This window comes from Equus przewalskii, chromosome 4 (genome assembly GCF_037783145.1).
Source record: "Equus przewalskii isolate Varuska chromosome 4, EquPr2, whole genome shotgun sequence".
NCBI classification, from domain to species: domain Eukaryota; kingdom Metazoa; phylum Chordata; class Mammalia; order Perissodactyla; family Equidae; genus Equus; species Equus przewalskii.
Window position 1 is genome coordinate 53072835 of NC_091834.1, and position 72089 is coordinate 53144923.

Genomic DNA, 72089 nt, shown 5'->3' on the forward strand with positions numbered 1-72089 from the left:
GTGGCGTGCCAGGCATTGTGCTAAGCACTTTACCTGGCTCATCTCATTTAATCCTCCCAATAGTCCTATTGAGAAGGTACTATTATTATTTCCATTTTATAGATGATGCAACTGAGGCTGATACAAGGCCATGCAGCTAAGTGATGCATCCTGGTTATGAACCTGGGCAGTCTGGCTCCAGAGCCTGCGTTCTGCTGCCTGAAGTGTTCAGTTTTCCAGCTTCTAATTTTTCTTTTTTTCTTTTTTCATTTTTCTCCACAAAGCCCCCTGGTACATAGCTGTTTATTTTTTTTTCAGTTGTGGGTCCTTCCAGTTGTGGTACGTGGGATGCCACCTCAGCATGGCCTGATGAGCGGTGCCATGTCCGTCCATGCCCAGGATTTGAACCGGCAAAACCCTGGGCCGCTGAAGTGGAGCATGCGAACTTAACCACTCGGCCACAGGGCTGGCCCCCTGATTTTTCTTTCTTGAACTAAGGAAGGAAAGCTGGTTAGCTAACAAACACTTAGATAGAATCTGAACATCTGATTTTCCATAATAGTTTAAATAGTTATTGAGGAAATAGAGGGAGTGGACCGAGTAGTCATTTAATCTTTCACTCTTTTCATCACTTTCTACATGGTATGGATTTGACATTGATATTTGTGTTTCACATGCAAAACTCTAAGAAACGCAGCTGTTCAGATTCAACTTCTGTATGTGGAAGGAAGAATTCGTATAAGTGCCAGTGTTCACAAAGCGTCCTGCAACTGTTTCTCCTTCTCCTTCTTCTTCTTGCTTGGAAAAGAGAGACTCTTGAATCCTGTAGGCATAGTAAATATGCCTCCAGTCCCTCTTATCACCTCTGTTAAATAATGTTCTCTAGAGTTGATTGTTTGAGTTTGTTTGTTGATAGTTAGAACCATCTAATTTTAGTCCAAAGCTCTTTTAAAGTAATTGCAATAAGAATAATTAGCAGATTTCTTCGCGTAATGAGTGGGGCTCAGGGTAGGGGGCTGGAATGAGTTTGGGCAAGTGGGAGTTGCTGGTTCCATTTCAAGTGATCTGCAAGTAAATCACAGCATGAATAAAATGTTCTTTGAGATTGTACATGAGACATTTGTCACACAGATTTAAGCAAAAACCTAAGTGTTTCTTGCTTGGTATCCCAATCCTCACTCTGCCATGGGCAACCTGTGGAGGTTTGTGCATATTCCCTAGTTCTTTAAGTGGCAGTAAACCACATGTTATATCCAAGAGGGTCTTGTATAAGGCCAAGTAGCCAAAATGTTTGGAAAACTTGGAAAAAAGTCTGAAGCTGGAGAGTACCCTATACTCCCATTTACAGAGGCTCATATACCAATTTGTGAGCTCACCACTAAGATTAACACACAGTTGAGGCATTGGGAGGGGGAAATAGCTCAGAAAAGAATCATTTATGACATCTTTAGTTAGTAAATATCCTGAGTAGCTTTAATATATTATTTCATTTATGGACAAAAAATGGTAGTTTTCAGGCTGCCTGCCATTTTAGGACCCCATCTCTTGTGATGTGTCTTTCTGAGCCGTGATACCACTGTTGCAACTCTTTGCACTCCTGCAGGGTATGAATCTGGGAGGATCATTCATTCTTTCTCATCACATTCTCCTGATAAGCAACAGCATCCATTTACCCCAAACAGGAATAAGGAATACACTAGATTGACTGTGCAGGTACTTACTGACCCCTCATGGATTTTGAACTTTTTATTTAAACTTGCATGATGCAATGTGCTTTCATCATTGATAATAATGATGTTAAGCTTATTTGGCCTTCATTCTTTCTCCACAAGAAGATAAACTATGAGACATGTCCACAAAAAAATAACTCACATCTCTTATTTCCAGTTAATAAGTGATTTTTCACTGTGGTACCCTCTCAGAAAACGTTATCTCATTTAAGAACAAATGGAAATGTTATGCCGTAGAGAAGACAATAAAATTTGTGAAACAGGATCAACAGTCCTGAGATAGAATTAGTTCATTGGTTCTGTGTATTTTAGGGAGCATGTAACTATTTGGCATCCTAGTAGTAATAAATAATGTTTAATATTTATTTAGGGTTTATTATGAGCCAGGCACTTCAGTAAGTTGTTGTTGTTAGTGCCCTCGAGTCGATTCTGACTCCAGTAACCCTGTGTACAGCAGGGCAGAACCCTGCCCGGTGTTTTTGCTCCATCCTCTCATTTTCTGGTGCGATATCAGACAATGCTCCCTGCTATTCATAGGGTTTTCATGGCCAATTTTTTCTGAAGTGAGTGGCCAGGTCCTTCTTCCTAGTCTGTCTTGGTCTGGAAGCTCTGCTGAAACCTGTCCACCATGGGAGAGCCTGCTGGTGTTTCAAATACTGGTGACATAGCTTTCAGCATCACAGCAACACGCAGCCACCACAATGTGACAACTGGCAGATGGGTGATGTGGTTCCCTGACCGGGAAATGAATCTGGGCCACAGCAGTGAGAGTGCAGAATCTTCACCACTAGATCACCAACTGCACTAAGTACTTGACATCTATTAATCTGTTTAATAGTCCCAATAACTCTATGAGGTAGATACTATTATCACCCTGGTTTAATAAATGAGGAATCTGAGGTTCAGAGAGATTGAGCAAAATTTCTAAGATCAGGTGGTTGGTTTGTGAGTGGTAGGTCTGAGATTCTAAGTGGAATGTTACTGCTTCCAGGCAAATAAGGAGGAGGAGTAGCAGAAGGAGGAGGATTAGGAGAAAGAGGAGGAAAGGAGGGAGGGAGCGGGGGAGAGAATGGAAGGAAAGGGAGCATTTAGAAATTAAGGAAACTAACAAGAGGCTGTGTTATCATTAACAAGCTCTCAAGTGCCTGATCATGCACAGCTGGATTTAGAATTCTCCATAGATTTCTGTGAGGTCACCTCCTACTATACATCCTTGCCTGGGAGTTAGTATAATTCTTGTCTTTACAATTTTTCTTTTTCAGTTGACTTTTGTTAGTCAATAAAGGATTCCTTACATTTGAGCTTCTGGGTGGCAAATGTTATTGTCAATCACAGAATAGTGTAAGAGATGGTATTGGTATCTCAACAAATTTTTATCTAACAAGAAGCTATTGATAGAGACCCCCATATAGAAGCCCCTTCTTTCTCTCTCTCTCTCTCTTTTTTTAAAAAAAATTGTCACTTGAGCTAACATCTGTTGTCAATCTTTTTTTCCTTCTTCTCCTTTCCCCAGTACATAGTTGTATATCCTAGTTGTGAGTGCCTCTAGTTGTGCTATGTGGGACGCCACCTCAGCATGGCCTGACAAGTGGTGCCATGTCCATGCCCAGGATCCAAACCAGCGAAACCCTGGACTGCTGAAACTTAACCACTTGGCCACAGGCCAACCCCCTTTCTCTCTCTCAGGGTGGATTTTTTCAAGGGCTCATCTTAAGTTAGCTGAGCAGCAGAGAGAGAAATGGCAAGACTCAGGAGAGAGAATAGTGTTAAAATCCAGGGAGATGGACCGCAAGACAAATTTAACCTACTACTTCTTCCCAGGTCCTGAATGATGCAGTCACCCATTCTATTTAACATTTACTGTACAAAAGGATCTTTAAGGAGAAAAATTTTTGAGATGCCCTCCGTTCATGTTTAACTATTTGGGAAACCATTCCAAAACCAAAATAGATAATTACTTCTCTTACACCCAAAAATGTGTATGAACCAGAGTGATGATTTCTCAGCAAGGAAATTCTTCAATCTTGGAGGCCTGGATGGAGGAATTCGTTCAGCCATTTAATAAAAATTTGTTGCGCAGTTTTTACGAGTCCAACGTTGTGGGGACACATAATGAGAGTCACGGTTCCTCTCCAAGGAGCCTCATAGTCTGGAGGCATGCATTGGGGTCAGCTACAACAGAGACTTCTTTTAGAATGCAGTGCTATTTAGAAGAAAGAATTTTCTTTTAATTAAATAAGTCAATCTGAGAACAATTTACGTTTAAATGGCAGTTGAAAAAAACAAAAAATTGCAGACCCAAGAGTAGAATTTTGCGTTAAATGGAGACTTGATTTACCTAGAATAGTCCACTATAAAAAGTGTGCTGATGCATTTAACACGTTAAATTTGATAGCAATATTTATTTCCACCTATTTTAATAGATATAAGGGAAATTTAATAATAATGATTTTTTAAAGAATATGGTTAATGTGATTTTGGTCCCTAAACTGCATTTTGACTTTCAATGAATATTTAATCTAAAATTTCAACTGTCTTGTGTTTTAAAGTATTTTCAATTTAAATTAATATTTCTAAAATAAAAGATGGAGACTTTCCTACTCATGATATCTTTCTAAGATAAAGACCTGAATGCTGTCCTTATTTTAGGATGAAATTATTGTATTTTGGTTTCTTTATAGATGTGAGATAGACTTTTCACAGCACTCTTTCTAAGTAATGTCATATTTAGTCTTCATAAAGTGTTAGGTTTTCACAGACTTACTGAGACTTTTTTTTAGATATCTATTTTAGGGATACCTTACCAACTTACAGCATCTTAATGAGCAACTCACCGTTTGAACAGAATACTTTTGAAATGAACTCAGTAGCCAGGCATGCTGAACACTGCTGCCTCTGGAACCCTGAGCACCGCATAACTCACGGGTCTGGCTACCATGAGATTGAGCATGAAATTTCACATCAAAGACCTCCATGCTTGAGGAGCAGAGATGCAAGAGGGTGGTGTGGCCGGGGCACAAGAGAGCACACAAAGCAGGCTGAGTTCTTCCGGGTGTGTTAGGAGACTAGATGGAGCTTCTGCAGGCAAGGGACCTTTGCAGTCACTGCTCACCCTGGAAATAAAAAGTGCCTGTGGACAGAGCTGCAATAAGAGGAGTGATTCCTGAAACACCAGCAGCAAAAGACCCAGGGTACCTTGCAATAGGCAGCCTGTACCTCGAAGCGGAGCCAGCTTCATGGGCATGCAACCTGTGCGGCCGCATAGGGCCCCATGTTAAAAGGACTCCGGGTAACTGTTCTTAATGTTCTGCAATGGCTGTTCTGAAATTCTTAATAATTGTTGAACAAGAGGCTCCTTATTTTCATTATATAGCTGATCCTAACAGGAGATTTATTTTAAATTAAGGACATCTCTCTCTGAGAGAGCTATTGACAACATCCAGTATGGAGAAAGGTCCGGAAATTATCACAGAGGGAACTATTGAAGAAATGAGGAATGGTTAATCGGCAAAAATATAGCATGACCAAGGGATAATGCTTGATGGCTATCTTGATCTAGTGGAACTAGAAACGGTTGCCTAGGGAGGGAAGGAATGAGAGCTCCAGGGCTCTGTTATTGCAGTCTTCATTGTAGAATGATGGTAAAGCGGTATATATCAAGGGTGTTTGAACTTTTTTGATCATGACTCACAGTAAGAAATACATTTTATCCATGACCTTGTATATACAAATATATATATACACATACACATATGTATACATATATACGTATGTGTGTCTATATATGCATGTGTGTGTATATATATATATATATTTTTTTACACATTTATACACAAGTTTCATGAAATAACTCTTACCCTTGTCCCACATGGTATGCATTCTGATATTTTCTGTTCTTTTCTCTTTCATTAAAAAGAAAAAAGTGCTGGTTGCCACACACTAAATCAAGTTCTTGACCAACTAATGGATCACAGTCCACAGTTTGAAAAACTGTTATATAGCACAGAGGGTTACGTTAGATAACTCTTAATATTTTTCTAGTTCTAAGAGCATAATTTTCAAAAGCTAAAAATTGTGAGTTACTCCATAGGCAGTTGAGTGTGTGCCTAAACAGTTGAATGGCATCGTATAAGGAGCCCTAGACTAATTTTAGGAGACCTGGGTTTGAACCCTAATGGGTGTGCCACTATTTCACCCTTAAACAAATATATTTATTATTCTCTTTCTCAATAGCCCTATCTGAAAGATAAAAGGTGTTTTTTTTTTAGATCCAGAGAGTTTTTCTTTTTTTAACAAATAGCAGAACGCTATCATTCCCCAAATAAAATTTTTACAGTGTGTAAAACAGTTAAAAGTGGAACTGCTATGGTGGAATCTGAGTGGGTGATCAGGGGTCTCATAGACCTTGCTCATCACTCTCCACTCCTCCCCCCAACTCCCACCTGAAGAGCTGTAGCACACCAGTGAACAGAGCTCGAAAACCTCTCAACTCAATAACTGAATCTTAAACTTTGATCCAGGGATTACAGGTGAGCAATGGGGGTCAGAAATGAAACCAAAGACCCCGTGTCTTTCTCTCCCAGCTTTTCTCTCAGTTCTATGTTTTACTCTCAGTTATCCTCATCAGGTATGAAAACTCATCAGAATGGGGCAGTCTGTCCAGTTCTCTGCTTTACCTTCAACATGTAGCACAGTGCCTAGTACACAATAGATGCTCAATACATGTTTGTTGAATGAATGAGTCACTTTAAAAAATTTATTAAAGTAAAAGTATAGGTGGATACATTATGTAAATTCTCAAATTATTAACTGCTACAGATTTTTAAAGCTCAGCGTTCATGCCTCATCAGGCTGATTTTAGTAATACATATTTTTGTAGTGAAAATGAGCATTGTTATCTCCATTTTATAGATAAGAACGTTACGGTCCTGTGAAATTTAATGTCTTCTTGGAAAGAGTGACCTAGCTATTTGCAGGCAGGAATTATGATCCATAGCTATTGAACTTTGATCTGTTTATTGGTAAGCTCCAGAAGGAATCTCCATGAGGACATCCTTGTGTTCAGTGAATGAATGGAGTCCTTCTTAGTTCATGACTTTGTGGAGCCCTTTAAAACATTGGTATTTTGTTGAGTGGTGTAATTGATAAAAAGAAACTTGCACTGTGCCAATCACTTGCCACGATGGGCTCACCCATTTCATTCCTTAATATGACAGCATCACTGTTAGTAGCAATTTGTTTCATAATATTGTGGTATGATTGAAAGCAGATAGGAAAGAAATGAAGTCATATGGTTTTTTTTCCCCCTTAATGGAATTACTACTCAGAAAAAATGGTGCTTTGGACGGGTAAGTCCTTATCATACCAAGTGAGCTCTTCAAAATGTTATGTCCCATTTGTATCTCTAACTATATTTTTAAGATGACAAGAGATGAATGAAATATAAAGCTTATGGTTACACAGGGTACTCATCTTCATGCACAACTTCAGCATTAATGTAACCTTTAAAATGTAACCTTTAAAAAGTGCAGTAGTTATCAGCAGCATGACCCATATCAAAATGGAACTGCCTGTCAAGCCTCGATCATTTGATGCATGAAAGTTCTGTATTTCCCTTCATAGGCATACGTTACAGTACCTTTGTGTTGGCCTGCACAGCATGCCAATGTAGAATTTCCATAATTCTACATTCTGAGCCAAGGGTATAACCACTGGCATCTGTCTATTTGGGCGGCTCAGAACATCCAGATGCTTTGAAATAGTTCCTTCCTTAAAATGAAATCAAAACATCCTCTCAACTAACATGCATATCTTTAAACTAAGTTTGAGCATTCTTATCTTTCTCCTTTAATATCACTTAGGATCATTCAGAACGTACCCAGAACCTACTTAAACTGGGGAGTATATTTCATTTGACTTAAGGCATATACGGTAAAAAAGCCCGTTAACTACTTTCAACAAGACAAATAATGTTTTCTATCATAAGCCCCCAAATAAAAATTGCTCAGGACACCAAAACACATCAGATGAGTAAAATACTCTAAGTGAGGTGAGCCAGAGAAAAAACCATTTGCACTATTGAATAAAGTGACTTAACTTTGAACAACTTGAAATTGCCAATTTCCAGCCATTTTGACCTACAAAAACGTCAATTTTATATATAGTTCATCTATATTTCTAGGTACTTGTTGCTTGCTTTGCCGTTATGATCTCCCAAGAAAGCTGGGGCTGCCCCAAGTGGGAAAAAAACAGGGAGTCAAAAAGTTCTCAATGGGTTTCACTATGACTTCACAGGAAGGCAAAATACTCAAAAAGATATTTAGTGGATCAGTTTATCAGTCCTTTGGTTATTCTTGAGGAAAAAAAGGTGGAGAGAGTCCCCTGAAAAAATTACCAACAATTTTTTTTGCTAAATATTTTTACTTTCTAAAAAAGTGTACTTGGGAAATAATAAAGATTATGTGCAAAACTTAGTCTACAATGTTAATAGTTTATAATAGCAAAGATTTGAATATAACCTAAAAACCAATAACAGGAGTTTGGCTAAATAAAGTGCAGCCCTTCAATTATAAAAAATAAAATAAAATGTTTATCAAATAGGAAAGATGCTCATGAAAAAGTATTTACTTAAAAAAACAGACGCAAAATAGCTTTACATTATTATCTTATTAAAAACATAAATATAGATCTATTTAAATATAATGCATAAAAAGACCAGAATTGCATACACTGTTGTCAGTGATTATTTCTGGATGTAAGGTTAAGATTATGGATGATTTTGAGCCCTTCTTTTCTTTTTCTCTATTTTCTACAATGAATATGTATTAATTGTTTGATAGAGAAAAAAGTAAAATTAAATAATGTCAAGAATATTTAGATAGAGTTAATTATTCCATTCATTTCTTTAAAACATCTGATTCATTAATTAAGGCAATTCCCAAATACTTGCATCATGGGGGACCATTGGCACAGACAAAATCAGATGGAACATTATCCATATGAGAGCTTCCCTTGAAGTTCCAGGGGAGTCTGAATCATCAAGAGGACAAATAGCCAGAGGTCAGAGAGATGGAAAGCAAACCTCTGGGAAGGGAGTCACAGCAAATTAGCGAATTTAAATAATTTTCTACATCCCTTGTGCTTTTAAATCCACTCGTTGGGATTGTTTACTTTATACTAGTTAGAAGCACTTAGGTTGCTAAAGAAGGCAAACAAATTTAATTGGTAAACAGAAAACATTTTACATGAGAGGAAATTAAGTGAGATTAGCTGAACTTAATTTAGGAAACGTTTCAGAAGTGTTATTTCTTCTGTTACCTCTCACCACAGGAAGGAGGCGGAGTAAGATACTAGCTCTTCATCCTGAAAAGATAATGTATAGATTGAATTGATAAAATAATGCTTTCATAAGACAAATGAAAATAATAGGACAAATGAATGGAGATAGGATTTTATGGGAAGGGTAGTGAACATATGGAAATATCTCTTAGGATCGAAATAAAAACAGGCTTCACTGGCAGACTCAAAATGAGAACATGCGTAATTCTCAATATACATTTGTGGGTTGAATTTTTGAAAAGAATGAATTAAGTAATATGACTTTACCTCATTACCTTATGGACCAAATCCTTACAATGTATATGCAGGAACACTGGGTTAAATTAAACTAGGTGTGGTTACATGCTACATAGCAAAACATTATTAAATTTTGTGATTAGAGGGCAAGTTGTGTTCACTTTAATGTGTCAATTTATCTGTTCAATAGTTCTTTCTCCTATGCAACTTCATAATATTTATTTCAGAAGCACAAAATGAAACACGTATATCCTATAGAGTACATATACATAAATATTTATATACATATATATAAATATATATATAAGATAAAACCAAAAAGCCATAAAGTCACAATGAAGGAGAAACTGTCAAGCATACATGATTTCAAAGCATTCATCATAAACTCTGTAGTTTTCATTAAAATAGTGTAAATTGGTTCTAACAAAGGAAATGCAGCTTAGTATTTCTTATGAGGCTAGATGAGGAAAAAAGAATAATTCCTTTACCATCTGGCCAGATGAATGAAAACATATGTGTATTCCTTTTACAAAAGTGAAAAGTTTAAAGGTAAAAAAGTGCTTGCCTTCCTTTGCCTGTATATCTGTAGACTGTCCAATATCACTGTTTCATGAGTGTATAATTCATTTGGTATCCACAACAACCTAAATCATGGGTGAGGTGGCAGTGGTAGCAATCTGCAAAAATCAGTTCTTGTCCTCAATGTGTATCTATATTGTAGCACGTGTCAGAATTTCCTTCTTGTTTTAAGGTTGAATAATATTCCGTTTCATGCATATACCACATTTTGCATATTCCATCATCCATTGATGGACACTGGGTTGCCTCCATGTTTTAGCTGCTGTAAATAATGCTGCTATGAGCACAGGTATACGAATATCTGTTCAAGTGCCTGCTTTCACTTCTTTTGGGTATATACCCAGAAGTGGAATTGCTGGATCATATGGTAATTCTGTTTTTAATTTTGGGGGGAACCACCATAGTTTTCCACAACAGCTGTACCATTGTACATTCTCACTGGCAGTGCACAAGGGTTCTAGTTTCTCCACATCCTCATCAACACTTGTTATTTTCTATTTTTTTGATAGTAGCCATCCTAATGGATGTGAGGTGGAATCTCATTATGCTAAGTGAAAATACGCCACGCGCAAAAGACAAATACTGTATAACTCCACTTACGTGAGAGGCTTAAGAGTAGTCAAAACCATAGAGACAGAAGGTAGAATGGTGGTTGCCAGGGCCTGGTGGAGGGGGAAATGAGGAGTTAGTGTTCAATAGGTATAGAATTTCAGTTTCACAAGACGAAAAGAGTTCTGTGGATGGATGGTAGTACAACAATGTGAATATACCTAACAATACTGAGCTGTACACTTAAAAATGGTTAAGATGGGATATTTTATGTTATATGTTTTTTTCCGTAATTATAAATGAATGAATGAATGTAAGAAAACCACCAAGGTGAAAAAAATAGATAGATAGATAGAGATAGAGACAGATAGATATATCAATCCTCCTGTATAAAAAGAAACTGAAGCAGGGCTGGTGAGATACATGCCTGAGAGTTACATCATAACAGAAGTCCTGGTTACCTAGCCATCACTTTGGAATGGTAACATAAAATAATGACTGACGTGTGACTTTTTGAAATTGAACACTTGCAGAAGGGAAACTGAGTCTCCGGGCCTCACAAATCTAAAAGTAACAGATACCCATATTGTTGCGCCATCCATTTCATAACCATTATTTTTATTCCAAAAGATAGTAGACATCGAATTATTGAGTTAAACATTGGACATATGTTCAAGTATTCTAGACCTTGTGCTAATAATAAAAAGTAAAACAACTAAGAATTCATAATGGAGTTAATTGCTATTTTATAAATCAGACATGTTCATTCAATAAATGTTTATTGAATCTATACCGTGTGATAGGTGCTAGACAATTATTATTTCTTAGTTTCACTTTCAAACCAAACTTCAAAATGTGAAATCCACTAGTTAAGCTGGTTTTCAAAATAAGAATGAATTTGTAAAGTAAGTCCTTGTTTTCAACTTAACTTTCCTCAAAAGTGTCATGTGACGTATCTTCTTATTTACAGTTTGAGAGTTTATAAATCACTCTTATTGTATAATATACTTAATAAGATGTATATGATAGGGTTGAGGTTCTCAAATTATCCTGGTTCTTGCCTCAGAACTAAATCTAAGTTCACTTGCATCCAGGTAGAGTGATAAGTAACATTCTAGAGAGTAAGAGAAGTGAGTAACTGCCACAGTCAAGAAATGTGAATTCCTCTGCCAGGCTCTGCTTTCACAGACAATTGTGCCATCCCTCCCTATAGGAGAGAATAACTATCTTGCTCTCCATATGCATTTTGAAGTTAGCTTTAATTCTTTTGTAATACATCAATACTTCAAATCAGTGACTTCAGAGAGGTCTCCCTAACTGCCTTGAATCATTTTCTTTGTTAACACGCATATTCTGACACCTAAATGGTTTCATTCCCTTCCAGGTAACAACATAGAGCAACATTGTCTTATTATGTGCCTTTGGTCGATTAGGAGTAAGGAAATGTATCCGGGACCTATTCCATTGTCTTTTATCCTGTGCCTGCATCTGCTGGAGGTTTAGATACCATGTGCCTCGGACTGAAGCAGATCATTCATCCATCCAGCAAGGGCTTTCCCTGTAGCTGAACTGTTGGCAGATACAGCCTCGTTCCAGCCAGATCCATATACAAAACGCATTTCCCTAAGCAACTGTTTTCATGTTTTTCCTCTGGCCCTGTTGAGCAATGCCTCCCAGACTAATTCTCTCCACTGGCACACTGTGAGCCAGAGCCTGTCGCAGGCTTGAAGGGGGAGCTCCACAGACTCTGTCCAGTGTGTCAAGTCAGGGCACACGCAGCCCCAGTTACAAGATAAATGGTGGTGTGGAAACAAGTCAGCTTAGCCAACAACTGCCTGAGCGCCACAGTCAGTGTCTTTTGTGTAATTATTGCATTTAATGCAGCTAGTTACTTGCACAAAAGAGCTTCCGGATACAGCAATTTCCACTGGGGGCTGTTTAGGAATGTACAGGCCCATCATTTAGCCCTGATATTGTTGAGTTGTCAGAATTGATCATAGCTCTTGACGGAACACCTCTAGCTTTTTTTTTTATGGAGTGCCTCAGAGTGACATTTCACATTGTTTAAGTAGGAGTGATCTGTTAGTTTATATTTTATCTAAAACTGCAGATCAGATGAACTCCCTCAGGGCCTAAATACATGAATCCTTTTCGCATGTTGTAATTAATAGTGGAGCCAGGAGAGAAATTCATAACAAGGGGCCGAAGAGCTGGGCAGAGCAACTTGTCAAAAAGAAGGAAATTCCACTACAGATTAGCTTATTTTTAAGCACGTCAAGCTCTACATACAAACATGATCTATTGCTTCCTTGTAACGTCTGTTTGGGCCCACATGCTCGGGGCGGTGTCAGACAGTGCTGTAAATTTTGTCTGAGTCAGGGCAATTCTGATTGATCTCTGAGTGTAAAATCGATAAGAAGACACTGTCATTTTCTTAAAGGATGAGCTAGAAAAGGAAAATAAATTAAGACTCCACTGAATGTCTATCTCCAGTGCTCATTAATTCAGTGTGGTCTGTACTTTGTTAATGTTATGGCCACAGCTTTAATCTTCCAGGTGCTCTTCCTGTGGCTACTTGCCAGCAGCCCTTTCTTATGTTATGTATATTTCATCTGAATTGGGAAGTTGGTGGGGGAGGATAAAATGGCTGCCATCTTTTCTCCCTGAGCTCCTGCTTAATCCATTTTATTATTTTGGAGAAATACGTCACCATAGATACTGATTAACTTTAAACAAAAGCCATTCTCTCTCTCTCCTTCTTCCCCTCGCTACTCCCTCTCTCTCTCCTTCATCAGGAGATATACTATTTGTGTTGAACAGTTTGGGCAAATAATAACTACCAAGCATTTTGCCTTACGTAATAAACTCCATTAAGACTGATTTTTTTTCTCTCCTTTTCCTTCCCGTCCCCCTCTCTTCCTCTTCCTCTCTTCCTCTTCCTCTCTTTCTCTCTCTCCCTTTCTCTCTCCTCATCAGTAGATATACTCATTTGTCTTGAACAGTTTGGGCAAATAATAACTACCAAGCATTGTGCCTTATGTAATAAACTATAGCAACATAGAACAACATTGTCTTCTTATGTGCCTTTGGTCAATTAAGAGTAAGGTTAATTTTCTCTCTCTTCCTCCCTTTCTCTGTCTGTTTCACCTCAGGCCTTTTTGTGGACATTTTAAAAGTTGTTTTTATCAACTTCCGCAGCTTTAAAACTTCTTGCACATCAAGAATTTTCCCACAATATTTTAAGAAACTATAGCTCTTCTAAGTATCCTAATAAAACACACACACAGAATTTGAGTTAGAGGTTTCGTCATTGTTAGTTGTGTCTGCCATCAGAGGCTGTCTCAAACACATCCTTGACTTTCAGGTTTTGCGTTTTGCTCCTCAGAAAGAGAGGAAGGGTAGGACCAGGGGGTAGGCTGGCCCCTCCCCCATATTTGTATTCTGCATCAACTATCAACATTGTAACACTTTGCATTTTCGTCTGCTGCAGAAACTCAACATCTAGTTTTGTCTGTAGCTCTGTCTTTGGCTTCTGTGAATGGAGGTGGTGACTCAAGTGTTCTTCACTACCTCATCGCTGATGCGTCCTGCATACCTTGTTCATGAGTTATACGCTGTGATCACATCTCCAGTAATTGTTCATGGAAACTCATGAATGGACAACTGGTTCCAGAAGCTTTTTATTTGTTTGTGAAAACTTATACAGACTATATAAAATTTTGTTATTTTTCTCAAAAACACAGAGTCCAAAAAGAAGAGAGGGGTGATTTAAAAAAATCTAGATCTATTTGCTTCAAAAGGCATTAAATTCATATTCATGAAGGGTGTTTGCTTTCTTTAACAAAGCACAGCACTCCCAATTAATTATTTCTCAGGGAAAGGTCACTTAGGGGACTAACTCTGTATCTCCCATCTTCCCAGTTGAGCATACTAAATGAATAGATTTGCAAATTTAATCTACAAGTGACACATATTTGGCCTTGAAATTATTTGTCTTATTCATCTTCTTTTAAACATTGGTCTTTATTTGTTATGGAGACCATGGTACAGTGAGATAACATCTTGAAATTTGTAAATAATATGTAATTATTTTGAAATTAAATTTGAGAGTAAAATACATACTAAGGTAATATATTTACTACGTACACCCCCATCCTACCATCAATATGAAGTCATTGTAATTCTTTACCAAGAACACTGCTTTCAGAGAGTTAGTGGACATCTGAAAACAGCTGGAAATGATCACTTGTATCTTTTTCTCCTTCGGTTTCTTAGACCTGAGCACCTGAGAGATTTTTCTTGAAGGAAATAAGAGTTTGATGAGAAGTTTGATGTATCCATATGGAAGTCCATAGTTTGCTGAGGGGCACTGTTACTCATGTATTCACTCACTTATGCTTCCTGTGAGCCCAGCACTCTGCCTTATATGCTAGAAAACAGAGAGAATGAGTAGGGAACTTTAAGCCTATTTCTCTACTTGTACATTAGAGATGAGACCTACCTCACAGGGTTACTATGAGAATTACTTGAAAATATAGTAAGGTTTTAATAATGATAGTTCCTGTTCCCTTCATTTATGGTTGGATAGTGGCCTGAGGCAAATCATTTATTGAAGAACTTCAGTTCCCTCATCTATAAAAATGAGAGAATAATTCTTACCACTCAGAATTCCTGTGAAGATGAGTGGTAATATGTTTTTATGGCAGCACCTGATACATATACACTCAAATAATAATATTTATTATTATTTTTATTTTTTTATTTATTTTTTTTTAAAGATTGGCACCTGAGCTAACAATTGTGGCCCATCTTTTTTTTTTTTTTTTCTGCTTTATCTCCCCAAATCCCCCCTGGTACATAGCTGTATATTCTTAGTTGCAGGTCCTTTCTAGTTGTGGCATATGGGATGCCGCCTCAACGTGGCCTGATGAGCGGTGCCATGTCTGCGCCCAGGATCAGAACCAGCGAAACCCTGGGCCACCACAGTGAAGCGGCGAACTTAACCACTCGGCCACGGGGCCGGCCCCCAGATTATTTTTATTTTTTATTGGATTTATGATTTGTAAATACCATTGAATCTTATGCATATATTTAAGAATCTATAGAACATCCAGGTGGCGATGTCTGGTAAGATGGTTGAAAATAAAAGATTGGGGTAATTTACAAATGTTAAAACTTTAATTACATAAAGCAAATATTTGGAACATACTGTTATGGGTTGAATGTTTGTGTCGCCCCCAAATTCACATGTTGAAGCCATAATGTTATGGTATTGGAGGGTGGGACCTTGGGGAATTAATTAGATCACGAGAGTAGAGGCCCCAAGATGGGATTAGTCTCCTTATAAGAAGATGAAGAGAGCTAGCCCTCTCTCCATCATGTGAGAACACAGGATGGCTGTCTGCAAAGGACACTGAGTCTGACAGTGGCTTGATCTACCAGACACTGGATCAGTTGATGCCTTTGTCATGAGACATGGACCCTAACCCACTTCTCTTGTCCTGCCTAAACTCCAACCTTTGTGTTTGACCTAACTCTCTTCTCTTCTTGAAAGGTGCAGGTGTTCCTTTATCTAACACCTTGGGACCTTGAGCTTATGCTGTTTTCAGCTATGTTCCAGGAAGAAGCTTTAAGCAACAACTGCCCTGGACCCAGTCACTCTGAAACAGACCAGAATGGCCCAGGAAGCAGCCACAAGACTGACACCTGCACAGATAGGCAGAGAGTTGTACTAAAGTAACCTGCCCTCATCAACATTGTAAATTCCCCTCCTGTAGGAGGTGCAAAGCACCCATTTTTATGTCATGTGATGTATGTAGAAGCATGACTTCAAAACAGACGTGCAAGCTTGTGTCTACCTCTACATGTGATGGTGAAACTTCCCCTTTGAATATTCATTCCCTACCCCAATTAAAGATACCCACCTCCCTGTGCTCTGGGGTGGGTGGGGGGGACCATAGCTTTGTGAAATTATTCCCTGTGGTCTCCATCTTTCTTTGCTGCATGCTGCAAATAAAAATACTACTTTGGGAAAAAACTACTTCTAGTGCCCTTTGATTTGGCTCCCAAGAAGGGGCCCAGGTTTGGTCTGGTAACACCTTGATCTTAGACTTCCCAGCTTCCAGAAACATAAGAAATAAGTATTTGTTGTTTAAGCACCTAGTTTATGGTATCTTGTTATAGCAGCCCAAGCTGACTGAGACACATATTATATTCACAAACAGTTAAAAGTAGAGACAAGATGAATTTAGAAGAGTCAAAGGCATCTCCTGTGAGGCTATTTTCAGTTTGCTACTGATATTTCTGCATTTACAGCTTCTGCATTAACTTGTCTTTGATGACTGAATAAGCCCTGGGTAGGAAGTCAGGGCTTTTGGAATATCGACACGTGCATTGTGGAGAGAAATTTACTTGCAATGTAAATGGTGGTCGATTTCATGCCACAGCCAACATCAGAGATTTCATATTGGTTAGAAAACCCAAGGAGGTGAGGAGTATGGAAAATCTCTATTAGTTCAAATTCAGTATCTGAGCTAGATTAAATTTTCTTGATGCCATCTGACAGGCTTGTGGAAGGATTGTTTTTCTCAATATCAATCTAAAATTTAAATGTGTGTTCACTTTGACTTAGCAATAATTTTAGGAATTTAATTGGCAAAGGTAGCTCAACAAGTGTACCTAAATGTACAAACCTGGTTATTCACTGAAGTCTTGCTAGTGGAAAAAAATCTAATTGTTTTTCCATAGGTGATTAAAAATAAATTGTGATTTGTAAATACCACTGAATCCTATGCATACGTTAAAAATGTTTAACTTGCTCTCTAGTTGTTGATATCCAGGACATATCATTAAGATCCTCTAGAAGGATAACCACTAAGACGCAAACAACAGTTATTTTTTATGGATGGAATTTGGAGTGATAACCTCTGTGATTCTCTGTATTGTTTGAATTTTCACAATGATTGCATATAATTTTTATAATCAGAAGAAAATAATTTTATCACTTTTGGGAAAAAAGCTGTATCTCTGTCTTATTGAGTGGATAGTTTTAATCTAGGTCAGTGGAAATGTGGAGAGGATTTTCTTTGGGATAAAGGGAAGGCCTTACACTCCCAGAATCTTCTCTTTCAGATTCTAGCCCAGCATTTTAACTTGTTTTTTCTGTACCCTTAAGCCATCGCAATATTCTCCAATGGAAGACAGAGCTAGGAGATTCCAGTACTCTTCAAGTCCTAGACAGATTTTTTGCCTACTCACCTCCTAGTCTTCTATCCTGGCATCCCTGCCTCCTGACCTGGGGATTTCATTTCACACTTGGGCCATTACCTTCACAGATTTGACGTGGTTATTTGTTAACCAGGCGTGGAGCATCACTCTGGTGACTGTACCTGGGCCCTGATCAAGAAAGTGAGAAGAGAGGGAATTCACACATTTTTAATGAAATGATAGAATAATACATATGTGAGTTCAGAGCTTCTTGTTCAGATGCTTTTGTGAGGATAAACTTCTGTCTTAGCTCAGATTCCATAACAAAATACCATGGACTGGGAGGCTTAAACAACAGGAATTTATTTCTCAGAGTTCTAGAGACTATAACTTCAAAATCTAGGTGCGAACAGGATCCATGTCTGGTGAGAGCTCTCTCCTTGGGTTTTAGATGGCCTCCTTCTCACTGTCCTCACATGGCCTTTCCTTGGCACATGTGTGTGAAGAGGAAGAGAGGAAGCAAGCTTTCTTGTTTCTCTTCTTCTAAGGGCATTAATCCCATCGGAGCGATTTAGACCTCATCTGAACCTAATTACCTCATGAAGGCCCCCTCTCCAAATACCACCACCTTGGGGGTTAGGGCTTCCACATGTGAATTTTAGGGGGACATAGTTCATAGCAGCTTCCCAAACCTGAAAAAGTAAGACTCTGAGCCTAGTAGACTGTCAAAGGGCCTGCAGGCTCTGAGGAACATTCAAAAGGATCATTTTTTTATGAACTCTATAGGGACATGGAGAGGCTGTCTGTTGGAATACAGCTGATTCCCATTATTTTCAGTAGTTTTCTTCTGTAAAGTCACCAGGAACGCTGAATTAACAAATTCTGAACCTTTCCTCCCAGAAGAAATAGAGGGTGAGTTTCCTGCAGGCCTCTGGTCACAACATTTTTTGTCGATCAATCAATATATAATCTTGTTTAATGTGTTTTTCTGTTTAAAGACACCTTATGTAATACATCTTGTTGATTCATTAACATTGAACTCACAGCCAATAGCACTGTAACTCATCTCTGAATGAAGCATATCTAACACACGTATTTTCTCTGGGAGGCACATCACAGCCTTCTTTCACTTAGGAACACTGGAAAGCACTTTAGCACTCTCCTTGGGGCCTTTTAAAGAGTGAAACCACTAACAAAAATGCAAAAGTGTGTCACTAAATAGATTGTGAATAGGACACTCATTAAAAGTAGGCGAGCTGAGGGGCTTGCTCTGTGGTGTAGTGGTAAAGTCCAGTGCACTCCACTTTGGCGGCCTGGGTTTGCATGTTTGGATCTTGGGCACAGACCTACACCACTCATCAAGCCGTGCTGTGGTGGAAACCCACATACAAAATATAGCAAGATGAGCACAGATGAGAGCTCAGGGCTAATCTTCCTCAAGCAAAAAAAGAAGAAGATTGGCAAGAGATGTTAGCTTAGAGCAGGTCTTGCTCACTGGAAAAAAAAAGCAGGAGAGCTGAAACAAGAATGCAGAGTTGTTGCCTTAGTCAAACTCACTTGGGCATGTGTATTTCAGGACTCAAAGTTTTTGCTTCTCTGCTCATTTGCGTGTCTGTGAATGGCAACAAAAGCAGTGGGAGTATTGACTTTGGGGTTACAAATAAATTTTAGAGACTAGGAGAATTCACAAATATAGAATGTATGGATAATGAGGACCAACAATAATTGTATAACATTTTTATTAGAACATACATTCTAAATGATTGTTTATAATGTGTCTCACAGCAGTAAGAATTTATCTACAATGGTTTCCTTCCAGTGTGGGTTTCATATGATAATGTTGATATTGCCCTTATGAAGCAGCAATATTGTGAAGAATGCAGTTTTTCTTTGCGTTGATCCTACTCTCTTTTAGGTATCCTTTTCTTCTCTCTCCTGCCCTCATGTTTCAGGTCTACATCCCATTTGACCATGGCCATGTACTCAGTTGAACTCCATCTTGAAATTGATCTTACCACTCAGTCCTCATAAAGTTTTAGCTAATAAGCATATAAGATATTCGAACCTCAGTAGGAGCCATCAGTAGGAAAACTTAGCTTACATTAGAAATCCAATGAGTTAAATTTGAATTCAACCAATATGTATTGAGAATATGTATTCTGTTACTTGAGGAAATATTTAATAGTGAAATACTGGAATTCCAGACATATGAGAGCATTACCTTTCTGACACATCTCAAGACACACCACCATAAATAAGGTCTAATGGTTCTATCCAAACCTTCTACTCAACCTATCCTCTCTGCCTCCTAAGCAAAAGAAAGGGTAGGGCCTTAGTCTTTGTTTTAAAGAGCAGGCACCCACTGTAGGAATTGTAGAATGTCAGGTGGGTACTGAATATGAGAAGGAACATTGTCACACACACACACACACACACACACACACACACACCCTTTTAGATTAGATTATGTTCCATTTTTAATTATCCAAGGTAACAATAATTGATCCAAAGAAAGGGACCTCTCCAGAGCAGGAGCAGATTCACTGCTTCCCAATGAGGTGTCCTTCAGGCCCCAGCATCTCTAATAGAAGAAATCAGCCACCAAGGATGCTGGTGGTGCAGGGTAGGGTCCTGCTGGAACTGAGAGGCCAAATTCCTTTTGCATCACTATTCTCTTACACTCAAGATTAGATTACTACTCTGAAAGAATTTATACCAATAATCTATGGACTTCCCTTTAGGGGAAGGTTTATATACATGCTTCATGCCTTCTTAGTTCTTGAATCAAACTCAGCATCATCATGTGGCCAGAAAGCAATCAGTGTCCGGGAGCCCTCTACCTTTCTATCATAGGCCGAGTTTTCCAGAAAACAGGCTCTGAGACTCTGAGATTTATATGAAGGTTTGTTGGGGAAGGCCTCCAGGAAGGACAGCTGTGAGGGGGAAAGGAAGCAGGAATAGGCAGGAGAGAGGTTAAACTGCAAGGCAGTTGCAACAGAGGTTTCAGCCTATCCTATGGGAGCTCTGGCTCTGGAATAGCCCTGCAGAATTGTCCTACCTTGAGGGGGACCTGGCTTTTTTAACCTTTTATGAGCATTGGGCTTCTCGTGGGAGAAGGAATGAATTTGGACAAGTTGATGCTCTTTGGCTGTGGGAAATTCCTCAAGAGAGTCTTGTCGTGAGCCTTCAGCAAGCAACACTCCCAGGAAGCTGGGGTCAGGAGTGTCTCAGTTTTGTAGGGAAAATCTGAGTTGGCACCACCTCCTGGTGGGAAGTCCACATACACATCCCCTACAGGGATCAGGGCCTGTAATGGAAACCTCATCAAAGCCCATTATCCTCTCCTTACTCAACAATAGACACTTTGCTAGGTGCTAAGAGAGATACAGAGAAGTTCCCTCTGTTGGGTTGCTTGCAGTCTAGATGGGAATTAAATACATATGCTTAAAAACATTAAAAAGAACAGAACAGTAAAAGACAAATATGTGGTACAAACAATGCATACTTCAGATTTTCAGAAGTTAGAGACTTCAGTTTTGGTTGCGGTAGTTGAAGGAAATCTTGACAGAAGGGCTGGGTTTGATCTGGGTCTCAAAGCCTAAAATGCTAATGGACTCAACAGAAGTTCAATGAAAGAATGCACCCAACAGGTCAGTGGTTCTCAAGAGGGTGGAGCAGAATCACCCGGAGGGCTTGCTGGAATGCAGATTCCTGGGCCCACCCTCTGTTTTGGGATTCAGTAGGTCTAGGCTGGGGCCCGAGAATTTACATTTCTAATGAATTCCCAGGTCATGCTGATGGTGCCGGTCCTGGTACAACAGTCTGAGAATCACTGAGGTAAAGCATTATGAAAACAGCATGTCACTTACAAAGGAAAGCATGTAGTTTATTTCAGAGACTGAAGCAGTCTGGCTAGGATGAGGTAAGAAGCGAAACATTTAGTTAGGAGTTTAGATTGGAACCAGATCATGAATGATTTTGAGTGTCTGAGTAAGAGATTTACTTTTTTTCTTTCAGTTAATAGACTATCATGAAAAGTTTTAGCACAGAGGACTAACATGATTAAAAGATTAATCTTAAAGTGTTATGTAAGGTCAATAGAAACAAGGCATCATGGAAGCAAAAATCTTTTGGGGTACTTGACATCAACTCATAAGGGCTGAAGCCCTGAATTCTTTGTCAACTCTTCTTCACTTGCATCACGAACTGATCTCAGTCAAAGTGGTTGTTCAGAAACTGAAAGACTTTTTTGTAAAATTGGTAGCTACTGGTGTCTCAAAGAAAGTGTCTCCCCCACACTGTTGCTACCAGGTGATATATTACAATAAAAGCAGATCTTTGTCCAAGGCCAAGTATACATCCATTTATTACCAAGAAGGCACAAAAAAGTCTGAAGACCTTGTTATTACAAGATGATGACATCTCTACTTTCCATCCTCAAACACTCTAACAAATACCTTGCGAGGAAGATTTAGTTCAAGATGGAGACAACAATATTCTCTGGGTAAGAACCACCAGCTTTTCAACTGGTTCCTTGATGGGGACGGGGAGGGACAATGGACCAAATGAAACTCTAGTCTTAGAGGGCAGTTCAGTGGTCAGCTTTTGGGGCTTGCTGGAATATTATAACCTGTTTTAGCCTACCACACATCTCGAACACCACTCATTTCACTACTGCCAACAACAAAAAGTTATTTCTAACATTTCTTACGCAAATAAGCCTCTGGAGTAAATTTCAATAATACCTGAAGTGTTTTTGCAAATTATAACCATTGCTAGAGTGTAGATTCATGATTAGGTTAATTCAAATGCTAACTAACTGCCCCTAGAGTATGGATTAAAGTTAACTCATATATGTACATAGCTTATATTGATATACTTCAAGGTAGATAACTATGCAGAAAATATAGCCATTCTCATTACTTTCATTTTTGTAGCTCTCAAATTTTGTCTCTAACCAGTAGCATGCTAGTAGACTACTTCTTAAAGAAAGAAAAGAAATACAAAACTTGATTTGTAGCCTTTGCCTATTTCAGTGTTGTAAATACTCCTGCTTTGACTGGTTTCAAGCTACAAGGTTTTAACAAGCAGCCCACAACATTCCTAAATATTTATTAGATCTGGAAAGCCTGGAACAAGCTCTAGCATTTCAGTGTCTCTAACCCAAGTTCTTTTGTATATCAAACCTGAATTTGCAAAAGTCTTTCAGATTTCCCTCAAGTGGCATTCCCTAAAATACAGAGTATTTCCACCACCCTAAAAATCCTCTGTGCTTCTCCATTCATCCTTCCCTCTCTCTTAATCCCTAGTAACTAATGAGATTTTTGCCATCTCCGTAATTTTACCTTTTCCAGAATGTCATATAGTTGGGGTCATATAATATCTAGCCTTTCAGATTGACTTCTTTCACTTAGTAATATGTATTTAATGTTCTTCCACATCTTTTCGTGGTTTGATAGCTCATTTCTTTTTAGCACTGGATAATATTCCATTTCTGGATGTACCATAGTGTATTTATCCATTTACGTACTGAAGGATATCTCAGTTGTTTTCCTATTTTAGCAATTATGAATAACGTTGCTAGTTGGATTAATATTTACCATATTGGTTACTGTTTTCTGTTCACTGCCCTTGTTCTTTGTTTCCGTTTTAGTTTTCCACTCTTTTTCTGCCTTTGTGGTTTTAAGTGAGTATTTTATTATTTTATTTTCTCTCATTTCTTAGTAGATCAATTATACTTTTTTTACTTTTTTTAGTGGTTTCCCTAGAGTCTGCAATATACATTTACAACTAATCCAAGTCTACTTTCAGATACCACCAGAGTGCTTTCAAAGGTAGTACAAGTATGGTACAATAACAAAATATTCCTAATTTCTTCCTCCTATTGCTTGTAATGTTGTTGTCATTCATTTTACTTATACATAAGATATGGTCATCAAATACATTGTTGCTATTATTTTTTTGAACAAACTGTTATCTGTTACATCAATTAAGAAAAAGAAAAAATGTTAATTTTATCTTCATTTATTCCTTCTCTAATGCTCTTCCTTCTTTTAATATAGATCCAAGTTTCTGAACTATATCATTCTTCTCCGCTCTGAAGAATTTCTCTTAACATTTTTTGCAAGGTCTACTGGCAACAAATTCCCTCAATTTTTGTTTATCTGAGAAAGTTTTACTTCTCCTCTACTTTTGAAGGATAATTTTACAGGATACAGAATTCTTGATTGGTGGGGTTTTTGTTTTTTTAACTCCTAACACTTTAAATATTTCACTCCACTTTCTTCTTGCGTGCATAGTTTCTGAGGAGAAGTTGGATGTAATTCCTATCTTTGCCCATCTATAGGTAAGGTGTTTTTGACTCTGGCTTAAGATTTTTTTCATATCTTTGATTTTCTGCAGTTGAATATGATAGGACCAGGTATAGTTTGTTTGTGGGGTTTTTTGGGGGGCATTTATCCTACTTAGAGAACTTAGTGTTCTCTGAGCTTCTTGGATCTTTGGATTAGTGTCTGACATTAATTTAGGGAAATTCTCAGTCATGATTGCTTCAAATATTTCTTTTTTTCCTTTCTCTCTTTCTTCTTTCAGTATTCCCAGTATGCATTTGTTACACCTTTTGTGGTTGTCCCGCAGTCATTGGATATTCTGTTTCATTTTTTCAGTTTTTTTTCTCTTTGCTTTTCAATTTTAGAAGTTTCCATCGACATATCCTCAAGCTCAGAGACTCTTTCCTAAGTTATCCAGTCTACTAATGAGCCCATCAAAGGCATTCTTTATTTCCATTACAATGTTTTTGATCTCTAACATTTCTTCTTAATTCTTTCTAAGAATTTCCATCTCTCTGCTTTACATCGCCCATCTGTTCTTGCATGCTGTCTTCTTTATCCATTAGAGCGCTATGTATTAATCATAGTTGTATCAAATTCCAGGTCTGATAATTCCAACATCCTTGCCATATCTGAATCTAGTTCTAATGATTACTCTGTCTCCATAAACTGTGCCTTTTAGTACGCTTTATAATTTTTTGTTGAAAGCTGAGCATAATATGCTGCATAAAAGAACTAGGTCTTTAGTGATGTGGTGGTGAGGTGTAGGGGCAGGTGGAGCATTCTGCAGTCCTGTGATTAGGTCTCAGGCTTTTAGTGAGCCTGTGCCTCTGGGCTACAAACTTCACAAGTGCTTCTCAGTTTTCTCTCCCATTAAGTGGGACAGGATGGCTACAGGCAGCTGGGGTTGGGTATTTCCCTTCCCTCACATTGGTTAGGCTCTGATAAAACCTTGATTGATTAGGCTCTGGTAAAATAATTTCTCTTGAGGACAGGACTTCTTGAGAAGAGTATTGCAAAATGGTTGCTTTTCCCTACCCCTTCCTGGGAGCATGAGGGGATTTTTCTCTAATATTTACTGTGAGAATCTGTTAGAAGTCCTGGAGGTGAAAGCCACAAAAATGTGACGGCTGTCCTATGACCAGACTCCCCTGGAGTTTTTAACTCTCAGACTTGTCTGCACTGAGCCTCCAGCAACTCATCAATTACAGTTCAGATTTTCCTCCCCTAGGTCAGGTTCTTACAGTGGCTTCTGCTTGTGGTAAGTTCTGCTCTGGTAAGTTGTGATTCTCTGTGTTCACCTGTCCATCACTCCAATATTTGGGGTAGCAGTTTGCCCTGTGACCTCACTTTTCTGACAGATCTAAGAAGAGTAGTTTATTTTTCAATTTGTTCAGCTTTTTAAAAATTTTACATTTTTAGTGTATCTAAGTACCATGCCAAAACCAAGACATCATTATTTTTTAAAATTCCTCCATGAGTAAAGACCTATGAAAACATCTTTTTCCTAGAAATTTTCATTCAGAGACAAATGGTTGTGTCCACATCCATAATTCCCGTTAACAGACAATATCTCTAGGCCACAGATACATTCTTATTTTTTAGAATGGTATATGTATTAGTCAGTTCAGGCTGCTATAATAGAATAGCACAGGCTGGGTGTCTTAAGCAACAGAAATTTACTTTTTTATGGTTCTGGAGGTTGGAAGTCCAAGATCAAGTTACCAGGGGTGTTGGTTTCTGGTAAGCACTCTCTTCCTGGCTTGTAGATGGCCACCTTCTCACTGTGTCCTTGCATGGCCTTTCCTCTGTGTATGGGCAGAATCTCTGCCTCTTCTTATAAGGACATCAGTCCTATGGGATTAGGGCCCACCCTATGACCTCCTTTAACCTTAATTACCTCCTCAAAGGCCCCATCTCCAACATAGTCACAATGGGAGTTAGGGCTGCAATGTATGAATTTTGGGGGGGACATAATTCAGTCTGTAACAGTAGATTTTATTGCCATTTGTTGAGAAAGGATGCCAGAATGGTTTTGAGAGTTTAGGAGTCATGGTTCTAATTCCCAAGGTTAGAAACATAGTGGGGGGTGTGTGTGGTTTTTTCATCCAAGTTTTAAGAATATGTTTTGTGATTCAGCTATTTCTTATTTAATTTTTTTTAACTGATTGGAAAATGACTGTTAGGTTTGTTTCTCAAAGTGTGGTTTCCAGATCATATGCATCAGAATCAATTAGTGGCCTTGGGAAAAATGTGGATTCCTGAGGTTCACCTTAGAATTATGAATTCGGAAAAACTAAACAACTTGGCCTGGGTTCATCCTCTCCAGGCCAGGGTTATATTCCCCAGCCATTAAAGGGAAGAGCCAATCCCTTTTGGGATGTGAGCTTAAGTGCCATCATGCTTCTTATGTATAGCATCATTAAACACCCCTCAATAGCATTGCCCAAGGGAGCATTGTTGTTTCCTTTTCAGAACCAATAATATGTATACCTGCTATCACAGACAACCATGCATTGGCTCTAAATGCTCATATATATATTTTTGTGTGTGTGAGGAAGATTGGTCCTGAACTAATGTCTGTTGCCAATCTTCCTCTTTTTTTGCTTGAGGAAGATTGTCACTGAGCTAACAACTGTGCCAATCTTCCTCTATTTTATGTAGGATGCCACCACAGCATGGCTTCACTAGTGGTGCTAAATCTGCACCTGGGATCCAAACCTGCAAAGCCCAGGCCACCAAAGGAGAGCATGTGAACTTAACCACTATATCACCAGGCAGCCTTGAAATGCTCATATTTTGAATATCAATCTTTGCATTCACTAAGTTCCCTGACATATCTAAATTTCCTATAGCATTATTATCTTCTCATCTTTGTCTTCTATCTTCTAGCCTGCTATTTATAATTTACCCCTACCCTGGATTTTAGACAGTAAATAAACATTTGAAAAGTGTGCTGAGAGTAGAGTTTACCAGACTGGCAGGAAGAAGAGATTTTTTGTCTTTTGTTTTTTTTGTACCCAGTCAGGGAAGCAAGGAAGAGCTTGGTGTGTCAGGGGACCATACGTGGTTTGATGTGACTAGGATGGTGATTCCCAAGCACTTTCTTTTTTTCTTTTTTTTAAGTTGGAATCTGCATTTTTTTTTTATTAATTTTATGATAGATTACAACCTTGTGAGATTTCAGTTGTACATTATTGTTAGTCATGTTGTGGGTACACCTCTTCCCCCTTTGTGCCCTCCCCCTACCCCCCCTTTTCCCTGGTAACCACTGATCAGATCTCCTTGTCAATATATTAACTTCCACCTATGAGTGGAGTCATATAGAGTTCGTCTTTCTCTGACTGGCTTATTTCGCTTAACATAATACCCTCGAGGTCCATCCACGTTGCTGTGAATGGGCCAATTTTGTCTTTTTTTATGGCTGAGTAGTATACCATTGTGTATATATACCATATCTTCTTTATCCAATCATCAGTTTCTGGGCATGTAGGTTGGTTCCACGTCTTGGCTATTGTAAATAATGCTGCGATGAACATAGGGGTGCAAGGGACTCTTGGGATTTCTGATTTCAGGTTCTTAGGATAGATACCCAGTAATGGGATGGCTGGGTCATAGGGTATTTCTATTTTTAACTTTTTGAGAAATCTCTGTACTGTTTTCCATAGTGGCTGCACCAGTTTGCATTCCCACCAACAGTGTATGAGGGTTCCTTTTTCTCCACAACCTCTCTAATATTTGTCGCTCTTGGTTTTGGATGTTTTTGCCAATCTAACGGGGGTAAGGTGATATCTTAGTGTAGTTTTGATTTGCATTTCCCTGATGATTAGCGATGATGAACATCTTTTCACGTGTCTATTGGCCATATTCATATCTTCTTTTGAGAAATGTCTGTTCATGTCCTCTGCCCATTTTTTGATCGGGTTGTTTGTTTTTTGTTGTTAAGCCGTGTGAGTTCTTTGTATATTATGGAGATTAACCCTTTGTCAGATAAGTGGCTTGTAAATATTTTTTCCCAATTAGTGAGCTGTTTTTTTTGTTTCTATCCTGTTTTCCCTTGCCTTAAAGAAACTCTTTAGTCTGATGAAGTCCCGTTTGTTTATTCTTTCTATTGTTTCCCTCAACTGAGGAGTTATAGTGTCCGAAAAGATTCTTTTGAAACTGATGTCAAAGAGTGTACTGCCTATATTCTCTTCCAGAAGACTTATTGTTTCAGGCCTAATCTTTAGGTCTTTGATCCATTTTGAGTTTATTTTGGTGTGTGGTGAAAAAGAATGGTCAATTTTCAATCTTTTGCATGTGGCTGTCCAGTTTTCCCAGCACCATTTGTTGAAGAGACTTTCTTTACTCCATTGTAGGCCCTCTGCTCCTTTGTCGAAGATTAGCTGTCCATAGATGTGTGGTTTTATCTCTGGGCTTTCAATTCTGTTCCATTGATCTGTGGACCTGTTTTTGTACCAGTACCATGCTGTTTTGATCACTGTAGCTTTGTAGTATGTTTTGAAATTGGGGATTGTGATTCTGCCGGCTTTGTTTTTCTTGCTCAGGATTGCTTTAGTAATTCGCGGTCTTTTGTTGCCCCATATGAATTTTAGGATTCTTTGTTCAATTTCTGTGAAGAATGTTCTTGGGATTCTGATTGGGATAGCATTGAATCTGTAGATTGCTTTAGGTAGTATGGACATTTTAACTATGTTTATTCTTCCAATCCATGTGCATGGAATGTCTTTCCATCTCTTTATGTCGTCGTCAATTTCTTTCAAGAAAGTCTTGTAGTTTTCATTGTATAGATCCTTCACTTCCTTGGTTAAGTTTATCCCAAGGTATTTTATTCTTTTCGTTGCGATTGTGAATGGGATTGAGTTCTTGAGTTCTTTTTCTGTTAGTTCGTTGTTAGTGTATAGAAATGCTACTGATTTATGTATGTTGATTTTATACCCTGCTACTTTGCTGTAGTTGTTGATTATTTCTAATAGTTTTTCTATGGATTCTTTGGGGTTTTCTATATATAAGATCATGTCGTCTGCAAACAGCGAGAGTTTTACTTCTTCATTACCTATTTGGATTCCTTTTATTTCTTTTTCCTGCCGAATTGCTCTGGCCAACACCTCCAGTACTATGTTGAATAGGAGTGGTGAAAGTGGGCACCCTTGTCTTGTTCCTGTCCTCAGAGGGATGGCTTTCAGTTTTTGTCCATTGCCCAAGCACTTTCTTCATACCACCTCAGAGCTGTGGGTAGCACTTTTTAAGGGATGAAAAGACTTAAGGCAACACCAAATAAATCAGTAATAATCATAACCCAGTTGGCACTACACTGTAAGAGTATTTCCCGGCATATATAAAAGTACCCTGGTTGTTATCCTACTCAAGCGGTCATACTTCAGCAATGTGACTGTATTTGAATAGTTTTCTCCCCTGCTTATATATATATACTCATGAGGCAGAATTGTTGCATATTTTTGTAAATCACACTTTAGAATAAGCTTGCTTCAACTCCTTACTGGATACCCCACATACTCTTGGCCATGGCAAAACACAATGTACATTCAATTGTAGCAACAGCAAAATTTGCATGTTTGTCAAAATTTGGTTGTGTACCTTGCAGGTGGTTAGCAGAATGCCTGTTGGGAATCACGGGGCTTGAGAAGAGGAATTACGTGGAGGAAGAGAGTAGATGTGGCAAAAAAGGCAGCAACAGTAATAGTGAAGACATCCACTGTTTATTGAGAGGCTTATACGATAAATCTTTATTCACATTATTTTTAATCCTCATGACTACATGAAAAGTGTTATCAATCTTTTTCATGGGTGAGGAAAATGAGGCTTACAAAGGTTAAGGATTCAAACTCACATTTGTTCCAGAGCCCAGTCTTTTTCCCATTATGTCTCTAAAATTGTGTGAGCCAGGTCACCAAGGTCCTCATATGACGTCACACAGGTCAGTTCAAATACTATGGCCAGCATTGCCTAAAGTGCATCTTGTGGAATAGAAATTCTTCGAGACAGGAAAAGTTGTTACTCTAAATGAGTTGTTAGTCTACATGGTGGGCTCTGGTGCCCAGATAGGCTTAGGAAATGCTGCATTTCACCAGCCACGCACACTCTTAGGATGCTCTTCTTTTCAGCAATGGTACGTATGGATGATGCCACTGTACAGAGTTGAGGGGTATCCTGGGGCCAAGGAATAGAGCTTTTGTATGGGTGATGCTAAACTCATCCATTCAGAGATTGAACCCTGGCCTTAATCTCCTTGGCAACACCATTCTAGATCCATGCCCCACCTTCCCAACCAATCACAGTGATACATCTTTCCTTTGCAGCTATGTAGCAAATTCCTTAGGAAGCATGTCTTATTTTGCTTTTCTTTTTAAAAATCTCACTTGTTAAGCCAAATTGCTCTAAAGTGTTTAAAAATTGCTCAGTCTATAGAATTTTAACTATATATTTAAATGTATAAATATATATGTCTGAATATATGTGTATATATACACACAGAGTAAGCATCTGACTTTGAGGGTTATTTATTTATTAATTTTTGGTGAGGAAGATTATCATTGAGCTAACATCTATGCCAATCTTCCTCTATTTTATATGTGGGATGCTGCCACAGCATTGCTTGATAAGCGATGTGTAGGTCTGCACCCAGGATCTGAACCCACGAACCCCAGGCTGCCAAGGCAGAGTGCACACATGCATGAACTTAACCACTATGCAACCAAGCCAGCCCCATGTTATTTTTAATGTCTATGTTTATACATGCATATGAACATATAAGAAAAAAGTTGGAAGGAAATACAGCAAAAGGTGAACATTGATTATGTCATTCGTGGCAGGATTATAGGTGAATTTTAGTTTCCTTCTTTTTTTTTTTTGTTGGGAAAGATTCACCCTGAGCTAACATGTTGCCAATCTTCCTCTCTTCTCCCCAAAGCCCCAGTACATAGTTAGATGTTCTAGTTATAGGTCTTTCTAGTTCTTCTATGTGAGCCACCACCACAGTGTGGTTACTGACAGACATGTGGTGTGGTTCCACTCCCAGGAACCAAACCCTGGGCACCAAAGCAGAGTGCACCAAACTTTAACCACTAGGCCATCAGGGCTGGCTCTTACTTTCTTTCTTTATACTGCTCTATATATTCTAAGTTTCCAAAAGAATATATATCATCTTCATAAGGAGAAAAATATATATTTCCTATGTGTGTCCTCATAACCTAATTAAAAAATTTGTTGTACTGTTTTTGTTTTTCAGCCTATCTGGGCATGTGTCCATTTTTCATATTTTATTCATGGACTAAAATCCTTGTCTGACTTTCAAAGTGAAATCAGCTTCTTAACACTGAGAAGAAATACTAAAAGTTGCCCTGAGACTGAATGAGTGATCTCGAGGATGGCAGAAACTCTTTGGAGTGTTTGTCTGTCTGTGTACCTGGTGTGTATGTGTGTTTTGACTATATGATGGGATTTGAATGAGCAGAAATACAAAACAAGGGTTAGCTCAAGCAAGAGATGGAAAGGCAAATATACAAAGAGAAGGATAGGGAAAGAAGCCAGAAACGAGTAAAACACAGACAAAGGCTGGAAAAGAGGTGAAGAGCAATAGCCAAAGTGAGGGTGAGTGTTACACATTCCAGAGCATGCTACAGAAATCCCAAATTCCTGGATGCCAATTACAGTATATTTCTAATAGAAATTGAGACTATCTTTTCTATATTATTTGTTTTTTTCTTTGTTGCTAGTCTCCATGATCCTTTTTACATAAAGTTTTCATCTCCGTTGCTGTTAATATCAACTGTAGGTTACTACTTTAGACAATTATAGTCCTATAACATAAGTTACTAATAAGTTTGAATTAACATTATTTTCAAAGAAGTACATTTTCAGGGTGCTTTGGTTGACTTTAGCCTTGTGATACAAACATTAAAAGGAAAAATGAAGTAGTGATATTTCTAGAACTGTGGGAAACTCATTAGTTTTGGTTTATGTAGATTTGCACAATCTACTTTTATTTTGTTGGTGGTAGTCCTTTTTTCCTCCTGGGGAGACTGTACATCCAGGGTCTTGAGCCCACGTGAATCTGAAACTTGCCCTGCAGTGTCCTGAAATTACCAGGACCTGCCTGGCTTTCACTGGAAATCATGCAGTTGCTTTGTTTCCCACCAACCTAGCTGAGATGTCTAGATTACCAATCGTCCAGACACCCATTATTTGGTTTGCAAAACTGCCAAATTTTTATATATGAAGAAAGTAAGCTCTTCAGATTGAGGAATGGTGGTTTCTGTTTTTGTTAGTCATTAAATAAAGGGAAAATTAAATGATCATATTTGTAGTATTTTTCCTCTGGGAATTTTGGGAGAAAACCCCACAACTCCGTGTCTTTCTAGAAACAAGTTACACTTGTCCCTGACCAATAAATAAGTCTTCCAAACAAGGGGGAAAACAGCTACAGCATTTAATGTTGTTAGGATTCTGTGTGAAGGCAGAAGGATGATCACACAATTTTATCTCACAACATTCAACGATTTAGTTCCACAAACATACACTGAGGATTTGGCAGTGTGCCTGTAGCTGTGCTGGTGCTAGACATTCAAAACCACACCCAACATGACCAGGTCCTTCAGGAGCCGAATCTTGTGAAGAAGGTAGATGCATAGAAATGTACCTGAAATGCTAAGTTACCTGAGCTCATTTGAATATAACACAGATGAAGAAGCAACTCAGTCTTCGTTTACAGGTTTCTCCAGTTATTATCAACTAACGAGAGCTTAATTTCCTTCCTTCTCAGTGAACTTTTCATGGTATGTTTATTCTAAAAATTCAAGTAAATTAAAAATATTTTAATAATATCTTTGAGGGGTAAATTTTTTTGAACATCCCTTAGACCAGAAAAACTCTATAACAGTGGTTTTCAAACCTTTAATCCTACTAAATCTCTTTTCCAAGAAATATAAGGACTTGTATGTGGAAAGTCGAAATGCAAACACATGAAGGCACAGCTACCCCAGTGGCATCTCCCTCCTTCTCCGCTTGCCTCCCTCTTGCATAACTGTGGAGCCCAAGGCTCGCAGCAGGCATTTTGAAAGCCACTGCCCCAGAGATCACAAAATGTTTGATTAATGTGTCTTTCCCTTTTTAATTACATACAAATTTAATATTGATTCTCATTTTTAATGTTTTTGATATATTTTTATAGTTATATGCATATTTATTACTTGTTACTTATTTTATATAACACTATCACCCCGAGGCATAAAAGCCCAGAGATTCAGTATAACTTGTTTTGAAAGGCAGTCCACTTGACATAACTAAAGGAGCCACTCCATGTTTTGATTCTGATAGAAATCTTGAAAAGTAAATAGCATTCTCTAATTACATTTTTGAGACAATTTACAAGAAAGCTGACATATTTTCTTTTTTATCAGAAAGGTGGTATTATTAATATTTAGAAGTCAGTTACTCCAAGGTTGTTTATAGTCTGCAAATGTCTCTGGTCCTTTGACACGTCTCTGTTCCATTGGTAGCCATTTGGTAATACTATGCCCAATATCACCTTCACTAGCCAGGGCTAGTCTTATACTTTGATGGAGAAAAGGATCACTCATATGGGGGAGGCACCACCTCTAAGCCCCTCAAAGTACCTCCTCAACCCAAAACCTTCCACTCTAAGTCCACTCATGCCTAAATTCCATAACTAGAGGTTCATTCTTTGTGACCTTTCATGTTTTATTGCCTGTGAAAATATTTCCACTTCTAAGAGAGAATGCTCATGAAATGGTAAGCCATTTTGTATTGGGACTGATGTTTTTTAGAAACTTTCCTGAGTAAGATTTTGACCAAAAGGTGCATAGAGACATCACAAAGAACACTATACCTACCAAGTCGATTTAGGATGTCAGAGGAGACTGAAGCAGCAGATTCAAACTTGATCCGTGGCCAGGATGTGCTTATGCTTCGCAAGGTGTATTCACATGTAGCTCTCCCTTTAACCGTGTTGATTATATATCAGCAGCTGGTTTCAGAATGTTCTGCACCAGATTAGGATTTCTCAATCTTGGCACTATTGCTGGACTTTGAGTTGAGTAATTCTTTGCCATGAACAGTTGTCCGCTGCATTGTAGGATGTTTAGCACATCCCTGGCCTCTACCCATGAGACGCCAGTAGCACACACTCCACTGCCCCAGTCTGACAGCCAAAAATGTCTCCAGACTTTGCCAAATGTCTTCTGGGGGGCAAAATCACCCTTGATTAAGAACCACTGGTCTAGGTTAATCTGTATTTTTCTTTTTTTCCCTAGTGGCTGAGATCTAATCAACATTTCTTCAAGTTCATATTTAGAAGCTATATGTTTACTTTAAACAACTCTTCCCTCATCTCTAGCCTACTCTTCAGCTCTCAATTAGTATGATGACTCTTTTGGTCCCAAAAGTTTGTAATTAACCATTGCACTTAACGATTGTTACTCAGCATGATGTAGAGATAATCTTTACAAAATTGCTACAGGCTTAAATAGGGGATCTCTCAGATACTCAGTCCTTTGACCACACTGATCCATTATTTTCATCTGGTCTCTCAGATGACATAATGGCCATCAAAATCCAATTTTCCACTTCATCTGTCAGCTCACATATTTGTGTGTGTGTGTGCATTGAATATGATAAAACATGAATATGATAAAAGATGATTAGTTCTCCTTTGAGTATCTTTGGAGAGTTAGTGTCTGCTTTATAACAAGTTGCTTAGTTTATGTTGTTGAGTTTAGGATAACTTGCACCTAATAACATTATCCTGATTACATTTAGCACATCTAGATTCTACTCAGAGAATAGTACAAACCCAGCAGGTGGGCTACATTTTGGAATCTGCCAAATCAGAGTGTTCTTGGGACTAAAATGGGCCATCCTGGATCTGAATTCAGAGAGACTGAAGGTTGACTTTACAGGGGAAAATCCAAGTCATAGCAAAAAGGCAAAAGAAGTTTGAAGCAGGAGAAGCAATGTTGCAAAGCAAGCATAAGAGCCAAGATGAGGGCATAAGCAGAACTGGGTCACAAAGTCAGAAGCCAGGAAGAATGGGACTAGGTAAAGAAGTGTAATAAAAACAGATTAAGGCAAATGGTTCTTCAATAGTGAGAGAACAATGCCGGATTGTAGAATCCCACTTCTACGTGTGCTGGCTGCAAGGAACACCTGAGGTCTTAAAGGTGCACAGGAGGACAAGACCGTACTTTAAAACCTGAATTATGAACTCATGTACTCTAGATAAAATTCCCTGCCTAGTCACAAGATTATGAGTGTATTCTAATATGTGTTTCTAGATCTCTTTTGATGTTGTTAATGCCACTGAGTCAATTCCGACTCCTAGTGACCCTGTGCACAGCAGAGCAGAACCCTGCCCAGTCTTTTTGCGCCATCCTCTCACCTTCCAGCACTTTATCTGACGATGCTCCACTGCTATTCATAGCATTTTCATGGCCAAATTTTTTGGAAGTGGGTGACCAGGTCCTTCTTCATAGTGTGTCTTGGTCTGGAAGCTTTGATGAAACCTGTCGACCACGGGTGGTATTTGAAATACCAGTGGCATAGCATCACAGCAACACACAGCTGCCACAGTATGACAACCCGCAGAGGGGTGGTGTGGTTCCTTGACCAGGAAATGAACCTGGGCCAGGGTGGTGAGAGCTCAGAATCTTAATCACTAGACTACCAGGGCTGGCTAGGTCTCTTACTACAAACTAAATCTTGGCTCTACAAAAAACACACAAGATGGACTTAAAGTAGACAATCAAATTTTTGCTACATTTTTGGCCCTTAGAGAATAGCCTAGATAGGACACCTTCAACTCTAATTCACTTAGCCATATGAATATTAGGGAAGTTTTCAGAACACCCTACTTTTTGAAAAGATATCCAAATACTAGTCAAAACTATTGGCAAACACAATATGCGACTCATATTATGCATTGCTTAATATTTGAAAAAAATTTGCCAATTCTTAAATACATTCATTTAAAATTTTTAAGGATTGGTAAATGCATTTAATACAAGAAAAGTTCAAGGAATATTGTTGGTTAATTGTATATCATAATAGTTTGTTATGTCCTCAGTAATACTGGCATATCATTTTTTACACAGTATATTGTCACATCGTTCATGTCTCCTAGCAAGGCAGAAGGAAAAAAACAAAAACTAGGTTGAATCAATTAGATGAGATAATGCATGTGAAGAGTTTAGCAGAGTACTTGGAATAAATCGTTACTCAATGATATTTTTACTGGGGAAGCTGAGACAGGGAATGGCTATCTCAAGTTACTCAGTATGATTGAGGTGGAGTCAGGGAAAGAATTTAGAATTCTTGTCATGAAATATGTTGCCTTTTGTTTGCTGTGTTAGACCTAGAAAAGGAGACTTGCCTTACTGTAATTTTTCTCCTTGTAGTATTGATCAATGTGATGATGATAAAATGGGACATATTACATGGCCACATTTTTGCTATTAAGTGATAGTCATGCCTTAATTACAATGAAGCTTTGTCTACTGTGAGCTCTTGACAATGTACCTAACATTTCTGGGCCTCAATTTTCTCATCAGTGTAGTGGGTTTACTACCACCTGCCTCATAGGACTGTTCTCAGAGTTAAGTGAAAGACTGTACGTATTGTGTCTAACACAGGGCTTGACCAAGAATGTCTGCTCCATGGAGGAAATTATGAGTATTTTATTTTAAGAGAATCTAAAGATTTTTGGCAATATTTTAGTCCAGTTATTAGGAATTTTCTGCTCAAAAGTGTCTATATGATATATTCAAACTTAAGAATTTGGTTCATATTTTTAGCTTTTCTGATTAGACATTTTTAATGGCTACATCCTTGAAAGATATGTTAAAAGAATTTTTACTCTATTTGCCATAAGTTTTCTTGTTATTTGGCAGAGAACATTATTTTACACTATCCCTTAAAGGATCCAAATGAGAGTAGATATGACTTCTGAAAGTCTTGGGTATTTTTAGTCTTCTAAGTCTTCAACCAATTGTCATTTCATTAAGGTGCCCTGCCGAGATGTTCTTTCACATACCATCATTAAGATGAATTGTAGCTCTGCTCTATAATACGCATATTACAAGCTCAGTCCGCATGTGCTGAAATTATAACTACAGACACGATTCCAGTTCTTGGAGAGGAGCTCAGAGTCACAGCTGCTGTTGCAGGCAGCTTTGTTGTCAGTTTCCAGTTAGAAGCCCACCTTCCTGATGATGAGAACAAAAGCCCAAGACAAGAATAAAAAATTTGGTTCTTGGGCAAAAAACAAGGATTAAAATGAATATCAAAGATTATTTTAAAAAAATGTTTTTATTGTGGTAAAATAAACATAAAATATAACATACATACATGTATCCTTTTAACCATTTGTAAGTGTACAAATCAGTGGTTTTAAATACATTCACAATGTTGTGTAACCATTACCACTATTTATACCCCATACTTTTTCATCCTCCCTTACGTTATCTGTACCCATTAACCAACAAATTCTCCTTCTCCTCTACCCCTGGATGTTGGTAACCTCCATTCTACTTTCTGTCTCTATGAATTTGCATGTTCTAGGTACCCCACATAAGTGGAATCATACAATATTTGTCCTTCTGTGTCTGGCTTATTTCATTAATCACAATGTTTTGAAGTTCCATCCATGTTGTAGCATTTATCAAAATTTCATTTCTTTTGGGGCTGGCCCCGTGGCCGAGTGGTTAAGTTCGCGCGCTCCGCTGCAGGCAGCCCAGTGTTTCATCAGTTCGAATCCTGGGCGCGGACATGGCACTGCTCATCAAACCATGCTGAGGCAGCGTCCCACATGCCACAACTAGAAGGACCCACAACAAAGAATATACAACTATGTACCGGGGGGCTTTGGGGAGAAAAAGGAAAAAAAATAAAATCTTTAAAAAAAAAAAATTTCATTTCTTTTAATGGGTGAATAGTTGTCCATTGTATGTATATACCGCAATTTTTTTTAAAAGATTTTATTTTTTTTCCTTTTTCTCCCCAAAGCCCCCCGGTACATAGTTGTATATTCTTCATTGTGGGTCCTTCTGTTTGTGGCATGTGGGACTCTGTCTCAGCGTGGTTTGATGAGCAGTGCCATGTCCGCGCCCAGGATTTGAACCAACGAAACACTAGGCCGCCTGCAGCGGAGCACGCTAACTTAACCACTCGGCCACGGGGCCAGCCCATGTACCACATTTTTTTAATCCCGTCATCTCCTGATGGACACTTGGGTTGTTTACACCTTTTGGGTATTGTGGATATTGCTGCTATGAGCATTGGTGTACACATATCTGAGTCACTACTTTCAATTTTTTGAGATATAAACCTGAAAGTGGAATTACCAGGTGATATCATAATTCTATGTTTAACTTTTTGAGGAACTACCAAACTGTTTTTCACAATGGCTGCACCATTTTGTATTCTCACCAGAAGTGCACAAGGGTTCCAATTTCTTCATATTATCACCAGCACTTGTTCTTTTCTAGTTTATTATTATTATCATTGCCATCTTAGTAGGTATGAAGTGGTATCTCACTGTGGTTTTGATTTGCATTTCCTTAATGACTAATGATGTTGAGCATCTTTTTCTGTGCTTATTGGTCATTTGTATATCTTCTTTGGAAAAATATCTATTCAAGTTCTTTGCCTATTTTTAAATTGGGTTGTTTGCTTTTTTCTTGTTGAGCTGTAGGTGTTCTTTATATATTCTGATATTAATCCCCTGACAGATATATGATTTGCAAATATTTTCTCCCATTCTGTATGTTCTCTTTTTACTATCTTGATAGTGTCTGTTAATACACAAAAGTTCTTAATTTTAATGAAGTCCAATTTATCTGCTTTTAATCTTTAATTTTGTTGCCTGTGCTTTTGGGGATAGCAAAGGTTACTTTTTAAAGTTTCAAATAGAAATTTAACATTGACTTCAAATAATTATTTTTACAACTTGCCTCTTGTCTTCTGTTAACTGTTGCCATCAACAATGTTCTCTTGGCTTACAGGATGCCATGATGGGTGACTAAACCCTTTTACAGCCAACATGATTCTCAAAGTCACACAGAATGTGTTTGTTCTGTTAATTATTCCTCCAGGAACTGCATAGTGTCTCATCCTTTCTGCTCTGCAACGTGAGAGGGGACAAGACTAGGGAAAGTATGTCCATGATATTCAATATCCAGGCTCACAGGTAGGACTGAATTTGTTGTTGTGACATACTCACGTACTAGGAACATTGTGCCTGAGGAACATGTGCTCCACCTTGTCTCTTCATGTCAGAGAACAATTCTATTTACTACTTAGAGTGCAGCCCACAGAAGACATGATCCAAAAGTCAGTGCTAAAAACCCGTCTCCCACTGTACTAAATACTTACAAAGTCTTCACTAAACTAAAGCTGATCACAAAGTATTAAAGGGTCCAATTATTATCTCATTCCCAAATTTTCATTTTAGTCTGTCATATATTTCTTCCAACAGCAGGAATAATGCGAAGGGATGAAGAAGAAAAAAGTAATCAAAATGCCAAGTTGAGAGGACATGGGCACCTAGGAGACTGGAAAAGTCAGTGCCAGTCTCAGAAACAGAACAAATAGTCCAACAGTCCTTTGTGACCATGGAAGACCAGGCCCATCCACCAGTCTGTCCTTTGCTTGGGGTTCTTAGCAAACTCTGTCTCTAAGAAGGTTCTGAACATTAAATGCTTTGAAACTTAGACTGAGGCTCATCCACAGCTGAGAGCTCAGAAAAGCAAGCGCCAGTGAACATGAATAAGTCAAAACTACCACACCCATAGCTTATTCACTGACTATAAAGGCTGGTAAACATCTCTAAGGTATGTTGTAACTGTGCTTTTAATCCTTTTTTTAGTACAAGTTAAACAGCCCAGACATAAGCAATACATACAGTTAAAAATACACACAAGTGTGACTATCTCAGCAACTGTGTAGCTGTACAATGGCTTGAAGATCCGAACCTCAAGAGGAAACAAATATCATTCAGTGTAGCCATATTAGAGATATACAGAATAAGCTTCTCTGGAAAAGGTGTAGTTAAGACCCAAGAAATAATCTCACTGAGAAATTAAGTGGGCATATAGAGCTCCAGCAAATCATGGCCCGGTCATGGTCCATCTGTCAGTCATTTCTGTCAGGTGCCTTAGAAATCTTAGCATCTGGATCTTTCCCACCTGTGCCCTGGATACCTCAGGGATCACCCATTCTGCTCACCTCCCACTGTCCAGGCCTCCTTGTCTGTGTCCTGTTCTCTGAAGTAGGGGTTGGCAAACTTTTAAAGAACCATGTGGTAAGTATTTTAGACTTTGGGATCCAAGAGACAAAATCCAGGATATTATTTAGGGATTTATATAACCATTTTACACATGTAACCATTTAAAAACAAAATCCATTCTTAGCCAGATTTGGCCTGTTTGCTGAGCCCTGTTTTAGAGGACCGGTCAATATCCTAGGCTCCAATATGTGAACGAGCAGCAAGAGCGTGTTGTTAGCAGCTAAGGTGAATTTGTGTACTTGGCATTCTCCATTGACATAGAATGCAGAGCATTATGTCCTTAGAAGGAGTCCCTTCTAAGGATATGCCAAAATCATGAAAATTTCTATTCCATTAAGGTGGAGCTGGCATGTAAAGCTTTGTACCTCATTACTGACATCTAGGGTTGCATAGTAAAGGCTATTCAGAAATAGCTGAAAGTTTCTGCCGGAGTTTGGGAAGGGTGAAGCTTCCCCCTCGCCATCCTGGCCTTATGAGAGTATTGCAAAGTGGAACATGACCATCTTGTTACTGTGATCATGCTACTGACCGACATGCAGCACAGAGAGGTTATGAGAATGAGTGAGATAATGTCTGTGAAGTGCTTTGAGCTCTTTAGAAGAAATTTCCTTTGTAATTAGAAAGTAATGCTGCATTATTACAGTTATTATGATTATCGCCATTATTAAAGGTAGAGCCAGAAGACACAGCCCTTCCAATGAGAAAAATTGTAAATAAAGCTGAGGAACTCATAAAGGAAGTGGTTCATGCACCAATTATGAGCTTCCAGTTCGTAATTACAGTGTACTGGGTGGTTTTGCATGCACCAGTTTGTTATTCATCCAGAGGAAGAACCCTTTGCAGTGTACAGCTCCCAAAAGGTGCCCACTATATGTCAAACATGAAAGGAGCAGAAGAAAGCTCTGTGTGACCACTGAGTTGCAAATTTTAAATTCAATTACTTATTAAAGATCGTCTTTAAATTTGCCCAAAAACATGGTAAAATTTATCCATGAAGAACTTATGTTAAGAAAAGAAAAAAATGTGAGTCTTTTGTGTGGACAAAAGGATAACAAAAGGAACCATATATTCACTTTACTCCCTCATCATATTAAACATGGATAAAGACTTTGCTTAAGTACTGCTGACGTCAAAATGTAAGAATTCAATACTACCCTCTTTTGTTGGTTCCAAAATGGTCATTTTGTTCTATTGCATCTCTGGTCCCACTGAGGGTAGAAAGGGAAGAAATGAAAATCGAGGATAAAGAGTAATCAAAAAGCCAAATTGAGGGGTTCACAGAATCCTTGCTCCACCAGTGCCAGTCCCTGATCCAAACCCAAATGGCCATTGGGACCCTAGAAGACATGTCCAATAGCCAGCCTTGTGCCTTTCTCCATTTGTGCTCTTTCAACTCTGCTAATAGCACATTCTGAATGTGGAATTTAAGCTGTGGTTTAATCCAGAGCTCAGAGATCTGAAGCTAGGAGATAAAATGCATTACTGAGAACAACAGAATCTGTTGTCTCCCTGCTTCCGGGGCAGGGCATTCTAGATTGTCTTTGTGTGAACAGGGTTGTTTCCTACCACTTTCACACTTTGAGCAACAAGTCCAGTTCCTGTAATTCGACATCTAACCCCATTCAGCACACAGCCTTTCAATTTCCTTTTCAAGTTATTCATTCCAAATCCACAGTTGGGTAACCATGTTCTCTTACACGTAGTACTGATGGAGGAAGAGACACTGTTTAAGCCTGGCGAAGAGTGGCAAAATATGCCACCCCAAAATACACCACTTTGGTATAAAGATTATTTTCAGCTAAAGGCACTTAAAAAAGATGTCCACCCTGTACCGGGAGGGAAGTAACATTCTTATCACCAAAGATAGGAAGTCGAAGTAGAGAAAAATCTGTACAAACAAGCCTTATTAAACTAACCCTGTTCTTCCTAGTTATTTTTCCACCATTAACTGCGTTCACCCAAGCCCCTTCGTTTTGCCACATTTTCATACTTTACTACTCTTTGTTCAAACATTTAACTCTAACTTGGTCTTTGGGTCTTTATTTCCTTATGAGGGCTCTCATATCATGTAAAACTTCTATTAAATAAGTCTGTAAGTTTTTCTCCTTTTAATCTGTCTTTTGTTACAGGAGCCACACCTGAGAACTGACAAGGGTGGAAGGAAAACTTAGTTTTCCTCCCTTGCACTGAGAGCATTTTTACAAAGGCTAATTCAGAAAAATAAAAATTAGTGGGTGTCATTTTTTTCCATTCAAAATAAACATAGTTTTATTAAGTCCCAGAAGAAAAAAGTTTATGTATATTCTACAAATTATATTGCTGACCTTATTAAATAAATGAAAGTCAATGAGAAAATTGGCAGAGCCTTTTAGACAATAAAATGTTAAAAAGCCAAGCATGTTTGAGAGAAATCAGAAATTACATTTTAATCTTTCAACCCTTATATTTGTAAAGTGCCTTAGAGTTCACAAATGATGGCCATATGTCCACTCTCATTTAGTGTTTGTAACACATGAAGTACATATTATTATCATTTCTATTTTTTTAGCTAAAGGAACCAAGGTTCAGGAGAGGCAAACTGATCTTTTTAAGATCATATATCCATTTAGTGGCAAAGCTGTGGAGAGAATTAGTTTGTTCCAATAACAAGTTCATATACTGAGAACTCTGTTAGGATATGAGTTTGGCTGCTGTAACAAAGGCCCAAACAAGACAGAAGTTTATTGCTCTTGAATTCAATTGTGTGTAAATAGTCTGAGCACAGTCTCAGGCTGATAGGACAGTTCCACTATGTTGAGGACCAGGCTCCATCTACCTGGCTGGTCCTCAGTTAATGGTTCCCATCTCGTGGTCTAATCCAATGGTTTCAGTTCCCTTATGCCTCAATTAGGAGAAAGGGAAGAAGGGCTCACTGCTTCACTGTAGGAGCAGTCTAGAGGTTGTATACATCTCTTCTATTCCCATTAGAACTTGAAAGGCTGCTGTGCTCAACTAAACCAGGGCATTCTATTGATAAGGACAAAGTGTAAAATGCTTATTAGGAGACAACTAGCAATCTTTGTCATTTTGAGCACCTATTGTAAATCAAGAACTAGTTAATTTATTGGGATAGAGAAAAGAAGAAAATGTGGTTACCTCCTATGAATTTAAGCCAGTCTGAGCTCTCTTCTCTTCTAGTTCGATTTCCTGTCGTCCTCAGCTAGGCAGGACAGCTTGAACCAGGCAACCAATAAGGAGAATAATGGTGCCCAAAGATGTCCACATCAAACCTCAAGAATCTCGGGATGTTACCTTGTATGGCAAAAGAGGCTTTGCAGACGTGATTGAATTAAGGATCTGGAGGTGGGAAGGTTATCCTGAATTATCTGGGAAGGCCCAATGTAACCACAAGTGTCGTTATAAGAGAGAGGCAGGAAATCAGAATGAGTAATAGGAGAGGCGATATGACCACAGAAGCAGAGACTGTAGTAACATGCCACACGCCAAGGAATGCTGACAGCCTTTAGAAGCTGGAAGAGCCATGGAATTGATTCTCCCTGGATCCTCTATAAGGAAACATCCTTGCCAAGATCTTGATTTTAGCCCTTTAACTCATTTTTAACTTATGACCTTCAGAACTGTAAGAGAATAAATTTGTGTTGTTTTAAGCCTCTAAGTATGTGGTAATTTGTTACAACAGCAACAGGAAACTAGTGAACCAGGTGAATGGTGAGCCCAGATACCATAACTTCTCATGAAAGCCAGACACCACAACTCAACTCCAGCTATGGTGCAATAGCCCTGGCACCACTCGGCTGAAAGTCACAGGTCTTGCTTCCTTATAAATGATTTGGATCCCCTGGAAGCCTTTTCCTTCTTGAATCTTTTGCTTTGACATTAGATCATGAGTTTGTTACAAAGCTGGGCAGGCCATCTGTGACCAGGCAATCACTATTTATTCACACTTCGTTTAAACTATCTGTGGAGGTTCCATTCTTTGCATTTCAACAATTTTGCACTAAAAAGGCAAAGTTTCATTATAAAACTGCACTGTCCCTGTGTACCTTCTTTTCAGAGATGAGTAGACCTATGACTAATCTTTTGGAAAATATAACTCACATATTCTAAGGAAGAAAGAAAGAAGGAAAGAAGGAAAGAAGGAAAGAAAGAAAGAAAGAAAGAAAGAAACTTAGAGGAAGATAGCTGAGCAGAAAAGCGTGAGCCATGGTAGGACGATTTATCAGTGCAAACATTGGATTGCTGTGGTCTTTGGCCACTGTCATAAGGAACATTCCTGCCGCAGTCCTCCTCCCTCTCACTTGAAGACACTGGATGATGAGTCAAGAATGGCCACAGGCTCTTTCGGAAACAGAGGTGAAGGAGCAGAGGTGTGGCTCGAATATTTCTAATGTGAATTGCTTAGGGCTGAATGGAATCATGCCCTGAACTTGTGCACAATGCACTGGATAAACACAGCAACTGAACCAAGAAATTGAGAGTTAATTTGTCCTTATGGCGAGAAGCCAGAGTCAGATGCTTCATCTAAAGACGCTGGTCAGCTCCTCTTGGTTGGCGATTCATAGGGCAAGAGAGGATATAAAGGATATATCTATTGTAGCAGGTTTTTAAGAGGATAATCAACCCACATTGGGGCTGGAGTGGGTTCAGGATGAATAAATTATGATGACAAATATTTGCATTATGTTTTGGAATGAACAAAGCATTTTTACAGGTATTGATCTCATGTCATCATTGCAGTAACTCTGTGATCTTTGTGTCATCCTTCTGATTACAGATGAAGAACCTGAGACTCAGATTAGGTATCTTGTCTAAATTTACTCAGTTTTGACAGGTAAAGCCTAGATCTGAACTTAAGTCTTGAAACTCTGGGTCTGGGCTCTTTCCACTGAAACATGAGGCCTCGGTAGTGACACTCAGTGTGGTTGCATCAGTAAGGCTGTTTCACTGCACTGTGACAGCTGCAGAGTCACACAAGATTCAGGGATTGTTTTAGTTCTGCATGTGTCTGTCAGAGTGGAGCCAGGGAGTGTCTTCAGATAGGTTGTTCTCAGACATGTTATCAATGGGAGGGCAGTGCTGACTTCGCACAATTTCTCTGGTTGTCTTTCTCCTTTGACTCCAGTGCATCTATTAGCATACATCAGAGGCTATAGGACTTCCCCCAAGAACCTTTGGTGACAGTTGGTGTTTGTATGTTCAACAGTGACCTAGAAGTCAGGTAAATTCTCCAGCACTACTGTAACCAGCGTGTCCAAGGCTTCTCAAAGCTGTGCTGTTGCTTTCCCTCCCATCTTCTCATTGCTGCCTCCTTCTCATCATTTAGTTTCACAGAGTGGCCTGGCCAGCAGCCCTAGCCAACAGCTCTGGCTGAAGGACCCATCCTGTTCCAGGCACTCCTCATGCCATTGCCATTTTATTTTTTCTGTAGAGCTCTTTTCCTTAACTTATATATTTGTTTTCAATTTTACATTCTGTCTCTCTCCACTAGAATATAATCTCTTTGAAACCAGGCCATTTCTCTATATTATTCACTGTCGTATCCCCAGGGACTAGGATTATGCCTGGCATGGGAAGAAATTTTCAATAAATACCTGTGGAGGGAATGGATGAGGTGACATTGACATGTATGCCTCCAATTTTGATGTTCTGTGCCCCTCCACTGAAAGGTAGCCCAGTCTTTTCTCATGGTGACTTTTCCCAGATATTTCTGGAAATCTCTAGGGATTCTTATATCTGCTTTTGAATCCATCTTCATAATCTTTGCTGCCTGCCAGGGCAGTAAAACCCAGATGCTCACCTCAAAGCTGGACTCCATATGTGATACTTGTTTTGCTGGTTTGGGGTAGGAAATTCTAAAGTGAAAGAATGGACACATGTTCTTTCTGTGTTATGATCAGCAAAGGATGTCCCATAGGGCTCCAAAGTGTTGCTGACCTTCCATTTCATATAAAAACTGCCAGAATGACTGGGCCAAGATGAGTTCCAGTATCTAGAATCATCCTTTTTCCATAATCCGTGGGTTTTGTTACTTAAGGTCATCATGCTAGTATCCTACTTGGATATATTGGAAAACAATGACTAGTTCCCACACCTATGCAAAAACTTAAGTTTGTTACCATGGATAGTCTAAATATGACTGTAATATAAAGAAGTATACAGTTCCAGTGGTGTCGTCAAGACATTGCCTCCCAGATGTTTCCTGGTGCTGTACCCCATGGTCCCTTCACATAGCTGAGATGCTTTGCTGGGTGAGTGGGTGTTAGCCCTTCACACAAGGTAGACACTGGAATGTCATTCTTATACCCACTCAGTAGTTTTATATATGGTAGCCTTATATCTTCATGTATGTTGTTAGCTTTTTTGAGGACCTGGCATCTTATCTTTTATTCTATTTTGTCAGTGCCTGAGTATATAGGAACTGATCATTAAATGCTGAATAGCGTTTGATGATTTCATGCATTTGTATATTATGATCGGGAAACCCTAGCAAATAAACCTGCAGTTGTGTAACCTGCTTCGGCTACATTCATCCCCATCAATTAAGGATGTTACATACATGAAATGTTCAAATGAATTAAACCAGTCAATTTGATCATGGGCCAGATTAAAAGAGACAAGAATACAGCTGAAAATTTATTGTTCATCAACCCTAGGCAAGGCTAGAACCAGGACCGAACACATTGACTTTCCTTTGCCTTCCTCTCACCTCAGGCCCAAGTCTCTTCTCATTCTGGTTGAAATTTAATCCTGTATTTCTCCTGAATATTTCAGACCACTACCAACCCCGACACCCGTCTCCGTAATCCCCAACCACAGTCTTCTCGGGTTTGAGGAAGGATTCTAAGAAATGTGTTCAGCTTATTTTTCTTTCACGCATACAGCTTCTGTTCTCCACGCAAGCCAGACCAACCTCACTCACGGTCAGCCTCATGGGCACTGAGCTGCTCCTCACGGCAACGTGTCGTGTCATACACTTTAGTCTTTCCATCATCAATCTATGTCCTTTTCCTTTTTAAAATAAACTTTATTTTTAAGTATGACAGACTTAAAAAAAGGGCACAGATCTTAAGTGTAAACTTTGATGAATTTTCATTAAGTGAATACATCCATGTGACCAGCATGTGGGTCAAGAAAGAATATTCCCAGCACACCCACATCCCTCTTCAGGCTAATCATTGTCCACCTTTAACGGGAACCACATCTCACTATCCTGACATCCACGACTATAGATAAATTTTCCTGTTTTGAAGTTTTATATAAATGGAGTCATAAAGTAAGTATTTTGTGTGTCTGGACTCTTTTGCTCAAAATCATGTTTGTGAGCTGGATCCATGTTGTTGCATGCAACAATAGCTTCTTTATTCTCATGTTGTATTTCAGTGAATTAATACATCTATAGTAATCCATTGAATATATAAACCACAATTTATTTATTCATTCTGTTTTATCCATTTTATACCACATTCATTTATTCCCTTTCTCCTGTGAACAGTCATACATGTCTGTTAAACATATTCATTCATTGTGTTGGGTATGTAACTAGAAGCAGATTTACTGTTTTAAGATTGTCTAAAGAAGACTGTAGATTTGAAGAAGAACGGAAGTTTCTTTGGAAAGTGATACAAAGGCTTCAGACTTCAGGAGGCTCACCAAAACAAAAAAACAAGGGGCTGTTTGAATGCGAGAAAACCCTCGGGATTTCCAAGTTTACGTTGGTTGATTCGTCTATTTATGGAGGGAATGAGCAACGTACGCACATGATTATCATATTTACAAAGGTCATGGCCTATTTCCAAAATCAGCGGCCCAAAAGTCACAGAAAAAGTTGTTTTTGCAAAGCACGCAAGGCTTATAGGAAATGTTCAAGGTTTCATTTGTTTTGAGTCCCAGACTGCACAGGTGGGCCTATTATTCTTTCAGTATTTCAGGGTGCAAAGGATCTTGTCATCTCCGTGTAAGTGATACATGTGCTTATTTATTATGGTAGCAGGACCAAGCGTTAGTTATGCTTTTACAGGAACATACGTATTCACCTTTAGTTGATACTGCCAAATAGTTTTTGAGGGTGATTGTACCAAATTACACTCCCACCAGAAATGTATGCTAGTTGCAGTTACCTCACATCCTTACAACTCTTGATATTGCCTGAATTTCAAGCTGAGCCATCCCGGGGAGCATGAAGACGGGTCTCATTGCAATTAATGTTTGCATTCCTGATTTCTGGTGGCCACTTGGTCATCTTTTGCTTTGTGCCACTCAGTCGTATCCATTTTTATGTTGGGTTGTTTGCTTTTAATTGTTATTTTGTAGGAGTCCTTTATATGCTGGGTATGAATTCTTTGTCTGATATGTAGTGCAAATAATTTCTCCCACTCTGGCTTGTCTTTTCCGTCTCTTAATAGTGTCTTTTGGTGACCAGAAGTTCTTAATTTTAATGTAATCCAATTTATCCTTTTTTTCTTTTGTGATTAGTGTTTTTTGTGCCCTGTTTAAGAAATCTTTGCCTGTTCCAAGGTCGTGACATATGCTCCTAAGTTTTCTCCTAAAAGCTTTATTTTTTTACCTTTCACATTTAGATCTACAATCCAACTAGAATTGAATATTGTGGATGGTGTGAGATAAAAGGTTCAACATTCATTTGTTTCCAAATGGATATCCAATTGACCCAGCACCATTTATTGAAAAAAATAATTGTCATCCTTTCCCCATTGCACTGTAGTGTCAGCTTTGTCAAACATCAGGTGACCTTGTGTGTTTGGATCTGTTTCTGTATTCTAATCTGTTCCATTGGCTTATTGTCTATCCTTGAACCAATACCAATTTATTAGTCATTAGTATTTTGGGTAGTTTAGATCTTCAAGTTATATTCTTCTTCTTCAAGATTGCATTGGCTATTCTTAACCTTTTATATTCTGCATACATTTTAAAGTACGCTTTTCAAATTACACACACTCACACACACACCGGCAAGGATAGTGATTGAGACTGCATCAACTCTATAGATCAGCTTTGGGAGAATTGACATCTTTATACTGCTCAGTCCTCTAATCCATCATCATGGTATATGTCTCCATTTATTTAGGTATTCTTTAACTGATGTTAATAATGTTTTGTCATATTTAGCATAGCACTTTTAAATATCTTTTGCTTGATTTTCTACCAAGTGTTTGATATATTTTATTCCTTTGTAGGTGATATCATTTTTAATATTTTATTTTCTATGTTTTTATTGTTGGTATATAGAAAAAATTGATTTTTGTATGTTATGTCTGAATGGCATATCTTTTTTTATCTTACTTTTAGCTTTTCTGTGTCCTTATATTTAAACTGAGTCTCTTATGAGAAATCTATTGTTGGGTTATTTTTTCAAAACCAATCTGATAATCTTTTTATATATATGTGTGTGTGTGTAGTGGAATTTTGACTCTTGCTTATTTTTGCTTGAACAATATTTCAGGACAGTATACATAAATATACATAATTCTTTGCTATGACTGTATGTTAAGTAGGGATGATAATGGTACCTACTCCAGAGGTGTTTTATGAGAAATGAATTAGTAATTTTTAAAAGCTTATCACAATCTTGGAATACAGTCGTACTCATTGAACTAGTAATTATAATATTTATTACGGAAATCTAAGTTTTTCCTAATTCTTTGCTATTTCAAATAATCAGCCATGAACATCCCCGTACCATTGTGATATATCATATTGTGATCTCCACAGTATTCCACAGCTCTGTTGTTAAGTGTGCATATTTAAAATTTTCATAGAAAATGACGTTTCCTTCTTTCTTCTATAAAGTGCAGCTCTTTCATGAATTATCCTAGAAAACTTTTATTTGTAGTAACAACCTCACAAATTTCTTGGTACTTATACACAACTCTCTGATTAGTTTAGGTTTCATAAAACTGATCTGTCATTCTTATGAACAATAGCTACCATTTATGGAGTACTTATACATATCAGACACCATAGAAAGGTTAAATGACTTGTCCAATATCACATAACTGAGAAATGTTGACCAAGAATCAAGTGACCTTTAGTCTGAACCCAAAGCCTATGCTCTTACACGTTATGCTATGAATCTGAATCTGCTAAGAGCAAATCTCTCTTCTCATTTTATTCTTGCAAGAAGCAAAGATTGAAAAGTTAAGTGGTCTGTCCAAAGTCACATTCAAGATGACTCCCAAGTTTATAGCCTAAGATTTAATTGTAAACTTCCACAGACATAGAGAAAACTCAATAAATGCCGACTCCCTGACTGACTGACTAATTTGTCTGACCACATGGCTTCTGCAAGTCTCTGACTGTAGGCAGCTCAAATGTTGTCTTTGAGCAAATACCTTAGCATTTCTTACATCTTTTAGTTTTTAACAAAAACAAAGTCTGTGGCTTTGTTTGTAAGTTAGATTGAAAAAATTACATACACTACCTATAAAAAAATCAGTTAAGGGTGGGCCCATGGTCTAGTGGTTAAGTCTAGCATGCTCCACTTTGGCAGCCCAAGTTCACAGGTTCAGATCCCAGGTGCAGACCTAGGCCACTCATCAAGCCATGCTGTAGCAGCAACCAACATACAAAGTAGGGGAAGACTGGCACAGATGTTAGCTCAGGGCTTATCTTCCTCAAGCAAAAAAAGAGGAAGATTGGCAACAGATGTTAGCTCAGAGCCAATCTTCCTGACCAAAATAAAATCAGTTCATTAAATAGGAAGGCACATCACAGCATAACTCTACCGATAACTGCTACTTTCTTACATTGAGAGTTTGCCTTCCCCTAATCATGACCTAGGCTCTCCTGATAATCCTTCACGTTCACCTTGAGGATAGGATAAAATGAAGCTGGGATATCACCACAGGAGTCTTATCACAGCTCTTCTGTATGCGTTTCTTTAGTTCATGTCCAGGTTATCATCTCTGTTGGACATATTGGTCTTCAATAACCTCCTTGGTCAGAAGTCTAAAGTAAGTTAATAACAACAAAACAACAAAAATCTTCTGAATTCCCTGAATCCATAGGGTTTTCCCATTCTTATGACGTAAACCTGCTTACCTTCACCAAATGCCATATAACATTTTGAGCTATAGCATTTGCCTCTAAATAGGCTTTTTAAATCAGGTCAGGAGGCATCATGCATCTCACGCAGAGCTGAAAAATAATGTTTACCAGCTTTACATAGGTTTGGCTATTGCATTATGAATTCCTGCGATATAGGATGGTAACAGTTCTATCAAGTCCCACCCACTCTTTACCATCTAAAGAACCCTTCATGTCTCTTACTTATTTATAGTGGTATTTTTAATCAGTGTCACTCAAATATAGCAAGTATTGATTTGGTATCTAAAATACTTCATTATTCTGGAATACGTTTTCTATTTCAGAAGCATCCACAGAGGTTGCTAATTTTCTCTTGAGGAAGAACAGAATGAAAATTCAATAGAAGTGCTGATTGACACAGGTATGTTACTCCTTTTTTGTAGTTTTCCATAAAAAATTGGGAATCGTGCCCTCTTTCATCCAACACAGTTTTGATAGGTAGCATTAAAAGTATTTGCTCATCATTAAGAATCGATTCATCACTTTTTAGAAGGAAATGAATGGTTACATTTACATTAAAGAGCCAAGCTTTATTATTAGAATAACAACTCAATTCAAACTCCTTTGACTCAGGTATTAGACACACAATTCGATGAAGTGAGAGAACACTGGAATGGAAGCCAAAATACCTAAGATCAAAACTTTCCTCTTATCATCAGCCTGGTGTTGACTTTGGGAAGCTACTCAGTCACTTTCAGCTTTTGCATCCTCACTTGTGAAATGAGAGGGTGAAATTACAGAAGTCCTGTCCAGCTGCAAGAGGCCATACAATTATTCACAATAAAGAAGTAATTCCTATGAAAACCTTAGAATTTAGATTTCTATCTTCTAAACATTTGATTGTTCTATCACACCAGAAAGTAAGTAATTTTATAACTCATATCTCACGAACTATTGCCTTTACTGAGATGAACAAGTAAAACATGTTCTACCAAAGCTACAGCAATTCTACTATGATGCCTCTTAAAGTTTTGCCTTAGGCTAATAAATTATATCTTCCAATTAAACCTTAACAATGTACCTACAATCAAGAGTCGTTAAACATTCACTCAACAAATTCAAGGTTAGGTGTTTGTTGAAAAAAATACATCTGTAAAGTCAATTCAACCTAAATTTTACAGTCAAGGATGAATCCCTATCTATCTATCTATCTATCTATCTATCTATTTATCTACCTACCTATCTATCATCTATTTGATATATGTTGTGCTTGTTTATTCAAGTTTTGTTGTGTTGTCTTTCAGTGGAGACTATAGACGATTTGATTTACCTACCACCTGGGATAAAATTGACTCCATTGTTACTTTCTTTCTAGGTCCATGCTTTCCACTGGGGTAGTAGAAAGAATAGGATCATCAGGGAACGTAGAATGCAGCCCCAAGATTCCTATACTAGAGAAAACTCGCTAACTTCTCTGAACCTTAGGTCTCATGGGGCATAATACATGTCCCCTGGCCCACCTCACAGGATTCTTAGGAGAGTGAATAAGATAAATGAATGCATTTTGTAAATTGTAAGTATTAAACAAATGCAAAGTAATATAATACTAATTGTGAATTCCTCACTCAAGCTATTAATTCATTGACACACACTCAGCAAATATTTTGAGTACCTGGTATATGGCAGGTGCTATTCTCAGCATTGGCAGTCAGCAGTCAAAAAGGCTAACAATAAGGAAAGTCTGAGAAACTGTCGCACGGCGGAGAGCAGCCCAAGTAAACATGACAATAAATGTAATATGTTATCCTGGATGGGATCCTGGAACAGAAAAGGACATTAGGTAAATACTAAGGAAATATGAATAAACAGTAAACATTAGTTAATAATGACGTATCAATATTGGTACTCATATAAGATGTTAATAATAGGAGAGACTGTGTGTGAGGGAGGGAGGTGGGTGGGTGACACTTGGGAACTTCCTGTACTATCTGCTTGATTTTCCTATAAACCTAAAGCCATCCTAAAAACTAAAATCTGTTTTTAAAAAATACAGACAAGACTCTCACGGAACACGGGAAGAAAAACATTAAAAGGTAAACAAAGGATTTCAGGTAGTCATGACTGTTACCACGAAAGTGAAATAAGATGCTTTGAAAACTGCAATAAGATGTTGAGGGGCTACTGTAAAGAGATCTCTCTCTGAGGAGTGATTTTCCATCTGAAACCTGGAGAAAAAGACAGGGTGGGCAAGATGGCCCAGAGAAAAGTATTCCCCTCCATGGGAACAGCAAGTACAAAGACCCAAGGCTGGGGCCAATTTCAAATGTTTGAGGAACAGGAATAATCTGTGAGGCTGATGTGTATTGAACATGGGCAAAGGTGGGGTGAGATAAGTTCTGAGAAGTAGGACTTGCATTTTCCAGAAAACCACAGAATGTACTAGGAATTTTGGTATAGTGTAGACTAAGGATGTTCACGTGAAATGGTACAGCTCCTCTGTCCTAACAAGATTTAAAGTAAATCCTAGTGGCCAGCTGCTCTCTACAGGTTAATAAAAACTTCATGACACCTACATGCTATTTCCTGAAGTCTTGTTTTGGGGAAGCTGGACTTCAAAGGAGAAATCATAACCAACATGTTTTTGTCATTAGCCGAAAGCCAGTTTCCTCTGTGTAAGTACCATAGCAGAAGCTTCAAATTTTCTGCCCATCAAGTTTCTCAGACTCTATTCATGAGCAGGTAAACTACCCAGTGTCTAAAGGTGTCACCATTATGTCTACATTCCCCTGGGAGGTTTTTTTTTTTTTCAATAATAGGTGTCACTAAGAGGTAGTTGGAGAGCTCTAAGACCTACTTGCTTCAAAGGATCCTTGAATCATCCAGTCCATCAACCACAATACTGTCCTACTCCCTCCTTCAGCCCCACCCTGCCCAGCACTGACTTCAGCCGCTTTTCAAGAAACACAATATAGCAGCAACCTTTTTGTCACTGCCTTTGCTTCAGATTCACTGCCCCAGCCTAGGACAAGCAGCATCCCCAAACCCCGCCTTGGCCAGTATGCAGTTGCTTTTCACTTCTTTAAGTCAAATTCTTGACTCAACTGTGTGAAAACAGGCACCAAAGAGAGAGGCTGTATGCGAGAGTAGGAAGGGCACTGGACTGGGAGTCAAGAGGACAGAGTTCAAGTCTAGATGCAGCCACTTTCAGAGCCTCAATTCCCTAATGAGTGAAATCAGGATAAAAGTCTTTCCCTGCTGTTCTGACAAAGTTGTGGTGGGAATCAAGCAGCTGTTAGCTGTGGAGAGCACTTTGTGAACCTAGTCTGCTATACAAAAATGGAAAGAGGGACAATGAAGTAGTTTCAAGTTGGGGAGTTTGATTTAATTGATCGTCAGTTATATAGGAAGAGTGCTAAGGAAGCATGGCAAGGAGGTGGGGGTGTGACAAATGAACCCTTTCCCATTGAGGAGCTAGGAATTATGCTACCGAGCAGAGATCCATGCGCTCAAGGGCCACCGTGCTACACAACTCTAGGGGGCGCCATTTGTATTGTAGTCTATGCATGTATTTGAAAGAGTTAATTAATGATGCAAGTTCACATCAATTAAAAGATAAGCAGTAAGTACTATAGGAGCTCAGTGGCTGGAGACACTGAAAAAAGATGAATAGAAGGGATGGGACGTCAGCTGTTTTGTAAAAGATACAAAACTCTCATGGGAAAGAGATTGAAGACAAAAGACCTTTAGTAAAATTAAGGGGATGAGAATGATGGGGTGTGTTTTAGGCAGGAGTAAGAGAAAATGGTGTGACTTTCTTGTTCTTTGCTTAAATTTCTTTTAAAAATATGGGAATAGGTTAGGGAGTTTAAAAATAGTGGCAGCCACCTTTTCTTTTTCAATGCAAACACAACTTTTAAGTATCTGTTCTAAAAGCATTGGGAAAGGTCAAAAGGAGAATGAAGTGCCCCAAACCTAAAATCTTTGTGTTTACCTTGTCTTTTTATTGACCCACGATCTGTTAACTTCTGTTCCTCATCTAATATTGAAGGGATGACGTAAACGTCTTTCAGAAACTTTATATGTGTTCAAACTCAGGAAAAGCCGTTTGGTTACTGTTGAGCTGAGGGATTCAAATCCCTTAGAACATCCTTTCCAATAGCGCTGACCACTCAGAATGTGTTTGTGTAGGTGTGTGTGAGTGTGGGGGGGTGGGTGTGTGTATGCACATTTGGTGTCCTACATCCGACTGTCCATGAAAATTGTTTTACTCTTCAATAAAATAAAGACATTTAGGGCTTCCCTAGGCCGAACATTTCTTAATATTACAAGACATTAAGAGTTGAATTAAATAATTTAGTTGAGATTTTAATTAAATTTGTGATTCTCAAAATTATATTTGCTTCTAGGACTGTTACCTGTATTGAGTAAATAAATGAGTGTAAAGGCCATAAGCATTTCTGTCAAACTGGGTCAGTCAAGACAAATTTTTACTGTGGCCATTTTCTTGTCCTTATTTTATTCTGTGGCCTTTAATTTTTTTTTGAATGGCCCTCTCTTTTGTTGTTGATGTTTTATTTCTCTATCTGATTTGAAAATAGCAGTGCACATATGAATTTTACAGGGAACTCTATTTTCCTTCATCACAGTTTCCCTGCATTGGTGGGTTGGATGGGAATCTTCCTTCTGATCGTTATTGTATTACCCATGAAAGGAGAGGGAGACGATGGGAACCAATATTCCGATATTCTGACAATAAAGATTTGGCAATGAAGTCAGATCATCATGTCTCCTTTCTCGCCCTCACTGGAGTTTTCCGCAAAAGCTGAAGCAGTGACTTTATTCAACACCTGCATCTTTAACAACCAGAGCAGTATAATTACCTTTCTTGAATATTCTATAGAATTGTCAAACAGCAATTTTCCTTTAGAAGACAGGCTTTTAAATAATGTCGTTTACATACAGAGTTTAACATCTCTTAAGCTAAAAATCTAATTACAAGAATCTGAAATTTACTGCATGTTTATAATTTGATCTTTATAAAATTGCTAAATCAGGGCACCTTTAACATACATTATGAGGCAGAAAAAATACATATAGTAAGACAAAATTAAATATTTTGGAATTTCTTGAATATATGTTAATTTCTATTAATATTACTATATTAACACTTTGGTATTTTACTACATTTACTCTTGAACTCAACCTGTTTGTGGAGAGAGGTGACTCACAGGGACATGATTTATCAAGATCATCTGATATCATCATTTCCTCTTTGTTAATGAAAAGTACCAATATTTTAAAAAGGACTGCCATCGGACCTTACGTATAGACGATAGATGGCATGTTCAAGTAAGCTGAGACAATTCTTCCAATGGACACACTAGATAGTGACACCAATATTAAATAATAAGATTATTAGAATTTAGGTAATGTACTGCCATTTGATAAAGTGGCTCATGCCCAGATTGCAGAAACACTTATCATTTTTGTCATCCTGATTTTGTCATTTTTGAAGTGCAAATAGGATTGTCAACCATTGGAAGCAGTGGTACTTCAATATTCTACTAGAAGGTGAATGTTAAAGTGGAAAATTTAACATATCACCACTTTATTTCATTCTGGTACAAGCTCTAAATTAATGTTATGAAATGTTATGAGCATACCTATAAAACTACCACTTACAAAAATTAAACAGTATCTTTTATAATCTTTAAATTGTCACTCTGGCAATTCCTCTGTTGCCCCACATTATTCTCAGAATGTCTAGTCTGCTACATTTTCCTTCTATGTTTCTGTTCAGGATTTCTGTTCTCTGTGCCAATTTGCGTCCAAGGATTCTGCAAATCTTTTGTATCTTTTTCTAAGCATGTTCTCTATGACAAAGCTATTCAGCCCGACGTCTAATGTGCAACCTCCCCAGGCTCTTCTTCAAAAGCACACTCTAGCATTCTAAAAATGCATGCACACAGATTAAAAAGAATTTTCATAGATCTCACAGGGTATTGTTTTGAATTTCCATCAACTGTCTAGGTAACTAGTGTTCGTTCTTCCTGTTCTGTTCCATAGAAATATACCTGTCATGTAAAATAATTTTTATACTGTTTGTATCTTGGTCATATACAATATGATTTTTGTACCTGAAATCTTAAATATACCGATAGGAAGAATCACAGAGTCTGAATGCTGGAAATATGTTGTTTATGCTGTGATACTCAGTTTAAATCTTGATGTTTCCTGTTAGGAAAATAACATTTGAGAAAGGAAGTGATACTCAAAATATTCCATCTATTCGTCAACAATTCTCAGTAGCCGAATTTTATGATGTAAAACATGTGGCAATCCGTATTTCTCTCCTGTATTTCTAGGCCCTCCATAAAATATGCACGTATGATGGTACGGATGTATGTACACAGGTTGCATGTATTTAACATGCAAACACCAGAAAGCAGAAAAACAAGAGTAGCACTTTTGTTCAATATCTATAGGAACGTAATATCACACAAGTGACAAGCGATTCTCTGTCATTTCTTTTTTTTTTTTTTTTTTACTTTGCTTTCTCTAGCTATTGCTTTATATTTTATAGGGTTTCTCCCATACTATCTTAACTGGATTAAAGAGTAAAGACAAGTTTTCTCCATTACAAAATTCTCATTTAATCCTTATCCACACTTAATTTATCAAATTAAATCAGACAAGATTGATGCCGGGGCTTTTCAAGCTGGACATCGTGTGTAAAATCGGCAGACAAGGGTTTGTAAGGGGTGCCCACCGTGACTTGTCAGAGCATCTTGCCTCAGCCTCAGCTGCCCTCGCGTCGATCCAGGCAGGGTCAGGATGCTTCTTGGTGTTACACAGTGGGCTCTGCAGGGAAACAGAGCAGCTACACAGCCTCCAGCAGAGTTACTTATTACACCCTTGGGGCCCCCTTCACCTGCCCCAGCCATTCAAAATAACATCACACCATAAAATATTCATGAACCTCGCAATGCTGCAGCCAGGGCTCGCTACTGCAGGTGGCTGTTACATCAGTAATTGCCCAATACTTCCCTCCACAGCGTAAAATTGTTTTCATTATGTGTCATGAACACAGAGCCAAGCAAAGCCCTCTTGAGTGGTTTCCCAAGGGCTGGAGGGAGGTGGTACTTAACTTAAACAGGCGCTTTTGGGCTTAGATTTAAAAAAAAAAGGGGGGGGGGGAGAAGCCAGTGAAAGCTCATCATTAACTCTCCTTCTAAGTGCAACAAAAAGCAGAAGCTCATGCAAAACTCCCATAAAGATTATCCTAAATGTCTCAGTTACGAGGAAGGGCTTTAGGGCTTTAGCGGGTCTTACGACACTTCAAGCCGCCTCGGCAGAGAACAGAATCACTTTCCACCTGACCGCAGTTCCCATGGAGCGCGGAGCTGGGGGATAAGCAGGTTTCAGCAATAAACTCCCGCATTGTGAGGCAATAATGCCCAGCCAGGTCCCCCCATTTTGATTCAAGGGTGTCTTTTTCTTTCCCCCCTGTGGAGGACTAATCACAGCTCCACTTTGTTTAATTGCAGCAAAGAGAGAAATGTGTTTAAGAAGTCATTCTGGACCCCTTTAAATGAATGCTGGGGTTCTTCAAGGACAACAAACAGGATGCATAATAAATAAGATTTAATTTTCAGATCAAAATAGGCAAAGTTAAAGATTTTTAGTGCCTGGGCTGGGAGAGAGGCTGCCGAAAAGAGAATAGAAACTGGAAAAAAAGTGGCGGGAGCAACAAGTGGGATTAAAGTCTTGGTTTTTATATAGCACAAGCTGTTTCTGCATGGTGGGAGGATCCTTACAGGAATAAAATCTTTGCAAAATTGGGAGCTAGTAGTTTTCCCTAGCACTTTGATTCTGATTTAGAGAGGACGAAAGAAAGAAAGAAAAGAAAAGAAAGAAAGATCCTTCTTATAAACGATGTCAAACCTTTGTCATTGACACAGGTTTGCCTACCCTCATTTTCAAGCTCTGGCCTAGCGAATGTTGGGTGCAGTGTGTGCCTGGAGATGGCCCCAGGGTCATGAACTCCAGGGGGTTGGGAGGAAAAGCATTTATCCAGCACATGCTTTTTTCCTCAGTTTAGAGAAACTAAGCAACAGACCAAATGATGGGGAAGTACCCATTTTCGTTAATTTTAAATCTATTTCTTCCCACTCTGGCCTTCAGAACCTCTTCTTAAAAGAAAGCTATTTCCCTCTTGTAAGATGCGTATTAGCGGATCTTTATCACTTTCTTTAAGAATTATTTACCATAAATGTTATGACAAAATCATCCAGTTATGCAGCTCTCTTAAATGGTCTTAAACTTGAAAAGGTGTAATATGAATCCTCCATGTTCAAAACTAGGACCTATAAATTTATGACTTGTCCTTTTTTTTCCTGAAAGGAGTTTTCATCAACTCATCTAGAGAGAAATTATTAATTTTTAAAAAAATTTTATGACACAACTTTGATAGTACCTTCTTTTACTAACACAGTATCCATTAATAACAAATTGACCATAGATAACTGTCAGCATCATAAATTGAAGAAGGCAATGAGCATAAAACCTCTCATGAGCATCTGCTACAGGGGGTTTTTCTCTGAGTTAAATGGAAGATGTGTGGTTATTTAGCATCCTACAAAAACAATATGGAATAGCATGTGTGTGTGTGTGTGTGTGTGTGCCCACCATATACATATGTATCACGAATGATGGATTTCCCTTGCATCTGGTAACTATAGACATTTTTTTTCCTGAATACAGCAAATGACTGTTTCAAAATGAAAAACCACTATGTGTTTGAATGTTGTATTATGCCTAGTCCCTTTTTGAGTGAAAGGCGGCTTTAAAACGTTAGGTATATCATTGCCAAAAAGGGGCTAAATAGTATTGTCAGCATTTTGAGAAGGAATAGGTCCTTTTTCCCCTTCCTTCTCAAACTCCTTTCTGGACAGCTGTTAGTGACTTACCGAACTTTTCATATGGATATGTATGTTAATGGCAGGCAATGAACTGGAGATGAAGAGGCCCAAACACAGGCCCAGCTCTTCAGTACACATCAAAAGCCTTTACAAAAGGAGCAGTAAAAGAGGCAGCGATGGTGGAGCCTTCACTTTTGTACCCTGAATTAGTTCTGCAAGCAATGAAACTGATCTTTTCTCCTTGCCAGAAAAGTCTGCTGATTTTTGTGAGTGCTCATTAGCACAAGAGGCATTTGTGAAGATAATTGACTGACGCTGATACTGCTGGCTGTCACAACAGCGCCAGCCAGCAGTGTATGTGCATTTTAATAGTTGTATTTTTTTTCTTTCTTAGACTTCATGTTTTCTAAAAGATACCAGTCTTCCAAAGGTTTACACTCTTATCTGAAGCAGAAGGTTTTAAAATCTTTCCTTCGAAAACTGAACCTTAAAAAATGTCTCTCCACAGTACCTGGTGTGTACATGTATGCATAATTCAAAAGGTCTCATTTATTAAATCATGCAACTGGACAGGAATTATGCGGAAGTAGACTCAAAGAATTTTGATATCAGATGAACATTCAGGTAATAGTGTACACCACAGGGTTCCCAGAATACAAACTGTCATTCTGGGGAAATAATAAGTAAGGCAATATTCGTCATCAACTATAATGATTTCATAAATTTTCAAACTTTTTGGTTTCCTTTTTGGAGACATTCTCACAATTAGAAAATTTCAAAAAAAGATACTAGGGGGTCAGGGAAAGAAGAAGTATTCTTGGGAATCCCAACTTGGCAATGCTTTGACCTGAGGCTATCTTCTGTCAGATGGTACCATCCAGAATGGTCTTTGAAGTATCAAAGTGCAGACCTCAGAGGACAATTGAGTCTATGTGCTCACGGTGTCAAGGAATTTGACATCAAACATGACGTGTGAACATTCCTTTTTACTGGGTTCTTGCTGATAATTCGCAACATGTCGTAAAAACCTGTGCTATTTGGTTGACATATGCCTTCTCTCTTTTCTAAATGAACTTCTAAAACATTTACTTTGTTTAATTATACATTTATCAGTCCTTTGTGTAGAAGAACATATCTGGGCATTTGTGTCTCTGCAGCACAATACAGACTTCTCCACGTGTCTTGTCCCAAATGAACCGTATATCAGAGCAGTATGCTAAGTCTTCTGTCATCTATATGTATATTAAGTTGTTTAAGGACTCTTTACCTTGAGTAGTCTCAGAATACTATTTTTTCAAAGCACTTCAGAAGCCTGCCTAGTTGTGACATGTTACATTGACAGTATTATCTTTGAGAGAGAAATAAGTTATTCTCTCAAGTTAAGGATGACAGAATGAGTTGAGTGCGGTGAGAGTCACTTCTGCGCTCTCACCACTTTGGAAGGAAAACGAGTTGTCTATTTTTCCCTCTGGTGTCTATGTTGCTGGTAGCTCAGCTCACTGATAAGCTAGGCTGCTCTGAAAGGGCTCCAGCAGAGGGTAAACAGATTGGTCATTTCACCCAATGTGCTTTTGAATCTGCTTCTTGATTTGCTCTTTAGAAATAGGCTCTTGATTTCTCAAAATGTGCCCACTGTGTCAACATTTTCTGAAATGTTAGCCATTGAATCCTTGATGTTTCGCTTAACGGGGTTATAGATGTTCACAACACAGACGAATACAAGTTAAAAGATTTCCGAAAAGGAGTCAAAGTTCTCTTGGCACTCTTTTCCCTCACCTGGCTTTCCTTGCATGATGTTCTGATAAGAGGGAAGCCGACCATCCTTCCAACACTGAAGAGTGGCGTGTGCTGCCATGGGGGTGTGTTTGGGGGTTGGGACTCTTCCCTTGCTGCGCCAATGAATGCAAAGAGGAGATTTGAATGACACATCAACATTTTCTTTACCAAACTAGCATATAAAATCATATTTGCGAAAAATGTGCTCGGAGAATAGTAATCCATATGTGATGCAGAGGAACAGCACAGAGTCCAAAAGCAGATAGAAAACAGGAAAAACACATAAGAAATAAGAAATAGGAGAAAATATCCACTTCGTAGGTTATTATGCTTCCCTCTACAGAGAAACCTAAACTCATGTGAGAAAGTGTAAGGAGTATATGTCTTTAGTGATTAACTCTTTCAAATGCCAAATGTTGGAACAAGAGATAACAGAATTGCAATTATTTAGGGACATAAAGAGTCATTCATTCATCAGATATTTCCTACAATGTTCCAGACACTATTTGAGGCACTGGGATAAAACAAGTTCCTTTTCTTCAAGGGGGTTACATTTGGAAGGCGATGTGGCAGTAGAAACAGATATCAGTTAATGTGTGTCACGTAGTAATAAATGTACTGGGAAAAATAAAGCAGGGTAAGTTGATAGCCAGTGGTGGGGCTGCTATTTTATTGTGGTCCAGAAGGCTCTTTCTGAGGAAAGGACATTTGAGGAGAGACTGCAAGAAGTAGAAAAGTAAGCCATGTGAATATCTCAGGAGAGAGCATGCCAGGAAGAGGGAACAGCAAGTACAAATGTCTTGAGGAGTGTACTTGCAGTACTCTAAGAGTAGTAAGGGAGGACGTAGGCTTTCTAAGTCATGATAAACTTAGCTGAATCTAGCATAATGTGGTACATGTTGGGGTAGCATTGCCTTTTTACTTTCTTTTTGCAGTGGAAGATTCACCCTAAGCCAGCATCTGTTGCAAATCTTCCTCCTTTTTTCCTTCCTTTCTCCCCCCTGAAAGTCCCAGTACATAGTTGTGTTTAGTTGTAAGTTCTTCCAATACTTCTATGTGAGCTGCTGCCACAGCATGGCTACTGACAGATGAGTGTTGTGGTTTCATGTGCAGGAATGAGCCCAGGCCTCCAAAGCAGAGTGTGTTGAACTTTAACTGCTAGGCCATCAGGGCTGGCTCACCTTCTTACATTCTTTTACTTTTTTTCTGAGGAAGATTAGCCCTGAGCTAACTGCTGCCAATCCTCCTCTTTTCACTGAGGAAGACTGGCCCTGAGCTAACATCTGTGGCCACCTTCCTCTACTTTATATGTGGGATGCCTACCACAGCATGGCGTGCCAAGCAGTGCCATGTCGACACCTGGGATCTGAACTGGCAAACCCCGGACAGTCGAAGCGGAACGTGTGCACTTAACTGCTGCGCCACCGGGCTGGCCCTATTTTTAAACCCACATAGCAGGATTCTTGCCTTGTCATTGTGGAAATCATTCTTATACAAATTTACTTTAGACCAATGAGATTCAATGTCTACAATGAAATCATTTATATTGTAGAAACGTGATGAAGCCTTGTAATCTTTCTAATATCAAATGATATAACTTTCACCACCAATTTTCTAAATGAATTTGTAGTTATCATCTATTTCTGTTAAGTGTTTTATTCATTTAATTGATAGAAATGCATCTGTAGTAGAATATCTTCATATATTTTTAAAGGAAAAAAAAAGGAGACTGACAAATCAGGAGAAGTCAAATATAGAGGAAGTTACTAACCTGACAATTAGAACACATTCGCTGATAGAAGAAAAATGGGAGAGAGTCTGTAAGAATGGCCAAGTAAGCAATGTATCTGAATATATTTTTAAGCAGTGATTATATTCTGGGGAAGATATATATTTATTGAATTCGTATAATCCAAATCATAGCATGAATACACAAAGTGACCTTACTATGTAATGTGAAATGTGCAAACCGCCAGCCTAGGAGATAGGGCAGCAACATCAATGGAAAATGCATGTCTTGTCTAGAAGCTACAGCCTCCCATAATTCAGTGAGGGATAGAGGACCCAGTAATCTAAAGGTTTTTGTTTTTTCAAGAGGAGCAGGAAATCTGAATTAATTTTTATGTGAAATCACCTGATTTTTAAGTGTTGGCAAATAATTTTAAAATACAAAACATTCTTATGGGCTGAATTCTGCCTACTGCCATACAGTTTGCAGATTCTGATTTAGAGAAGTCATAGAGATGAAATTTTTTTCATGTAAATAAAATTCTATAATGGAAATAAATATACTTCAATTTTTCATTTTTTTCAGCATATACTTGATGGATAAATATTTCTTACTGTGGAACATTTCTGTACTAGTTTATTGTACTGCAGCATTTTCATATTCCACTGAGTGCTCTGTGCCTGTTTAAACACTTTCACGGTGCTCATAGAGACCATGAACTGTTAAAGTTGATGAAGACTTCAGGTAGAATGCGATGGAGGTGATGTTTAAGACATAAATTATTAACATTTACTCCATCTTTTCACAATGTTTCCAGTGGTTGAAATGTGAAAAGCTTTTTTGATCAATCACTCAATTTTCTAGAACGTAGTCCAAAAATTATTTAGTTCGCTACCACCAGTAAGCTAGAGATGAATAAGTCACAGTCCCTGTCCTCAACATATTGACTAACCACTGAAAAGCATGTGTGCATGCATGCAGGTGTGTGTGTGTATAATGCTCTACCATCTTGCTCTACCATCTTCACAGCGTGGTCACCTGGGAGCTTGTTAGAAATGCAGTGTCCCAGGACCCACCCTAGAACCACTGAACCAGAATCTGCATCTTAACAAGATCTCCAGGTGATTTGTATGCAAATGAAGTCTGACAAGCCTTGCTATAGCAAAAGTTGTGACAAAGACCTAACTACTTGACAGGAGAGGTCACTACCAGCTGTGGGACCTCAAGAAGATGTCAAAAGAGAAAGTTGACCTTGAGTTAAGAAAGGAAAGATGGTAAAGGCCAGAGAAATGCCCTTCCTTATGTGGATTCACACAGCACTGAGGACATTTGATTTACAGGTGCCCTCAGCTCCAATTCCGGCTGCCCATTTCAACCATCCACCAAGACCCCTTCCATTGACCCTTCTTCCTGTAGGCGTCAGTGCCTTGCCTCAGGCAATAGTGGTTTAGATTTTCATTCTCAAAAAGGGATTTGGTCAGTTGACTTAGTTGATCTGTTGATAGCATCATTAAATGTTTTAAAATGCCACTAAGTGCATGGTATGTACCAAGCTTACAGACACATGAATGTATTCTAGAGCTATGAAATTTTCAGGTAATTTTACATAGCTCTTTTTAAATCATGAACTTCCATATGCATTTAAGAGACAGTCTATACCAGTGGCTTTCAAACTTTTCTCTCTCAAAAATATTACATATTTGATATATGTATGAATATCCTAGTAGAATGTAGGTTCTATCATGACAAGAGCTTGTATCTGTTTTGTTCACCTGCTTTTAGTGTCCATTAAGGAGGCATTGAATATTTGTTGAATACAACTAATTTTTTTTTCCCACAAAATAACATTTATCCTTACTATGTGTGGAAGACTCTGATATTTTCTATCCTGTTTTATTTCATTAAAAAATAGTCATTGTGACCTTCTAAAGGTCACAGCTGCAGTTTGCACATAATGCTCTGGGCTCTACAGATGTGTGCCATGGGTGCCCTGGGGGAGGAAGGGGAACCCACAACTAGAGGAGCTCCAGTTTTATCCATTGGAGTTCCATGTAAGATTTCACCAGAAGTGGAAGACTCCAATGCTTCAGGAGAGGCCTGTAAACTACTCAAGATCAACTACCAAGTTGAATGAAAGACTAAATAAATGCATTTTCTTTGTTTTTCACATGAAGCTAGAGAAGGGCTGAGATTTGGCAAATAGTCCCTGAGGCAAGGCCAGAACCAAGCCTGTTGGTTTCAAGTCCTTCCATCTTTCTACCGTTGAGTAAACTGAGATTGTGAACACCCTTGGAGAGCTGTGAAGCAAGTACCACACCAATATGCAGGTGTTCCCTTTATTTTGGTAACCACATTCCCACCCCACACTGCCTCTACATTTGTGTCTTGTTGGAGTCTGTGGTTTGCTATTTTCAGTTGATACTCTTCCTTTGGTGGAGAGTGGGATTGTGTTAATTAAAATTATTGCTCAAATTTGTATCCTGATATTTACCCAAAGAACTTGAAAAAGCAAAGGCGTAAAGATACATGCATCCCTTTGTTCATTGCAGCATTATACACAATAACTGAGACTTGGAAGCAACCTAGGTGCCCATCAAGGGACGAATGGATAAAGATGATGTGGTATATACACAATGGAATGCTACTCAGCCATAAGAAATGATGAAATCCGGCCATTTGTCACAACATGGATGGTCCTTGAGGGTATTATTCTGAGTGAAATGAGTCAGAGGGAGAAAGTCAAATATTCTATGATCTCACTCATAAGTAGAAGATAAAAACGACAAACAAATGCATAGCAACAGAGATTGGACTGGTGGTTACCATAGGGGAAAGGGGGGAGGGCAAAAGGGGTGATTAGGCTCACATGTGAGGGGATGGACTATAATTAGTTTTTGGGTGCGGAACATGATGTAATCTACACAGAATTCAAAATATATTATGATGTACATCTGAAAGCTGTATAATATTATAACCCAATGTTACTGCAATTAATAAAAAAAAAAATTTGTACCCTGAATATGCTTTTGAAAAATTTATGTAGTGACATTTTGTAAATCCTCAGTTGAAGTATAAGTTAAAACTAGATTATGGCCACATCTTTTTATCTTCAGTGGCATAAAAAACATACTTAAATATTTTCAAATTATTATCAGAGATAATGGCCTAGCTAGACATTTTGGATCTGAATAGAAATACCGGAAGAAGTCCATACTACTTAGCTTTAGTTATTTTCTCAATAAACCAACTAGCATTTCTTTGTAACACCGGTTTAGGAAGTTACCATGATTTTTCAGAGAGAAAAACAAGTGTGCTGATTGTTACCGTCTCCTTGTTTTGTCTCTGCCTTGCTCTCCTGGGAGATCTCACTCACAGAAATAATATCTGTTGACAAGGGTAAAAGTGGAATACCATTTTTAGCAAGAAGATAATTAATTATTAGTTTTAATTCTTAAAAAAATTGCATATCATATGGCTCGGACATATCCGGCTTGTTCTTCTTTGAGGTCCTAGCCCTTCTGCCTAGAATATGCTTTGCCCAGATCTTCCCATGGCTTCTTATCATTCAGGTTTTATCTCAAACGTCACCTCCTTGGAGATGCCCTCCTTGAGCACTTCCCCAAGGCAGCACTTTCTCACCATCACCAGTCCCTGATCAGTGCCTTCTCCACACTGCTCATTCGGGCTTTGACTTGTCTCTCTTCCCCACTAGACTAGAAGATGCGGAAGGGTAGGCCTCCCTTTTCTATTCCCAGTGCCTGAAATATGGCATATAGCTTGTGCTCAACAATATTTGGAATGAATGAATGAGTCTGTGTAAGGTTTATGCCATATTTGAGGTTTCTGATAATGTTCTGCAGGTTAGATTTGTTAAATTAGCAACACTTTTAAACAGCAGGCAGCCCCACACTTCAAGTGGTTTCTCTTCCAAAAGACCATTTCTAGAGCAGTTGCTTAAGACTCAAAATGAATTTTCCTATGAAACCACTGTTTTCAGGGCGGTTCTGTGGGAAACCGGCTTGGTTTTGTTACCCAGAACGTACAGAATTATACTGACAGTAGTCTTGAGCCCCAAGTCCCAACCTGAGTCCAGGTTGTTGAGTCTGAGTTGTTTCTGGACCAAAGAGGCTGCTCTGAAGCCTGAACTCTGAGTTCCCCAGGGCCCTTAATTTCATCAAGTTTTAAGACTTTCTGAGCTTTGGAAGGAATAGAGAGTTGGAGAGAGGGAGGCTGGAGGCCGGTTGGAGGTTTAGGGGCTGAATGGGTAGGAGGAGAGAGAATTACCAGCATCAGAGGAGGAAAATTACAGGCACAGTCTTGCAGAGTTTTGGGCTGAGTTAGAGTTTGAGTTGCTCCCCTGTTGGGGGTGATAATGAGACAAGGTGCCAGTGGAGGCCCATGGATGCAAGATGGGCCTGCTCGCAGGAGAAGATTGGAGGGAGGGCCAGCATCAGGACAGAGAGAGGGCCCCACAATTATGAACAATCATGTCTTAAGCATTTTCCAAGTATTTTGCATATTCTTCTTCCTTTAATTCTCAAAACAATCGTTTTAGGCAGCCATATTTCATTTTACCAACAAGGAAGCTGAAGATCAGAGAAGTTAAGTAATATGCCCACGGTTGCCAGTCAATGGCAGAGCTGGATTAGCAACCAGGGCCTATAGGCCTACAAAACCTGTTCTCTTAACCCCTTCACGACTCACACTCTCCTCCCCTAAAAGGATAGGGTGGATAGAAGTAGAGGCAAAAGCACACAGCAGTATGGCAAAGTTTTATTGATTTGGGAGCCAGTTAGATGTGTCATATTCTTTCAATTTTATGATTGTTGTCTCTTGGATTGACTTTGTTTTTCCAGCTTTATTGTAATTGACAAATAAAAATTGTATATATTTAAGGTGTACAACCTGATGATTTGATATATGTACATGTTGTAAAATCATTACCACAATCAAGCTAATTAACACATCCATCACCTCCTAGTTACCTTTTGTGTGTGTGTGTTGAAAACACTGAAGATCTACTCTCAGCAAACTTCAAGTATACAATATAGTATTATTAACTGTAGTCACTGTGCTGTACATTAGATCCCCAGAACTTATTCATCTTATAACCGAAAGTTTATGCCCTTTGACCAACATTTCCTCGTTTCCCTGACTCCTCAGCCTTGGCAACCACCATTCTACTGTCTACTTCTATGAGTCTGACATTTTTAGATTCACGTATAAGTGAGATCATACAGTATTTGTCTTTCTGTGTCTGGTTTATTTCACTTAGCATAATGCCATCCAGATCCATCCATGTTGTGGCAAATGGCAGGATTTCCTTCTTTTTTATGGAAGAATAATATTCTATTGTATATATATATATATATATATATATATATATATATACCACATTTTTTTAATCCATTCATCTGTTGACAAATACTCAGGTTGCATCTATATCTTGGCTATTGTGAATAATGCTGCTATGAACCTGGGAGTACAGATGTCTCTTTGAGATACTAATTTCATTTCCTTTGGATATATACCCAGAGGGGAGGCTGCTAGATCATATGATAGTTCTCTTTTTAATTTTTTGAGGATCCTCCATACTGTTTTCTATAGTTACTGTAACAACCTAGATTCCCACCGACAATGTATATGGGTCCCGTTTTCTCCACGCCCTCACCAACACATCTCTTGTCTTTTTGATAATAGCCTCTTGGGTTGACTTTTTAAAAACCAGTTTTCTATCTTTTTCATTTTCTCATTCTCTCATGCGTTCACTTCTATTACATTTCTCCATGCTTGAGAAACGTGGGATGGAAATGTCCAACTGCTAGGACAGAGAGGGAAGTTGGATTGGTGCTTGTCATTCCTCCTTTCTCTTGCTCCTACTGTTACTAGAAGAAGCCGCTCTTTGCTCTTGAGTTTACTTAGGCCTTGTCCTTGATGTAGATGATTACCTGGAGGAATTTCCAAGCACGTTGGAAAGGATACTTACAGCCTTATTTCAATTTGATAGATAACACCACAAATCTTTACAAAGAACTGTGATGGAGACAGCGGGCAAATGCGAAGATGGAGAAGATATGGTTCCTTCTTTCAAGAGCCTTACAATCTTGCGGAAGAGGCAGAAATGTCCACACCTGCGCTACAATGAGTGTGAAAATGGTAGAATTCAGTGGAGGGTAATTTTACTTTTTTTTTTAATTAAAAAGCAATGAAAATTTGTTGTAAACATTAAAACATCCAAAATGTTAAAAAATTATTTAATTTTCCTCTTATCCTATCCCATTATCATCTTTAATGGTAAACATCATTATCTAGCTTAGTGTCTATTCTTTCAGAACTTTTTCTATGCATTTACAAACGTCTATATAAACCTAAACAACCTTTTTTTCTTTCTCTGCCTTCCTTCCTTCCATAAAAATAGAATTATACTATACTCAATATTCTGCAATTTACTTTTTACTTTTCCTGTATTTATATGTTGAAATTCTTTTCTTGTCGATACACCTGATCTACTTAGTTCTTTTTATTGACTGTAAACTATTCCAACATACAGCTGCAATACAATTTGTTCGAACACTTCTCTATTGATGAGCATGTATGTTGTTTCTATTTTCACAAGTACTCCCGGTGCCACAATGAACATCCATGGACATTCCTTTATGTATAAGTGTAGTTTTATGGGATAGACTTTTGAGGTGAAATTGCTATGTTATGGCATTTAAAAAGGTTTTCTAGAGACTCACAAACTGCCTTCCACAAAAAGCCGTGAAAATTTACGGAATGAGTAAATCCGGTCAGGAGCAATCAGAGGAAGGTTTATTTGATATGGGCCTTGTGGGATGGATGAGTGGGCTTTCTGTAGGCGGGGCTGGGGAAAGGAAGGGCAGATGAGTAACAACATAAGAAAAGGAACAGAGGCAGGGAAGCCTACAGCCCACGTTACCAATGGGAGTAGGGCAGCTGACTGGAGGGTCAGGTGTAGGGAGGGTAGAGGGAGATGAGGCTGGAAAGCAAGGGTAATGAGTCTAAGCTGACTCTTCAGACTATGGGAAAACATGAAGGTGTCATAGTTAGAACAAATCCGCCTTTATCCAGGAGGCACAAAAATACCGTGGGCATTTGCCACTTTTCTGCTGACTGCAACCATCACATTGGTTTTGAAATGTTACTCTTTTGTTCTCTTTTAAATTTCCCTTAGCTATTCAAAACAAAACTCAGGATCTATTTTTTTATTACCTATAAAGTATAGGACCAATGCTCCCTTTGGTATCAGCAAAAGTTAACACAACTTCCTTTGCTTTTGTTATATGACAAGTTTCTAAAGAATATGGATTTCCCCTCTGGCTATTTATTTATTTACGAAAGCAGAGGGGATTTCTGAAACAGTGCCTGATTATCTTACTATATTTAGGATTAAATGAGCGTATTTTTATATAGTGCGGTGACCCTGACTGGAGCAAATCTTCTAGATGCTGAAATCACTTGCTTGTTCTCGTTGTAGTTCTTAGACAAGCGAGAAAGGAGGTTGGTACCTAAAGATTAGCGTCCTCACTGTGCAAGTCCTTTGGCATTTTCTAAGCAGGAGACATACTGAGACCTTTCAGTGATTTCTCTGCTACAAAATCTTCCCGGCAACAATTGTCTTTCTCCAAACACTTCAAAAAATAAGAGAGCCTGGGAACCTAGTTCATGTCTAAATAGCTGAGATAATTTGAAGATATCCTAAGGATAATTTCTTTAGGTTACACTTGACTGGTGTTATATTCTTTTGCCTTTGAGAACTTCTGACGTAAACAGGAGTGGGGTAGAGCTGGAAAATTATCACTCTAAAAACCATGGCAGGGTAGGATTAGACTGTTTTGAAATGACTTAACACCCACAGATAAACATTCATACATTTCTATTTAATGGTATAGTTATTTATATAACACAGCAATTCTCATATTAGATAGGAAGCCCAAGAGCAGGCTGTGTGTAGGATTCATCTTTGTGTCTTCCCAACAACCTGACACTCTATCTTGTATATTGGAGAAACCCAATAAATATTTGCTGAATGGATGATTGAATGACTAAACCAAAGAATGAAATCAAAACTACATTATTATTCTTATCTATTCCATCAATCCATAAACTATCACACTCATTTCCCCTCTCGGATCATTTCCTTCTTGGGTAATGGAGGAGGCTAAGAAGTGGCTAAGAGACAGGTACAGTGTTTGAAGAGATGGGCTTTTCTGTTCTGTTGTTGTTTTGGTTTAACAAGCACACTCCACCTTAAAGAGAAGAATGCCAGGGTATTTACCTCTGATGTTTTGGAAAACAATGTACCCGATACTGCACATAAATTTACCATTTATGTAA

The 72089-nt window shown here is 38.5% G+C and overlaps 1 long non-coding RNA gene across 2 annotated transcripts; it reads right to left on the reverse strand.

Moving 5' to 3' along the window:
- Positions 1-51874: 51874 nt before the first annotated feature.
- On the reverse strand, positions 51875-58710 carry LOC139083116 (uncharacterized). 2 transcript variants are annotated; one of them, XR_011539686.1, is made up of 6 exons: positions 58638-58710; positions 58075-58166; positions 57443-57539; positions 56008-56158; positions 52978-53123; positions 51875-52118 (listed from the first exon to the last, which is right to left on the reverse strand). It is a non-coding gene; the product is annotated as an uncharacterized lncRNA (long non-coding RNA). The 2 variants fall into 2 exon arrangements; XR_011539685.1 differs by lacking the exon at positions 56008-56158 and having other exon boundaries at positions 58638-58696.
- Between the last annotated feature and the right edge of the window lie 13379 nt (positions 58711-72089).